The 68,613-nt window shown below is 43.8% G+C and overlaps 3 protein-coding genes across 3 annotated transcripts in view; all 3 read left to right on the forward strand.

The window, feature by feature from the left end:
* LOC136503710 (achilleol B synthase-like) overlaps window positions 1–14,519 on the forward strand; it is a 15,457-nt gene extending 938 nt beyond the window's left edge. Inside the window, exons 3-10 of the mRNA XM_066498703.1 lie at window positions 2,576–2,674; window positions 3,653–3,709; window positions 10,278–10,324; window positions 10,417–10,560; window positions 10,652–10,829; window positions 12,159–12,233; window positions 12,553–12,636; window positions 14,143–14,519. Of these exons, the coding sequence (XP_066354800.1) occupies window positions 2,576–2,674; window positions 3,653–3,709; window positions 10,278–10,324; window positions 10,417–10,560; window positions 10,652–10,829; window positions 12,159–12,233; window positions 12,553–12,636; window positions 14,143–14,250 (792 nt within the window). The 3' untranslated portion in view covers window positions 14,251–14,519. The remainder of the gene's footprint in view (window positions 1–2,575; window positions 2,675–3,652; window positions 3,710–10,277; window positions 10,325–10,416; window positions 10,561–10,651; window positions 10,830–12,158; window positions 12,234–12,552; window positions 12,637–14,142) is intronic.
* Window positions 14,520–34,007: 19,488 nt separating this feature from the next.
* On the forward strand, window positions 34,008–38,677 carry LOC136504743 (uncharacterized). Its single transcript, XM_066499733.1, has 4 exons — window positions 34,008–34,965; window positions 35,279–35,348; window positions 35,486–36,610; window positions 37,180–38,677. The coding sequence occupies exons 1-3, from the start codon at window positions 34,399–34,401 to the stop codon at window positions 35,896–35,898; spliced, it is 1,050 nt and encodes a 349-aa protein (XP_066355830.1). The 5' UTR covers window positions 34,008–34,398; the 3' UTR covers window positions 35,899–36,610; window positions 37,180–38,677.
* Window positions 38,678–58,115: 19,438 nt separating this feature from the next.
* Window positions 58,116–60,073, forward strand: LOC136503711 (lysine-rich arabinogalactan protein 18-like). Its single transcript, XM_066498704.1, has 4 exons — window positions 58,116–58,554; window positions 59,436–59,511; window positions 59,634–59,672; window positions 59,816–60,073. The coding sequence occupies exons 1-4, from the start codon at window positions 58,116–58,118 to the stop codon at window positions 59,841–59,843; spliced, it is 582 nt and encodes a 193-aa protein (XP_066354801.1). The 3' UTR covers window positions 59,844–60,073.
* The last annotated feature ends 8,540 nt before the right edge of the window (window positions 60,074–68,613 follow it).

Consider the following 68,613-nt stretch of genomic DNA (forward strand, 5'->3'; position numbering starts at 1 on the left):
TGGCCCTTACCCTCCTAAACTTTCAAGATATACTAAATTCACTAACACTATAGGTTCTCATGTGCCACATGGGCCATGCATGAGCTAACAACACAACTACTATAGGGTAGTAATGGACCAGGGTGTCGCTGTAGTGCTTCACGCCTTCTGCTTTGGGTACTAAGGACTGAAGCCAGTGTGGCAGTGACAGGGCCATCTTCATCTTGTTGCATTGTGTTGGTGGCCACGACGAGTCGACGAAGGTCAACAGCCTTGTGCGATGCCATGTCGGACCGATGCTTGCCGGATTGGCGTGTTGCATGGCAATCGTATGCGGGTACACGACTAACATGTCGCTGCTCTCCGGCCTACTTGCTCCTAGCAAGGAGTGTACTAGTACATGGCAGGCATCCAGTCATCCACTGCCTCCATGGGCCTTTCTGGATTCCTAGTCTCACGTCCACCTCTTTGTTCGAGCTGGGCCGCAGGTACTCTTGCCGGAAAAAAAAGAATACAATTATAAGTTACGGTACCAGTTAGAGTGGTTCAGATTTGATCAAGTTTCTAATGATAATATCTATATTTATGGCTTTAAATCAATTTATTATAAAAATATATTTTAGAATTAATCTAATAATATTTATTTGATATGATAAATATTAATATTTTTTATCTATAATATAATTGATTAAAATTAAGATACTATGATATGACGTTACATTCATTCTGGGGATGGAGGGAGAACTGCCAAGCTCTTTGCTTTGTCCTCGTCCCATGTTGCTTGGTTGTGCGTGGCTGCTAATTTCTGCAGCCTTCCCTATGCATTGGAAGGCCCGATCGGTTGGAAGGCGTCGAACAAGTGGCAACATGACTGCCAGTTCCTGCAGACTAATGTGGGCGGTCATCATCTACCACGTTCGACTGAATAATAGCTCAGTTTATTGTTTTTTGGTTGTTCTGAAGGGTATAGCCATGAGGGTGGGCCAATATATATATGTTTCTTCTCTTGTCCAAGACGGCTTAGCGAGACCTATATATCTTGTCTTGGATCTCTCTCGTTCTGTTCGTGACAAGAGTAGTGGCGAACGAACGGCCAGGGTGTGCCCAGTTGTCATGCACCCTAGTTTGATGAAGACATACGTTGAGATCACAGACATTCAGCACTAATTGGGCAAGCAGAGATTTAGTGGTGTGGAATTTGGTGGTCAGCAACTTGCGTTTTCAAGACTGCGCATGGCCATATGCCCGTCTCGACTGTTTGCCTGGACGTTTTTGCCGTGTTCGTATGAGCTCGGCCAGGGTAGGTAGAGGCTGGTCTAGTAGGTGCTGTTTGCTGCGTTTGGTTGTTTTTCCCAGCAGAGCCAGACTAGACAGGGATCTTACTTGTTTGCCTGTACAGCGGTATGACCTTGGAGTAGGATGTGGTACCCAATTCTTTCCCTTCTCTTCTTGCAGACATTTCTACGAACAGGTTGAAGGGCAACCACCTGCTCGTCCATGTCGTTGGCCGCGGCGCTCGTCTTCGCGCCTATCTCACTGTCGACCCCTGTGCGGCGCCGCCGCCTGCTATGGCCAACGGCCACCCTCGGTGCAGGCCGAGCCGGCAGCCTCAGTGCAGCCCGCGCGCCACCACCGGCCGGCCGACCCCTGGTCGAGGCTCTCCTCTCCTCCAGTGCGCAGTAGCAGCAGAGGCGGCGTCGAGGAGAAGTGGGCATAGCGAGAAGCGCTTCGAGCAAGGCGCACGATGACGGAAGGGCGGGCACGGCAGGTGCGCTTCGTGAAGAAGAGAGCCAGACCCAGAAAAAACGAAGCCCACTTTGGTTTCCCCGCAGCCTGGCTCTAGTCTGCTTTAAAAAGCGTGCGAGTCTGCCCATGGTCATGGAGCGTCCAGGGAAACAAACAAGTCGACCGGGCAAACAAACATGCCCTAGATCTTTGTGTTGTTTCTACTTTGGAGAGCTTATGTGTTTCTAGTTGTCTCTCTCTCTCTGCAATCTTTGCTTGGGATGCCATGCTGAGTCCAAAACTATAGCAACCATGTAATATCTGTTGTTTAGAATTAATGGATGGAAAAGGTGGCGTCATGTTTCCCTTGAGTTGCTAAAAATAAAATACCTCCACAGTCCCCGCCCTATAAATATGTACGGCAGCCGATTGAGACAACCAGTTAATCAAAGACACAGTTACTACAACATTTTTCCATTTGCAAAACCTAGTCTCAATTCAAATTTCTATCATCTCTCTGTCTCGACAATGACTTGAGAAGTTCTAAGTGGCATTGCCGACTTTAGAGCAACCCTTGGTGTGCGCTAACCTCGACGCGTTCCACCCGGCCAAGCATCGCTAGATTTTTATGGTTCCGTAGGAAATTTGGGTCGACCGGTCTCTAGAACCAAGTGATCTTGTTTTTGCTGGCAGAGCCACGAGTTCATCTTTTTATGATCTACATGTTCTAGTGTTTTGTTTTGTGGTTATCCTTTGAGGGAACACTAAAACAAAAACATAAAGCAAACGAAACATAGAACGAAATTCACAGTTTATATACACCACCATATATATACATGACTTGACAAATTTGTTTCTTGTCTTGAAATAGGCAATGCTGTTGCTCTCCAAGGTATATCCCAATCTCGTTGAAAATTCAAACGGAGATGGATGGATGTTTAATGCTGTTGATTGCCTACTTTCATTTATGGTATGATTCTATAAAGCATTTATTTAGACTGAAATATTTCTTTGTCAAGATCATACAAAAAAAATACTGATCGAGTCTTGCTTCAACCCCATGGTAAGTGAACACATTAGAATATTTTTTTATTGGTAATCGATATTTGTTAAGGATATGAATGTTGACACATAACCAAATCTTCTATCCATATTATTTATGCCGTGCTAACTGTAAGGATACGTTAGCAAAGGAATATGAAAACAGATAAATATTTTTATCTACCAGGGTGAACTGTTAGACATGCATAAGTCATATCCCCATTTGAAACAAAATATCTACCATTCTCATGGGCATCAAAATTTTCTCCTCTATCACAACTTTGTTTAAGTTTATTTAACAAATCACAATCATATTGTTATCATGAAATGCCCTTAGAGTCATGAGAATGTTGTTTCCAACAAATCAGTACTTTCCGTGAATATGTACCTACCTATAATTTGATTCGCAATACTTATTTTGTCCGTGGGATCATGAAAGAAAAAGAATGTCATCCTCGGTTTGAACTAATTCAAACTTTTGTAAGTTTGACTGAATTTATAGCAAATAATATCAAGATCTGTATCTCCAAAGAGGTTTCTCGTGAAAATATGTTTGATTATCCATCTATAATACTCATTATGCATCATAAATATTACTAATTTTTTTATATATAATTGGTCATAGTTGCGATGGATTGACTCCTCGAAAACCAAGAATGACATTCTTTTTGGGAGCATATTATTACTAAAAATTCTTTATAAAATGTAGCTTTCATTTATTGCCTATTTTCATTTATAGTTGGACTTTACGCACATCAATCTATGGTTAGTTTGACTTCTCTATTAACACAATTTATATTCAGCTTATTTTGTGGATGAGACTTTAGGATTTAATACAATTACATTAGTAGTTTTATTTATTCGAATGCAATATTTCACTAATAAAAGGCTCTGTTTTCATCTACAGAACAAAGATGGTTCAGTTTGTACATTTGAATGCCAAAGAACTTATTCTTGGCTAGAGGTGAGTATGTTTTGCGAAGTTGCATGCTGTTGAAAAAACAAAAATAGGACTTTGTAAGAATGTTTACATCTATGTGCAATAATGAAAATCAGTAGCATATCATCTTCTTCTAAAATGTCTCCAAGTGAGAACATGGAGTTTATGAACAACTTGATTTGCTTATTGTTTTGGAAAGAAAAGTAGCACATAACCTCTTCAAAAACAAGATAAAAATATTTGATAGTTATTTTGCAATATTGGACTCGACCGGTTGGGAAAATCAACATAATGTTTTATCTCTAGAGCTCATCAATACACATTTTGATGCAAAAAAAACTTGGTAAGCAAACACCTGTAGGTCGGATCAAGCAGTTTATGAGCATCTGATAAATAATCCAAACTACCCAACAATATTGTTCATAAAAGTTGTCATTGCATTTTGATAGAGGTCTGGTCATGCCACTACTACAAAAAGCATATGTAGCAATGCCTCCTTTTTTCTTTGGGGTGGCTCAGTTTAAAACCGCCCCTACAAACGGTTCCCAAAACGGGGTTGCTAATATTTTTAGCCACCCCTAGAAATGGCCCGCACCGAATAGTAAAAATTATGTATTGAAATTTGAATTTTTCAAATATCCTCGGATGGAGAAATGCCGAAACAAAAGTTATAGATCTCAAAAAGTTATACAACTTTGTAGTTGATAACTTTTTCATTTGAACTCATGTTGTCAAGGAAAACTACGTTTGAATTTCTCATATTTGAATTTGAATTTTTCAAACGACCTTAGATGGAGAAACAACCAAAACAAGAGTTGTAGATCTCGAATAGTTATACAATTTTATAGTTGATGACTTTTTCATTTGAAATCATCTACCTAAGGAAAACTACTTTTGAGTTTTCTAAATTTAAAATTTGAATTTCAAACGACTTCGGATGGACAAACAAGAAAGTTGTAGATCTCGAAAAGTTATACAACTTTGTAGTTGACAAGGTTTTCATTTGAAAGCATCTAGCTAAGGATAATTATGTCTAAATTTCCTACATTTAAAATTTGTATTTTTCGAATGACATCGGATGGAGAAACGACCAAAACTAAAGTTGTAGATCCCAAAAAGGTATACAACTTTGTAGTTGATGATATTTTCATTTAAATTCGTTTAGAGTCTCAAACACTCATTTTGAATTCGGTTGAGTATAATATGAGGAGAAAGAATATCTGGTATAGACATAAGTGAGTGTGAGGTGCAGTGGTTAGAGGAGTAATGTGCGAGGCGGGAGGTCGCGGGTTCGATCCCTGGCGGCCACAAAAAATCATGCAACTTATGACTTGCGATGGCGCGGGAGTGTGGCTGCCCGGTGTGGTCTTGATTTTTTTTAAAAAATGGATTTGTAAGGGTGGCTCGTTTTTCAGCCACCCCTACAAACCGATTTGTAAGGGTGGCTGGCCAACCACTCGTTTTTTAGCCACCCCTACAAACCGATTTGTAAGGGTGGCTGGCCAACCACCACCGATGGTGGGTAGGGGCGGTTGGCCTAACCGCCCCTACAAACCATCTAGAACTGCCCCTGCAGTGCCTCCCTGGCGTAGTGTGCCATTCTAGATTATGTCTTATTAAAACCAAGATTACATAAAAAATACTTCCTCCAATAATTGTAAACATAAGTCCATCTAGGTTTATCTTAAGTTAAACTCTTTTAGAACTGACTATAGATATTTAAAATTTTACATAGATTAACATACATGTGATTGGTAGTAAATTCATTAAGAAAAATACTTTCATTAATATGCATCTCTATTCTATCATATTTTTATATATATTCTTAATCAAAGTTTGAAATTTTGAGTTAGGAGATACCTAGATGGAATTATATTTGTGAATGTAGGAAACAATAGGAAGGTTGATTATGATATTCTTGTTACCTTCCTAAATTTCAAATTTACGAAGATCAATTTTACAATGCTAGCAAAATTGTCATCCCAACTTAAAGGTGCATTCATAAACAAAAAGAAAATGATCATTGATTGAGATAAATATTTTGTAACTAGTGAAATGTCTCTGTATTTCTATTGGCAAACAAAATCATTTGTATTAGTCAAAATTGTTCGGATCACAATTTTACATCTAATTGTGAAATGTCGATAACTTTTGCAATAAGAAATTTAGCAATTATTTGTTCTTCTATCTGAACAATACTAAATTACATTTATTTTGCTTAGTAAGTGATTTCAAATTGAGAATGAACGGGCCATCAATCAAAAGTAGTAGTGAAGGGCCTGAGTCAAGGAAATTTGTGGAACATTTATATGTGTTAGCATTGGACTCAAAGGATACATTATTTTTCAACATTTTGTTGACACATAAATGTGACAAACACTGAGAACTGAACGTGCATCTGCAATGGCGAATTTTGTGTCCTTTCTTTAGAAACTAGATGGTTCTAGTTTTAGGAAACCCGATGGTCTAGTATTCTTGGTTTAGCTGGGGATGGGTGTATCATTATTTTATTGCAAAGAACAACAAGTTATATAGAAAACAAGCAAATGATACCTACCATACTTACATAATATATGAAAGCCTAATTCCCCAAGTAAACTAGCAAAGACCATTCACTACCAAAATGGTGAAGTTCTCCTAGTGTTTTTAAGTAGTAGTAAAACACTACCACTAGTCATAGCACATGGTAATCCTCACTAGGAGGCATTTGGTAGAGAAAGTTTATACTAAATGTTGAATGCTAAAACACTAGGAGAACACCACATCACTAGGAGAAGTTTTAAATTCTGGTTGTGATTAAAGCTCTCGCCCGGGAGGCTAGACACAAAGCAACATATGTGCACCGTCTATGGTAATTTATGATTACGAAAACGGTTTGAACAAATGTTTTCGGTTGCGGGACTACTCAACTTGAGAGATCAAACTAACTTGGGTTTTACAGTTGAGGGATACACCCAAACCAATGATTTAATGGTTGAGGGAGAGAACGAACCTGGGTTTTAGTGTGTTGGGGGTTTAGTGTTTAGGTTATGAGTTTTAGAGTTAGGGTTTGCAGTTTAGGGATTAGGGTTTAGCAAGGTTGTGATTTTTGGGCTGGGAGTTTGCACTAATACAGAGACGGGCTTTACTCCCGGTGGGGAACCCCCTCTAGTCCCGGTTCCCCACCCAGGTGTAAGCATCCGGGACTAAAGGGGGTCCTTTAGTCCTGGGTTAGGAACCGGGACTAAAGGGGGTAACACCAACCGGGACTAAAGGTCCTCCCAGCTTTAAAAAAATAATGCCTCCCACCGCTACGTCCCGTGAGATTCGAACCCAAGACCTCATGCATTGCCTCACGCGTAGCTTACCACCCCACCTACACAACACATCTAACAATTGATGGGATGCTTCTCTTTTGAACTAACCTATTGGGAGACCTTTAGTCCCGGTTGGTGTTACCAACCGGGACTAAATGGTCCTTTAGTTCGGGTTGGTGTTATCAACCGGGACTAAAGGATCGGTTGGTGTTACCAACCGGGACTAAAGGTTGAGGACTTTTAGTCCCGGTTGGTGGCTCCAACCGGGATTAAAGGTCCACCTTTAGTCCCGGTTGGTGTCTCCAACAGGGACTAAAGGTCCCCTGCCACTGTGCCGAGCGCAGTAGCCGTTGGGCAGGGACCTTTAGTCCCGGTTGGAGACACCAACCGGGACTAAAGGTCTCTCTAGTCCCGGGAGCAAAAAATGCCGGGACTAGAGCCCATTTTAGCCTCGGATGAAAGGTCTGTTCTCTACTAGTGTTGGAGTTTTGGTTTGGTGTCTTCATAATAACTAATTTACTATTGCAACTTATTGGTACTAAAACACTTTTTAGTTTATGATAATTTGGGTTATGAAATTCCTTTGATTTATTGTTGCAACTTATGCTACAAAAAAATAATCAATATAGATTATTCCAAATAGCATTTAATGTTACTTGTCAACTTTAAACTACACACGTGGACCTAGCCGTGCACATTGTAATGAATAGATTAATATTTCTTTATAATAACAAATTTACAAATGCATCATGAGTGATTAAACTTGTTTGTATTTATACTATTACTACTAGTAGAAAATGGTATATTACTCCTGAACTCCACCATATGCACATGCACCTACCCTTGCACGTTGCGTTGAAATACCATTACATCTTCACAGAAAAATTTACTAGCAAATTTTTTCAAAAAAAATCCTTTAAATTTATAATATTGTTCCTTATAATATGTGATATTACTTAAGTGCTCCTTAAATCCAGCCCATACACATGCACCTTGCCTTGTACATCATAAATTAATCACAATAATTAATGTACTACTATAACATCTGCTTCTAAAACACCTTTTAATTTATAATATTTTCCATGTAGTATGTGATACTGCACCTTAACTCTAACTTTTCATATGCACCCTGCCTTGCACATTCCACCAAAAATACTATTACTACTCGGTTAAGGGTTTTAATATTTTGGTCTAGGGTTTTGGGTTCAAGTTCATAGTTTTGCATGTTGGGTTTAGGGTTTAAAGTCTTGTATTTAAATTGTGCGGTTCACGGTTTAGAGTTTATGGTTTACGGTGGTGTTTTGGAATTAGTGTTTAGAGTTTATTCAGGGTTCTAAGTATGGTATTGGAGTCTAGTGTGGTAATGTTTTGTGGTTTCAAGTTTGGTATTTGGATTCTACGGTTTATTGTTTAGAGTTTAGGTGGCACATATCGCAGTAGTAAATATTTTCAACATAAAATATTGGTGGCATGTAGCTATGTGAATTATAGATAATATAGTAGAGAAAATTAGTTATTATAATGCCAATAGTAAAATTATAAATGACAAGAGTAATTTTAAAAGTGTAAATGACCAAAACCAATGAAAATTGCATATATAAGTGAGTTGCAACATCACTACCTTAAACACAATTATCTATTAGTTCAAAATATTAAATTTTTATCAACTAACTGTAAGAAAATAAACTATAATGACTAAGCCATCTTATGATTACTACTACCTCTATCACCCAAGATTCTTTGGAACACATACTACACTAATTATTTTCCAACATAGTGATAAATTCCCATTTTTAAGAATCTACAACTACTATTCATATTTCAGTTAAATTTCTCCAACATTTCTCCTCAAACATATTATTTTCATTCAAATAAAACATCATCAAATTATGAGAAAAATATTTCTAGAGAACAGAACTCTATACAACTGAACTCCCTTATTTATTTGCTTTGCATATAATATAATTCATTTCTCTTCTAATCATGGAATATTCCTTTTTCATTACATTAAAAACTCTAGAAAGTATTATTTTCCATCATATTTTTTTTTTGCCAGACACATGGCCATGACAGTATTAGGAATTTTCAACAAATGACAATGAACAAATCACACATCTAATCTTTAAATGGATCATGGAATTTACTACCATAAATCTCTTGCACACCTGATTGTCATTTAGCTTTGCAACAATATTAAATGATTCAACATTACTAGAATCTTCCTTATTAACACCACTCACATTTCCATGCCACCATGTATCTTGAAACAACTAATGAAATAATGGGTGCAAGTTTGACCTAGCTTCCTTTGCCTTGGAATCTCATTTTAAGGTTCCATGCATACATTTCTCCCTGAAGTCTTTCCCATTCTATCCTGCATTCATGCATGCCATAATTGAGCCCTCGAATTCCTCGCTGATTGCTTGCACACATGTCCCACTTTGGAGTGATCCAAACTTAGGTGCTGAACTTGCTCAAACTATAATAAGTTACTCAAACGTAATCAGTTACAAATGCACACCTCTAGCAAACTCAAAGTTACTACTCCAAAATCAAAGATTATGGTTGTCTATAACATAGCTTCATTGTTAAAAACACTAGATAAAAATCATGGTTTGAGATGAAAAAATTGTCAGGATGAATCCAATCCAATGATAAATTGTTTTGAGGCACAATGTGATCAAATTTCACTGCTTGGAGATTCAAATGCCATAAGATTTCTTGTGTTAAGGAAAGAAGAAGGGTTGCCACCAGAATTTACTACTTGGCGATACAAACCAGTGGATTTACTCCATATGTGATGATTTACAGCTGCCCATATAGGTTTATACAGTTGTAGAGGTTAATTTTTACGGTTGTGAGATGAGTGACTTTATGGATGGGGATGCTGAGGTGGTATATAGCTATATATGAACATAGTTATATGAATATAGGCCACTGGTGAATTCAGAAGTTAATTGGGACATCATGAAAAGGTGAAACATATATTCAGACTAGGGGTAATATTAATGGATCACAATTTTACTAGGTCAATGGGTATTGTTGCTTAGCAAAAAAATTATTTTGTTACTCTATCACCTTATTTTATGGAGTCCATATATAGCACAAGTTATCAATAAAACCACAACGTATAGCATTGTTAATAAATATTCAAAATTATCACGATGTTAGCCACTAATAACGATATTGAAAATAACAAAGAAAAAATACTTTTTTTTGAAATAGTAATGAGTACTTTATATATTCTGATAATATAGCTCCATGTAGACTGACATTTGTTTCATTTGGCATCCTAGATTCTGAATCCTTTGGAGAGTTTTCGAAATATTGTCGCCGATTACCCGTAAGAACAATGATGACTCTTCTAAATATGAATCTCATGTTACCATTTCAATTTGTTTTGAAAACTATATCACTCAATTCATCCATTGGCAGAACGGTTGAATGCACATCCTCAGTGTTGCAGGCTTTGAAATTATTTGGGGATTTTAATTCAGAGTACCGCAGCAATGAAATAAAAGAAAATGTTAACAAAGCTGCCATATTTATTGAGAGCAATCAAAACAAGGATGGATCCTGGTTTGTATGAAAGCATCTTCTATTTTGTATGAATTATCTTTTTTTTTTTGCTCTATGTCTAATAATGACTAAATAAACAATTACCTGCAAGGTACGGCACTTGGGGAATATGTTTTGTCGATGGGACCCTCTATGCGATAAAAGGCTTAGTTGCTGCTGGAAGAAATTATGAGAACAATATTTGCATTAGGAAAGCATGTAATTTTTTGCTCTCAATACAACTCAAAACTGGTGGCTGGGCAGAGAGCTATCATTCCTGTGAAAGACAGGTGAAGAACAATATTTCATTTTACATAGATCTTGTCATCAGTTACTTAGCAACAGCCATGAACTCATATGTATAGAGAGCACCCTATCAAAGAAAGAGCCTAAGACATATGCGTGTCTATTCACAAAGTTTTGGTTTCAACATGCATAGACATATATTCATTTCGTTAGTACAAATTACAAAAAGATGAGTACCCAATTGTCATTAGGTCTGTTTGGAGACGTGTCACACACACACACACACCGCATGGGAAAGGTCCAACTAGGAATGGGTGGGCCGAGCCTGCTGAGGAAGAGACTCAAACTGGACGAGGTACATGGACTACTTCGAAGACAAGATATCGACTAGATAGCCTTGGGAGCCAAGAAAATTGTATTGGTCCACTCAATCCGATAGGATTTTCCTTAACAAACTAGGAAACCATATGTTGTTGATGGAGAACAACTTAAATACAAACCATTTTAACTGAATTAACTAAAAACAAACAGTAAAATAGGAAGCAATGAGATGAGAATCTGTGCGAAACCAGCCTTCTGTTGTTTCGCACGCGTATGTAGAAACGGTGAAACCTTTTGGTTACAAATCACTTGCTGGAAAGACCATTTGGAAGTGATTCAGCTGATTCTCACCAGAAACTAAAAAGTTTCTTCTATCCAAAAGCACCCTAAATATGTCTCGTGTTTTACCCCTCTGATTCCTTGCACACAAAAAATTGATCTACTTGTCGGACAGAAAATCCTATAACACACGCGCACGCACACACACAGAGACACACACACGAGCCAGCCACAATAAATTATTCTATAGCCACTTTGAGTTACCATAAAAGACTGTACTAATTAACAAGATTACTATAACTCCTCCTAAATGATTTACTATAGTATATGCTAAATATCACCATGAGTTATAGTAACACATGTATTGTAAATATGTAGTCACATTATCGTAAAACTAGTATTCCCTCCGTTCTAATTTATAAGTCGCTTTGACCTTTTTAATACATCCATTTTGCTATGCATCTAGATATAATAATATGTCTAGATACATAGCTAAATTGACGAACCAAAAAAGTCAAAGCGACTTATAATTTGAAACGAAGGGAGTACAAACATTATCGTAAATTGAGGTGGCCATAGAATAAGTTATTCTATGGCCTGCAACAGATTAGCCTGAAAGAGTTCTAAGTGCTCCATCGAAGGCATTGAACTAAGTTACCTAGCATTTTCAAAGTTTGTTAACTCATTTACATGGTTTTTTCAAAATACTATCAATTTCCTTATAGCTAGTAGTGATCCTAATCCTAGAAAACACTTGTTTTGATGATGCGCAGGTCTATGTAGAGGGTCTGAGCACTCATGCTGTACAGACTGCTTGGGCGATGCTAGCTTTGATTTATGCTGGACAGGTTTTATTTCTTGATCACATATATGTCATTTAGTGCATAGGACTACTCCCTTGTTACAAAAACAATGCAATGTATTTATATGTAATCAATCATCACAACATTTACGAATTTGCAAATACCTCGATGTGTTAGGTTCATCTCCTCAAAAATATTTTCGTAATGATATTGGTTTACTAGATTCATCAAATAAAAATATGTTTGTGTTTTATATCATCTTGGTATCCGAAGCATCACTGTCGACTACTAGTTGGAGTACCATTAATTATTTATAAATACATGTTGATTGCATCCACCTTTCTATTCTAATTTGTACAATTAGATGGAAAGGGACCCAACGCCATTACATCGAGCAGCAAAAGTATTGATTAATATGCAACTGGAGACAGGAGACTATCCTCAACAAGTGAGTTTTCCAAACATTGTTACGATGCAAAAGAAAAAATGTACTCTCTCTCATCATAAATATAAGTCTGTTTTAGTTTTTCCTATGGTCAAAGTTTTCTAACTTTGACCAGCAATGCATAAAAGTTTGTATGATCATGATTGCAGAAATATTGCGCTGCTAAAATCATGTAATTTCACAATGTATAATGCTTTTCATTTAATGTTATTTATTTTTGTAGACATACTAGATGGACTTATATTTATGATCATCGGTAGTATGAGCAATCTATTTGTTATGTCTCAGCCCAACTATGTGCCCCTCTTGATTTTGAGTGAACTCTACATAGGACCTGTTTGGCAGGGCTCCAACTTTGAAAACACAGCTCCAGAGCAGGTGCTCCACCATGGAGCAGCTCTACGGTGGAGCTGAGCTCCCACCAAACCATCCAATAGAGCTCCAACTCTGCGATGGATTCATTTGTAATTTTTGAAACACAAATAGGGACTAAAATAAAAAAGCATCTCCTTCTTCCTCTAGCATGCGGCAGACCGAGGGAGGGGCCGTGCCCGAGGACGCCGGGGCTAGCGCGGCATGGGGAGGGGCACGGCCAGGCCCGAGGCTGCCACGACCGTCGCGAGGGCATGCGGCCGTGCCTGAGGCCGGCGCGACCGGTGTGAGCTCGGCGCTCGAGCGTGAGGTGGGGTGGGGTGGGGACGGGGTCGAGATGTAGGGTGCGAGGCGAGGCGGGGCTGGGTCGCCACAGCCAGCGCTACCGGCGGCATGGCTAGCGCGGCCGACGGCGGCCATGTCTGCCTGGGCGAGCATGCGCTGAGGGCGCAGGGATGGGGCGAGCGAGCGAGGTGTCGGAGGAAAAAAAAGAAAGAAGCACGGACTGTTCATTTTCCACTAATTAGTGGCAGTGGTAGGTAATTTCCAACAACTTCACAAAATTAGAGTTTTCAGAACACCCCTTGAGGTGATCCATGGATTTGGTGGATCTGGGATCTAGATCCATGTTTTTGGCAGATCTGGAGTTCGTGGAGCTGGGGCGATTGGCTGAAAAAATTGGGAGAGAGCTGTTTTTTAGGATCTGGAGCTGCGTGGAGCTCTGCCAAACACCCCCTTACTGATTCCCTATGTCCTAGACAAGGGGGTGTTTACTCTTATTTTGGTGATCCTATGCAGAAGCTAGGTATTTTCATGTTTATTATTCAATTATTCTACTATCACATTCCTATGTAATGGCCTCTTAGATAGCTGTATTGGTTAAGTTTCAATGATGGGTGCCTTTGAGATTTCAATCAATCGCATTGTGTGTTCTGCATATATATAGTAGACAGGTCATATATATAGTATGTTTAGCTAGTTAGTTCCTACATTGCATGTTCATAGTTTCATTTTGTGCCTATAACTTATTGGAGATATCTCGCCCTAGAATTATTACCTTGTAAGAGAAAAAAGTGTCGCCATTACATTTCCCATAACCTACCATCACTGACCATTTCTTTTGCATTTTGATTATAGGAACATGTTGGCAACACCAACTCCTCTGTTTACTTCAACTACCGTATTTTGTTCCCTGTTTGGGCTCTTGGAGAGTATCACCGCAAAGTACTTGCCAAGAGTAATTGAAGGGACCCCATGCAATGCAAAAATATCATATGTAGTATTATGTCACATATTAAAGGAAAATTATATTGGAATCAATAAAACCACTTGTATTTTCTATCATGAAATGTAATTGGGTAGCCACATACAAGATTGCAATGGGCCATGTAATCATGTATAAGTATTGATTATGACGTATGCATACTATTCTGAACACCCCGATCACAAATACGTAACAATTCGATTTGTGTACAATCAAATTATCTAGACTTTGAAATTTCAGAACAACATATATTTTATATACTTCATAAACATGGTGCCACATGCATGTAATACTTTGGCCCATTAGTGTCCTGGATTCGGGTCGTTATTATGGAAAAGTGTAAATATGCAGTAAATCCTAATAATCTATTAATTGCTTCATGGTTTCTGTTCCATGCATGTAGAATAAATTGATAGCCTTAAGACAGAGATTATATTATTAAGCACTGCATCCTTCATAAAAGCAGCAGGAACAATGTAACAACAACAACTGCAGGACTACTAAACAGTTAGGTGCTTCCAGTCTATAACTCTATATTGATTTCAGATTTTGGTCTCGTGCAACTCTTTGTCATGATTTGTATAGAGCAAACTCTGCTTCTAGCTTTCTTTTTCCAAGAACCGGCAATCACACATTAGTAGAGAGTTCATTTTTACGTGGCATCATAACCACACTACCTCTTTCTTTGTCAAACACTCAACCTATAAGTTCAAATTTGCATACAAATTACAAATCAAAGGCGACATCACCAGAATATTATCTCTTTCAATAAAGTATAATCTAGTAGATAAGCCATAAATATTGGCCATAAGATGGATGTCATGGGAAGTTTTAGGTTTAAAATGTTTTATGAACCCCACAACTGCCTACCATAACCATATGCCGTGATATTAGGTTAGGGCATGTTTGTTCTAGCTTTTTGTTGGCTTCTTCCAACCAGAAGCAAGAAACTGAAACAAACATCCTAGCTGTTTGAGCTAGATTTTGAAAACTTGTAAATCTAGCTTCTGAGGAAACATACTAAAAGCTAAAAACCACACTAAGAGGAACTTTTTTGGCTTCTGGGTGTGCTGAGAAGCTTTAAAAAATATTATAAAATTCAATAGCAAAAAGCTAGCAGCCAAAATCCCAAAGTTCGAAAGCCAGCTTCTAAGCCAAAAGCCCAAAAACTGTAGCTCAAACAAAAAGACCCTTAAGGTGCTAGCGGACTTTGCATGAGTAGGATAGCGGGCCAAATCCCATGGTAAAAGGGGTGACGGGTGCTTAGTTAAGTTAGGGTGGACTTGATTTTATAGAGGGTGTTCAATTGGCTAGCTAATGATGTCACTCGTGCTTTGTTTTCTTGTCCTTTCTCTATAATTTCTACTAGTATCTCATATAATTAAGAATTGGGTCTTTTTGCTATATCTTCATCTCTTTTGTTCTTTTTATTATTGCCTACTAAACATTTAGTTCATCCCCAAAGTATGCCATACAAATACCTAGTTAATTGTAAGAGTTTTGCTCCAGTAGACCTCCTAAAAAAGTTTGCACGAATCCCATTTGGATCCATTCATTTTGGAGGAATTGGAATCTACTTAATGGGCTAGGCTATTTGGCTTGGAATTTGACATTCTACAACTTTCCAAAGTTCACGTATAAGTCTGTCTCAAATTCATAGGGTGGGAGATGGAAGTTGATTCTGTAGATCACCAATGCTATGTTTCTACTCTGCAAATTATAGCACGTTCTTTGGCTCGCTCCCCTACAACAGAAATACAACACATAAGTATCTCCCTTGTATGGCCAATACTAGTATACAAATATATTCCACATACAACCATATTAACTTAATTAATTTGTACCTAAATTAATTGTTGGCCGCATGAGAATGATGGAATTAGCAAGAGATTGGAATATCCATATTGTGCTTTATTTTGGCTCAAGCGTCTACTATTAGCATTGAGTATCTTGAAACCATTTACATGATAGTTGAATGTAACTCATTTTACACTATAGTTGAATGTAACTGATTAACAAATAGTATGATCCATAGTTGAATGTAACTGATTAACAAGTATTTTTGGAACCACCTTGTGTTTTAGTACAATTTTTTTTTTTGCGACTTGTGTTTTACTACAATATATATGTGAAGTCTGCATACAGCAGCTTAGACTGGTAGAAATGACCCATTGTTTTGTAAGGTATACACATGCATTTTTTGTCATATGTTGCAACGCACCAGCATTCACCTATCGAATGAATTAATGGTGTTCATATAGGTGATGATTTGGCATCAATGGCTATAAGTGGTTCCCCCGCGCAGCTCAGCAGGCCGGCCCACCTTCGTTTCGCCGCATAGTAAGCAGGCCGCGTAGGCGCGCTCCTCCGTCTCTCTGGCTGACAGCCCAACCTCGCCTCTTCTCTCGCTGCTAGGTGGACCGACCTATCAGTTTCATCCCCCAGCTCGAGCTCGTAACCGGCACGGGTTCTTTGACCGTGTCCATGTCCGCCCCGTCCACGCCCGCTCGATGGCGTGCACCCAAAGCCACCCTACCCATAAATAGCGATCCTTCGTGCCCGTGCCATCCCCCACCGATCCCTAGAGCAAGCCGCGCCATCTCTCTATTCCGATTCAAGCCGCAACGCCGCTGGAGATCCGCCACCGTCGCGTTCGTCGCCTCGTCGCTCCACCGCTTCCGCAAAGGCGTCCCCGAGCTTCGACTGGAGGTAAGACAACTGTAGGAGCCTCGTACGCCAGCCCGATCGGTGTTTATCTCTCTCTCTCTCTCCGACTCGCCAAAGTCTTGCCGGCGAGCTTGAGCCGCCAATTACGGGATGGCGTCGCCACCATGAAGTCAAGACCCTCACTGATCCCTCTAATGAGTTCGCAATCAACTCCTATAGTTCCCCATACTTCTCTAGAGTCTAACCGTGGTCTTAATCACCGAATTCGTGAACTCCGGTGGTTCTCTGTTTTTTTCCGGTCATGGCGCCGCCACCAAGGCTCGTCGCCGGCCACGACTCCCCCTCCCGATCTAATCCCAACCATCCATAGCTGATCCAACGACCTCCAATTGTTGATACCCCTTCGTCTGGTAGTTTTGCAAAAGAGACCCTTGGTTTCTTCCAATTAGAATCCGCAGTACATAGCATTTTTTCAGAATCCGTTTTCTTCTTTGGAAAGCGTAGTTTCGTCGGTTTAGATCCAAAATACGTTTTCACTTATTTACAGATTTGCCACTGATTTTGTTTTAGCCATAACTTCTTCGTTTTAACTCCGATTTGACCCGTTCAACTTGCGTTAGGTTTGTAATTTCATAATCTACATGTTCATACTACTGTTATGTAGGTTTTCAACTTTTAAAATTCGTGATTGGATTTAATCTATTATTTTATTAAAGGAAATCTTGTTTAAATCATATCTTCTGCGTTTTAACTCCGTTTTAGTCCATTCAAGTTGTGTTAGATTCATAGCGACAAGTTCTACGCATTAGTAACAGTTTTTACCATGTTGCTATTTCTAGAATTTCATGGTTTAAATCATATCTTCATTAATAATTATGGAACTGGGTATTATAAATAAAATATTATTTGTTTTACTTTAGTATTATAATTCAAATCTAAATTTGACTTAATTTATATTATCTATAAAATATCTTATATATGTTTTTATATAATTAAAACACATGAAGCTAATAGTTTTATGAGTAGATCTGTCGGTAGTTGTATCTTTTCAACCGTAGCTCCGATTAGAGTGCTTTTCGCGTCTATGTGTTCGTAGCAAGACGTAGATTTGTTTTACAAACTTTTTATCTTGATTTTATGTTTGGTGTACTGTTCTAATTTAGATCTATTATTTGCTTCGTATATGATTGTATGGATGCTTGTGTGGTGCTTTATGATTACGTCCAGTCGGTGAGATATACGTGGTGACCAAGAAGAAGAAGAACGTTGAAGATTAAAGCTTACCGAAGGATCGGTGTTTAAGGCAAGTATAGCATGGGATCTTCCTTGTTGTCCTATACACCTTTAATCATTTAATTCATACTGCATGTGTCTACCTTGACTGCCACTAAGGATATCCTAGTCTTTTGTACTTGTACCTTGATACCTTTGGGTTATTGCATTAGGTAGTATGATGCTAGTGCTCAACTATAATCATGATCTTGTAACTTGACTAATGGATTATGCAATAAATACTAAAAGATGCTTTTTAGCAACATGGAACAAGAGGGCTAGAGCATTGGGCTGTTTTATGGTGCTCTAGATTCCTCTCCCTAAGAACTTATCTGTAAGTGATCATTTGGGACTTATAGTACAACTATGAGGGCTACATGGCTCTGGCTTTAGCTCAGTATGAGGACCTTTTCTAGCTTGTTAGTGGTTTAAGGACCTTTTCTAGCTTGTTAGTGGTTACCTTTATTGGCGTAAGAATGGCTTGCCGAATCGGGTATAGGGCGGCCTCTATCCCCATGTGTATAGGCTGTGCGTTAATGTGCCATCGGGAAGGGGGCTATCGATAGAATATGCTCGGCAGTCCACCGAGGGGTATCCCGCGATGGTAGATTTGTTAGTGGGGGTGCACGTAATCAGGAACCGAGTGGTGACACAAGGCACAGAGACAACGATTTAGACAGGTCCAAGCCATCTAATCGACATAATACCCTACGTCTTGTGTCTTTGGTGTATTGTATTGATCTGGACGACCAAGTAGCTTGATGTAGCCTATCCGCTAGGGGATCCCTACCTCTCCTTATATACTCTGGAGGTGGTAGGGTTACAAGGTAAGTATCCTATTTGGTACTATACAATGTTTTGCGGTGCACGCCGAGCAGCGCCATGCATGCCTTGATCTTGTGGGCTAGGCCACCTCCAATGGTGTGGCCCATGTCTTGGCGGCCATACTCCCACAGCTAGTCCCCGAGCCTGACAGTAGGTGATGTAGTCATGTGGTGCTAGGGTCATAAAGTAGAAGACCAGCCGAGCAGGCAGCCAGTCCACGGGCGTAGCCTCGAGATGAGAACAAGCACATTCACCACAAGGTGAAGTGTGCCCACTTAGTCCCTGAGCCTGCTGAAAGATGAAGAATGAATCTTGTAGTAGGGTCAAAGAAGTCTGAAAGCTTGCCGACATCGTCTGACATGCGCATATCAAGACCCTAGACGTGCTGCCTAAGATCAACACCCTGATCTGAATAGCACGGAGCAGCTTGATAGCACACCGACGAGACATAGCAAGATCCAAGCACCGAGGAGTCCCCGGCATAGCTAGCGATGTCCGACCTTCGAGGAGCGAGGAGTCCCCAGTGTCGCTAGCGATGACCGAGGAATGAGGAGCGAGGAGTCCACAGCGTCGCTAGCGATGACCGAGCACCGAGGAGCGAGGAGTCCCCGACGTTGCTGGCGATGACCGAGCACCGAGGAGCGAGGAGTCCCTGGCGTCGCTGGCGATGACCGAGCAACAAGGAGCGGGGAGTCCCCGGCGTCGCTGGCGATGATCGAGCACCGAGGAGCGAGGAGTCCCTGGTGTCGCTGGCGATGACCGAGCACCGAGGATCGAGGAGTCCCCAACGTCGTTGGCGATGACCGAGCACCGAGGAGCGAGGAGTCCCTAGCATCGCTGGCGATGTCCATGCATCGAGGAGCGAGAAGTCCCCGGTGTCGCTGGTGATGACCGAGCACCGAGGAGTCCTCGGCGTAGGCAGCGATGACCGAGCACCGAGGAGCGAGGAGCAAGGAGTCCCCAGCGTAGGCGGCGATGACCGAGCACCGAGGAGCGAGGAGTCCCCGGCGTCGCTGGCGATGACCGAGCACTAAGGAGCGAGGAGTCCCCAGCATCGCTGGCGATGACCGAGCACCGAGGAGTGTGGAGTCCCTGGCGTCATTGGCGATGACCGAGCACCGAGGAGCGAGGAGTCCCCGATGTAGGCGGCGATGACCGAGCATCGAGGAGCGAGGAGTCCCTAGCGTCGACGGCGATGACCGAGCACCGAGGAGCGAGGAGCGAGGAGTCCTAGCGTAGGCGGCGATGACTGAGCACCGAGGAGCGAGGAGTCCCCGACGTCGCTGGCGATGTCCGAGCACCGAGGAGCGAGGAGTCCCCGGCGTCGCTGGCGATGACCGAGCATCAAGGAGCGAGGAGTCCCCGGCGTCGCTGGTGATGACCGAGCACCGAGGAGCGAGAAGTCCCCGGCATCGCTGGTGATGTCCGAGCACCGAGGAGCGAGAAGTCCCCGGCGTCGCTGGCGATGTCCAAGCACCGAGGAGCGAGGAGTCCCCGGTGTAGGTGGCGAGGTCTGAGCACCGAGGAGTCCCTGGTGTAGGCGGTGATGTCCGAGCACCGAGGAGTCCTTGGCGTAGGCGGTGAGGTCCGAGCACCGAGGGGTGCCCGGCGTAGGCGGTGAGGTCTGAGCACCGATGTAGCTGACGATGTCCGTGCGGTGAAGTGTGCCCACTTAGTCCTCGTGCATGAAGAATCCGAGGGCCGAGGAGTAACTGGCGTCGCTGGCAATGAAGCACGAGTGACGAACAGTCTGGTCGACTGGTTGGCGACGAAGTGAACATTGAGTAGAAACGACCGGTGAACAGTCCGATCAACTGGTTGGCAATGAAGTCCATGAACCAAGCGGTCCGACTAGTTGATCGGTGGAAAAGTCCGAGCACCAGGTGATCCGATCACCTGGACGATGATCCTGCAATATAAACATGTAGAACGAGTAGTACATGATGTAAAAATAGATGAACTCTAGGGAAAAATCAGCAATGGTGATGAAACGGCGTATGCAGCTCGACGATCAGTTGGAGCGAAAATATATTTATGTTTAATATAAACCGCCCGAACAGTTAGTGTGTAGCTGAGTCTCCAGCCCTAGCTAGCCCATAGTCCATAACGTCGAGCGCGGAGCCCGTACACGTGTAGGAGGAACAAGCGTCACCAAGGAGCTGCTGCCGACCACCCATAACACAGAGCACGGAGCCCGTAGCATGTGTAGGGAGGAGCCGGAGATAGGGCCATCTCTAGAGGCGTCCGAGCATCAATGGGACTGTTCGAGGGTTTGGAAAATCGTTTGGAGAGCAAACATGGAGAAAACAGTTCAGAGAAACATTATGGCGATATACGAAGATTGGAGAATATTTAGAAGAATATTAAAGCGTGACTTAGCTTTGGACGGAGCATCTGGTCGGCGATGTATGGCGTTATCTGGTAGGCGTTGACGGTGAACACCTGGTTGGCGGTGAGTTGTTGGTGAAGGCGACCTCGGAGGTGGTTCCAAGATCGGATCTACTGTCATAGGGGCTGGTGTAGCAGCGATGAATCGTCGTCGTGGACCGGCATGGATCTCCACGATATTGACGATGAGAATGCGTTGTTGATTTGAGGTCCATCTGGCTCACCATGGATCAAGCGCACACCCCTACCTGGCGCACCAACTGTCGATAGAATATGCTCGGCAGTCCACCGAGGGGTATCCCGCGATGGTAGATTTGTCGGTGGGGGTGCACGTAATCAGGAACCGGATGGTGACACAAAGCGCAGAGACAACGATTTAGACAGGTTCGGGCCGTCTGATCGATGTAATACCCTACGTCCTGTGTCTTTGGTGTATTGTATTGATCTGGAAGACCAAGTAGCTTGATGTAGCCTATCTGCTAGGGGACCCCTACCTCTCCTTATATACTCTGGAGGAGGTAGGGTTACAAGGTAAGTATCCTATTTGGTACTATACAATGTCTTGCGGTGCACGCCGAGCAGCACTGTGCACGCCTTGATCTTGTGGGCTGGGCCACCTCCGATGGTGCGACCCATGTCTTGGGGGCCATACCCCCACAGGGGCTCTACATCTATTTGCTGAGTGAATCTAATGGCCCTAACTTGTTAGACGAACCTTTGAAAGGCTTCATAGTGAACCCTACCGACCTTCCTTGGAAGTGGGTCAAGAGATTAGCTACCTCGGGCAAAAAGGTAAATCACGACTCACAGTGAAAGTGTACAACCTCTACAGAGTGTAAAACTGGTATATCAGCTGTGCTCACGGTCACGAGCGGCCTTGGAACCCATTAATGGTTAATTGTTTATGCTATTCATTATTCATGTTTACCTGATCATGTGTTTATGGGCTTGTGATAAACTTGTTGCTACTCAATTGCTAAAATCATGACTCATTAAAAGCTAATCGTAGTTGACCAGTGTCAGCTTTTTGAGCCTCATGAACCCTGTGTTATATTTGTTGAGTACAACATGTACTTATGCTTGCTTTACTTTTTAAACCATTGGAAAAATCCTGGATGGGTACCAGATTGCTAGAGTTTGGAGGGATTAGGCTTATGATCAAATAGTCAGTTGTCCCTGTGGATTTGGAGTCTTTGCCTGAAGAACAGAGTTGTCTTTCTGCTGTCTATACTCTGAGGTTAAATTCTTTATACTATTACGTTATGTATTTAAGCATTGTCTTTTGATATTACTCTTATTTGTAGCTGTATGTGAGATTTGACTTCCTGGGCTCACATATGGTGTATATCTAGTTTTGTTCTTAAAACTGGGTGCTACAGCCTTGCTTTCTACAAATTCTCCCCATTACATAGACTAATCCATAATCCACTATCCTCCCTTTTTTAGACCATTACCACTTGTAGACCATTACCACTTGTAAATTATTATGATCTAGCTTTTGGTCCTACAAATTAATGCTTGCTTTTGGTCCTTTAAATTCTCCCCCTTTGGAATCAAACACCGAAAAGGAAGACATTAGTATCACAAGGGAGGGTCAAACTTTGTGATCCTTTGTATGTGGAGTGGAATAGGTCACAAAATTTGACTCTCACATTATATAGACTAAGCTCCCCCTAAATATATGCATACATATGGTAGAAGGCAAAGCATATGCATAATTGGCAAATTTTTGCTCAAGGAAATTTAATCTATATGAAGCATGGAGAAAGCATATAAATATCAAAAATAAATCAACATGATGATATCGGTTTAGAAATACCACATTTGGAAATCAATTTGATTTCTACCACTTGCAATTGGTGGTGGATATTTGAAGTATGATGCTTAACTCCAGGGACTCCATTTTCCTTGCAATGAGACTACTACACACATGATAAGCTTAAAAAGGTGTTAGTCTCAAAGCATCCAACTTATAGACTAACCTCCCCCTAAATTTGTGCACACAAATATGGAATACTTGTAGGAAACATGCACATTGATTTTAGAATAAAAAATACCACTTGAAAGATGACATCACATGAATATGAGAGTCATTTTTGAAGGCGATATTCAGGAGAAATTATCTACAATTTGGATTTTAACACATATTAGATGAACAATCGAAAGACAAGCTATGTGCCGTGCTCCTAAACAATTTTAAACCATGTAGGTTTGCTCCAAGGGTTAAGAATGAAACCGGGCAAGCCAACCATAAGATATACCTAGTGTATGCATGACAAAAGACATAAGCATGCAAATGCAAACATAGGCATGAGAAGTAACTAAATGCTTAAAGATACCAATTTGTAAGAAATACCACTTGTAAGAAACGCAAATTGGTACTACTTGAAGGAAGTATCAATTGAAAGTAATAACATCTAGTTACCTATCATGGGAAGGGGAATTTGGGTTCATAGTATTCACTAACCCACTTGGCAATAATTTTGTCCATCATGATGCACCCCATGTAATGCATCCATACTTTGCCAAGTCTCCAAATTCCCCGAAGTCCATCGGACTTCTCACTTCCCTTTCAGGATCCAAACCTTCTTGGTGCTCTTCATGTTGGAAATGATTTCCTTTGGCACCCAAAAGCATTTGACCCCATTATTGGCTTGCTTGTTCACCTTGATGGCCACCACCTTGTCATTTTTCTTCTTCTTTAACAAGTATGGTGTGGAGGCCTTCTTATCCACCTTGTTGGTGTAGGTGTTGGAGAGCTTGCTTGTTTACTTTTTCCCTTTCTTCTTTGCTCCTCCCCCATTCTTCACCTTGCACTCATAGGACTTGTGACCTTCCTTGTGGCACACGTAGCAAACCACGGTTTGTCCTTCATCAAGCTTCTTCACTCCCTTGACCATGTTATCTTGATGAAGTTGGGCTTGCTTCGCCTTGCCTTTCACTTGAGTCATGTCCTTGGTGAGGCGAGCTACTTCTTGCTTGAGTTGCTCATTCTCCTTTGCAACCTCTTGTGTGCATGTATCTACAACAACTTTCTCAACACAAATTTGGTTGCACAGAGATGAGTCTAAACATAAATCATTACAAGAAGTAGAGGCATCCTTTTTAGACATGTTAAAGATAAAACTTTTCTTTTTAGATGCATTGGTGGGGGTTGTACTAACGGCTTCAAGATTAACAACTTTATTAGTTAGCTCATCATAATGTTTGCACATGGTTTCCATTTTAGCAAGCAAACTTTTATAAGCATCTTATGAGCTAGCTAACTTTTCTTTTAATTTTTCATTTTTCTTTACAAGTTGCTCATCATTGATTGTGCATGCATTTGTTGTTGCACTAGCCTTAAGTTGCTAAATTTTAGTATATAGTTCAATATTGAGATTAGCAAATGTCTCATATTGTTCAAGCAAAGTTTTATATGCTTCTTGTGAACTATCTAGCTTTTCTTTTATTTTTTCGAGCTTCTTTTGTTGACTAGTACAAACTTTAGCATAATTTAGATTTTGTTGCACAATTTCATCATAAGAAGGCATTTTATCATCACTATCACTCTCACTAGAGGATGAACTTTTGTTACCTCGTGCCATAAGGCACATACGAGAAGAGCTTGATGATGAGTGCTTACGGCCTCGCCTCTTGTGATGGTGTTCTTCTTCACTTGAAGAATCATCCCATGACTTTATTGATGTGAGGGCTTGGTTTTTGCTCGCCTTCTTCTTTGTCTTAGGTGTGGGCTTGTTTGGATAAACTTCCACAAAGTGCCCCAACTCACCGCATCCATAGCACCCTCTCTTTCTTTGCTCATTTCTTTGATTGGTGAAGATGATATCTTGAATTTGAATGGGCACACCCTTGACATTGAGCCTTTGGATCATCTTCTCCACCTTGTTGATAAGTTTGATTGATTCTTCATCAAGGTCAGAGGTGGAGGAGGAAGATTGATCATCATCACTTGAATCTTCATCATCATCATCGTCATCCTCATCTTCTTCTTCTTCACTTGAGGAGCTTGAGCTTGAGCTTGTCTCAACTTGCTTGCCCTTCATCTTCTTTTTCTCGCTACATGCGAGAGCTTTGCCTTTGCTTGATGAAGAGGCTTCTTCTTGACCCATCTTGCGTGACATTTCAAATGCCACTATCTTGCCAATGACTATGGCCGGGGTCATGATGCTCAAGTTCTCCATGTTGTGAAGGATGGTGATGATGCTTGCATATTTCTTTTGTGGTAGCATGGAGATGATCTTCCTTACGATGTCCGCATCATCTAGCTTTGTTAGTCCTATTGAATGGAGCTCATTGATAATTAGATTCAAACAAGAATGCATATCACGAACAAGCTCATCATCATTCATTGTAAAGGAATCATAATTTTGTTTAGCTAGACAATATTTCTGCTCACGGACATTAGATGTGTCGTCATGGAGCTCTTGGAGTTTTAACTAAATTTCATGTGCCGTATTTAAAGTGAACGCTTGGTTAAACACATCCATGCTAAAAGATTCAAACAAGCAATTCTTAGCTTTAGCATTGAAATGTATTTCCTTTTCTTCACTATTTGTGGGTTTATCGAGATTCTTAATGGGTTTCATCCCATCACGAGTGACTCTCCAAACTCTCAAATCAACCGCCTCAAGGTAGCAAGCCATTCTAGCTTTATAATAGGGTAAGTTAGTGCCATCAAACTGTGGAGGCCTAGAGGTATCCATCCCAATCACTCTGAGTAGCGTCGGCTCAATGGCGATTAAGCCAAAGGTCCAAATTGAGCCAACTGGCTCTGATACCACTTGTAAGGGACCATGATGCCTAAGAGGGGGGTGAATTAGGCAACTTAAAATTCTACTTCTAACTATGGCCTCTTTTTCTAACCTTAGCAAAACCTATGCAAAAGATAAACTATCTAAATGTGCAACTACGGTTTTGCTAGTATGTTGCTATCTCTACCACAAAGGAGTAATACATTCAATGTAAATGCGGAAGCTAAAGAGCAAGGTAGAGATATGCAAACTCCTATCGATGACTCTGGTACTTTTACCGAGGTATCAAGAAGTGCGCAAGCTTCTCCTAGTCCTCGTTGGAGCCCCTCGCAAGGAATCCCTCGCAAAGGCCAAGCTTCCGGTCAGGTAACTCCATGGAGAGCCTCGGGCCTTCCCCATGCGCAAGTGGGTCTCTGACATGCCTTCCAGCAAGCCTCTCCCAGATGCTCCCCGCCGTCTTCACTATCAAGCTTCCGGTCAAATGCCGTGGGTCTTGTTCCCTCCGGTACACGGTGGTGGCCATACCACAAACGTGGTTGGTTTGATCTCGCAAGACTACAAGCCCCTCTGATGTACAACAATGGTGCGCGCAAGCATCGAGTGGTAAGAGGTATGCAAACCTCACTAAACACTAGGTCTAAACCTAGAGCAAGCGCATAAGCGGTGGTCTAATCAACCTAAGCACTTCGTAAAAACACCTATGCTAATCACCTAATGAATCACTAAGCACTATGCAAGTGAAGATCACTAAAATGGTATATCAACACCCTTGATATGTTTCCTCAGCTCGACACACTTCAAATGGCCAGTTGGGGGTCTATTTATAAGCCCCGCTGAGAAAGTAGCCGTTGGGGACAAAATCCCACTTTTCTGCTACTGACCGGACGCTGATCACGTCCTGACCGGACGCGTCCGGTCGTCCCGACCGCTAGAGCCGTGATCAACTGATCGGACGCTGCCAGCGTCTGGTCACATGCCACTGGACGCGTCCGATCGCAATTTCGCCACTCTGGAACCTCTCTGTACTCGATCGGACGCTGCAGTCCTACGTCCGGTCGATTTGTCGCCAATGTCCGGTCACGCCTGCTGTAGCCGAGTCACTGATCGGAGCGTCCAGTCGATCACCTTCCAGCGTCTGGTCCAGCGTCCAGTCACTTCTGTGAGCTCGTATCTTTGTGATCTTGCGTCTGGCTTGGTTCCTATCTTCATGCTTGGACTTTGCTTAATATCTTGAGTCTTCTCTTGTGCTTCTAGGGTCTTGCTTAAGGTGTTGATCATTGGATCATCATGTCGCCTTCGTCCAAGTCACGTCTTGCACCCTATTAAACTATAAAACAATCACTTGCAAAATTATTAGTCCAATTTAGTTATGTTGGTCATCAAACACCAAAATCCAAAGTAAATGGACCTAGGGTCCATTTTCCTTACACATGCAGCATCAGATGCATGCAGCTAGCGCTAATCCATCACATTCACATGCACCACAGTGTCTTTATTTGGTCTTTTCCTGTTACTTAAGCAAAAAATAAGGACATATTCGTCCCTGATTTGGACAGCTCACAGATTGTGTGTGTATATATATAAGAGCGTCTCGCCAAATACTCTCCCTGTGTTCCATAAGAACCTAATTCTAGGGTAGGTTCAAATCAAACTATCTTAACCTTGTCTAATAATTTTTTTAAAAAAATACCAACATTGTTTATGACTTCAAATAGATATACTATGAAAATACATTCTATGATAGGTACTAATGGTGCATACTAGCTAGAGTATGTTAAATATTGGTATATTTTTTATGCAAATTAATTTGATCAACTTAAGAAGGAGGATTGAGTGAAACTGTTATAAAATTGTGTTTTTTTCTGGGATGGAGGAGGTAGTACTAGTCATGGAATATATATAATGCAGTTTATTACTGAGGCAACGCAAGGTATATATAAAGATTAGTAATTAATAATAGCGAGATCCAATCACCTGTCTTGTCGTTGTTCCAATAAGCTGAGGCAAGGAGGATATATATTCAGATAATCAAAAGGTGCCTGCTTGCCCTTTTCTACATACACGACCGACCAAATTAATGTTAGTAGTATATTGACAGCACATTTATAAAAAGAGTATATTAGAAACAAGATGCTAAGATAAAAATTGCTGCTCCCTCCGTTTCTAAATAAATTAATTTCTAAAATCTGTGCAAGTCAAACTATTTTAAATTTGATTAACTTTTTATAGGAAAGAATAACAACATCTATGACATAAAATGAGTATATTATGAAAATATATTCTATGGTATATCTAATTATACTAATTTGATGTCATAAATCTTCTAGAAATTTGTCAAAGTATAATAAGTAACTAAATACTGATGTTCTTCCTGGCTTGCCTTGCCGATGAAGCTTATGAAAAAGAGATGCGCATTTACATTAATGGTTGTCTTTCCAAGAAAAAGATATGTGTTTACATTAATTGCGAATAAAGCGACCTTCTATGTCAGTATATGTTTCATTGATTATCAAAATTGCTGTCATCTTCAAAGCTAAAAAAGGAAAGATGGAATGGAAATTGTAGAGTACTCCCTCCGTTTTTATTTGGATATGTCTAGGTGACATTAAGTTGTTTTGGTCTCTCCTTTTAACTGAATTTTTCCCATACACTTACACCATCTTCTAGCTATATTTATACAGTCTTATTACTATATTTACAATGATTTCTTCAGTGTTATTTATTGGATAGAGTGATGTAAGTTAGGAAGAACACAAATATATGTCAAATTTTTCAAAAAATAATTATAAATTATTTTTATGGATTCCAGACATCAAAGAAATATATGTCAAATTATTCACAAATTCTTCACAAATTTCAAAAAAAAATACAAAATTTTCACAAAATTTCGAAATGCCGTGCCACGCTGCCGCCCCCGACGCCGACACCGGGGAAGGCGTAGCGTCCGGCCTCGGCTGGTACTACGAGTATGGTACTGCCACATCTGCTGTTGCTGTAGCTGCGGCTGCGTCGGCATGAGTTGTTGTAGGTGCTTTATCATCATCGCCGACGAGGTCGTGGTATGACTTCTCCCTTTCATGCATGACATTCAAGGCAACAAGTAAAGTTAACCAATCTAATAATAATAAAATGGGTGATCGATCACTAGCGTATGTACACATGCATGACTTCACAATGACTTGGGTCACTTCCTAAATAAAACTATTTTTTTTTTAAAAAAATAAAATTTTGCTGAGATCGATGGATGGATAGATGACCCAGTCGCTTCTTCAACAAGTACTGAAAATGATTATTCGGAGGAAGCTGTCCCCTACACGCATGCTGTCACCCTCGTCATTACAGCCGTAGCCTAGCTACGCGCGCATGCAGGGGATTTAAATGCGCGGGATTTGACCTCACATGGCCGCAGGCCAGGCTAGGCTGCCACACCAGCACAGTGCGGTGCCATGTTCGGGTAGCCGGAGAGCACTGCCGCGCCATTCTCTGTGGCGCATGTCACGTTAAGATTGGTGGCGCAACAGATCCTGCCACGTCACCGGTCAGCGTCCCGGTCGTCGTCACGTCATCCCTCTCATCACGCCACTATGTATGGCGCGGCACAGGCGTTTCGCTGCGTCAGAAAAATAGGCGTGGTAAAAAATGTTAGTTTTGAAAAAAAAAATAAAACAATGTTAGATTTAAAATTAGTTTACAAAAAAAATGTTAAAAAAAATCTACTTGACATCATCATGACTGAATTAATAGTCCGTCCAACAACCAACCACTGATAGAACCCTTATTATTGCCAGCTAGCAGCTACTCCTACATGTGTCTACTATAAATTCGGTATAAGGAAGCACACAAGTTTTGGTCCCAACAATCATTTGACCGAATTATTACAGCAGTCAGCTAGGACCCATCACCCATGCGTCACTAATTAATTTGTGAGCTAGGACCGATCAATTATTACTGGTCTCAATCAATACTCGTATAGAAATAAAAGAAGAGAAGTCAAATTGCTGTATACTCCCCCTCTCCGTAAATAAATAGATTTTCAGAGTTGTCTTAAGTCGATTTTTCAAAACGTTTGACCGAATTTCTAGAAAAATATGTCAAGATTATAACATCAAATTGGTATAATTAGATATACCATAGAATATAATTTCATAATGTGATCATTTTATGTCATGGATATTGTTACTATTTTCTATAAAGTTAGTTAAATTTAAGATAGTTTGACTTATACGGGTCCTAGGAATTGAGTTATTTGGGGGCGGAGTGTGGGGGCTTCACATGGCCTCCTACCTTCGCTGGGAATCGACACGGAGGAGGCCGAGGGTTCCCCACATGAAAAGGAATGTAGGGTCGAACTAAGAGAGCAAGGAGGCATTACAATAAATTCTAGAGTAAATGACCATTCATTCGTCCCTCTTTATAGTGCCACCCACCGTGTATTTATAGGTCATACCCAGGGGCGTGGCAAAATTACAAGCTACCCTGGCCACGCAGGGTGTCTTTCTAGAGGAATACATGGGTAACAAAGACATTCCACGCTCACGCTCCAACTACTCTTCCAACGGCGGGGAACTCCGTTCCTAGGGCCCGCCACCGTCCTCTTCCTATACTGACTGTGTCAGAGTTGGCTTCACAAGGGTCGTCTCCAGCTATTGGGGCCGTCAGGCGGCATTTGTCCTGCAAAGACACGAGGTCAAAGTGACCCTCACCGAGGGGGTTATCATCACCCTCGTTGAGGTTGCCGTTGAGTGAGCAGCCGAGAGATTCATCAGAGGTTATGCTCAAGCCTCGACGGACGGAGTCACGCTAGCTGCTCCCTGGGTGCGAGAAAGGAAAGGGTGGTCGAGGGTTGCAACTTCAATCATACGTTTTTCCTATTCCTATGTTTTGGAATATGTATTCCAAAAAACCACTTAGTTATGTTGTCCTTTTTTTTTAAAAGGGAACCTTTATTAATTTCAAGAATGTTACGTCAAGGTGATACCACATCTTGAAATCCTCTCGGCCTCTGCCTAAAAGGCACACAACCCAAAGCAAGAAACGAAAAGAAAAAAACAAAACCGGAGCACCCTAATGACTTTCAATCCGTAGACTGGACCACCACCCATGTGCCTAGGTAAAAAACTCCTTGGCCACCTGAGCCAAGAATTGAGAGGCCGCTACAACCACCTCTTGGGAAGTAGGCTTCTGACGGATGGACCATGTATGGAGCCAATGCGTAGTTGAGTAAATGACCTACAGAAAAGAAGGTTGTATGTTTTCAAATATAACTGCATTTCTGCAGAGCCACAAGGACCAACACATAGCTGCCGCTCCCAAATTAAAGAACTAAAGGTTTTAAATCTTTTCTAAGCCCATCTAGCCATCTAGCGAACATATTGGACACATTGAGATGTCTAGGGATACCCCAGGCTGCGTAAACGCTGGCCCAAACCAAGTGTGCAAACCGGCAATCTAAAAACCGATGCTATATCGTTTCATTCTCGTGATAGAAACAACACTGATTACTACCTTGCCAATTTCGTTTGGCTAGATTATCTTTGGTTAGGATGACACCTCTTCGCAAGTACCACAGGATGATTTTGATCTTCAAAGGTGCTTTAAGTTTCCAAAGTCGCTTGTTTAGGTTAGGGACGTTTGTTAGATGAGATCAAGGTATAGTGTGATTTTACCGAAAATTCACCCTTCTGATCTAAATTCCAAATAAATTTTGTCTTCCTCCTGGCTTAAGGCAACATGAGTAAGATGTGAAAGAAGGTTATTCCACATCACTAACTTCTCGCCTAAAAGGTCTCTGCATCAAGATACATTAGGTGGTTGCGTACTCAAAACCGCGGCCATCGTATCTTGTTTCCTTCTAGCTAGGTTGTATAGATGGGGATACTGCTCTTTCAAAGCAGTATTACCTAACCATCTTCCTTCTCAAAATCTTACTTGTGATTTGTCCTTTGATGAGGAATGTTCTAAAACTAAGAAAATCCCATTTAGCCTTCACCAGACTTGCCCATAAATGAGAGTCCCCGCTCTTTCATTGGACTTGAACTAGAGGTTTAGTCCCTAGATATTTGTTGTGTAACATCTGTTACCACCATCTGTCTTTAACAGACGATATTGCCATTTACTGAGCAAAGCCGTATTCTTGATTTGCAAGTTGTGAATCCCTAGTCCACCTTGGTCTTTTGGTTGACACATGATATCCCATTTGGCTAGACGGTATTTTCTTTTATGGTCATCACATTGCTAGAAGAATCCAAATCGATAATAGTCTAGCTTTTTAAGAACATTTGGGATCTCAAAGAAGGACATCATATACATTGGTAGGCTGCTGAGCACAGAGTTGATTAATGTCAAACGACCTCCAGTTGACAGGTTCTTACCTTCCCAACTACTGAGCCATTTTTCGAATCTTTCTTCTACCTTGATCCAATCGGTATTTGATAACTTCCTAAGGTCTTGTTTGGATGCTTGTGTATCCACCATAATCCACATGTGTTGGAGTGGAATGGAATGGAATTTAGTTCAATTCCACTCCAATCTACTTCAACACATGTGAATTAAGATGAATACATGTGCATCCAAACAAGGCCTAAAGTGAATAGGAATACCTAAGTACCTCATTAGGAAAGCTCCTGGATTGCATCCAAAGAGCTCAATGTATTGGTTCTCGAAATCTTTGGCTTCTCCAAAGCAGAAGATTTCACAATTAGTTATGTTGTCTAAGAACCTCGATGATACAATTGGATTTTTTCCAACTAAACCGTACCTATCATAATACAAGTTGTGGCACCTTAGTTATGTGGTCACTCCTATGCTTTCAGGAAGTTTGTCAGGATGTGGAATGGCGACGAGGAAGAAGAGGAGTGTTACATAGGATGCCCATGAACAGCTTATTCTCAAAATATAAATTCATCATCGGTCCTTAAAATTGCCTGAATGTGTAAAATCACAAAATGCATTTTTGACTTCCTAAAGTTGTAACGGGTCTCGTCTAGATCTAAGTAGGCATTTACTCGACCCACTATGCTACGTGGCATGGATCTGACAGATGGTGTCAACGGCAAGGCTCCACCTTAAAAAAATTCGTATTTTCTCATATGACCTCGGATGAAGATGATTTTTATAGAAAATTATAGCTCTTTACTTTCTTGTTTTGAATTTTTTTCTCATTGAGATCATTAATATACTAAAAAATAATATAAATAAGTTTTAGCAACAGAATAATCGCGTACCAAGGCTTGTGATCTTAGAAAAGTCATATATTTTGTATGGTTTTGGATGAAGATGATTTTATATAAAAATTGTAGCTTTCGATATACAACTTTCTAGTTTTGAATTTTTTTTATTTGAGATCGTTAAGGTGCTAAAAAAATAAAATAAAGTTTTAGTAGTTTATCAATCACATATCAAAGCTTGTCGTCTCAGTGGAAAATCGTATTTTTCTTGTACGGAGATATTTTGTATTCGACAGTTGTAGCCGGAAATCTAGCCGCTGGCTTGTGCCGTCCTTGTGAGCCAGCCGTAGTTGGAGCCACGCGTCAATCATCTGCAGGATGTCGCACAGGACTGCTGGGCGGCGCCTTCGTATAGAAAAATTTTACACGGAGATGTGGATGTAGATGGTTTTTGTCTTTTATAGCTGTTGCGGTTGCGGTCGCGGTCGGTGGAACGAAGCTTCATGACGTGCTCACGGCGTGGACCGAGAGGCTGGCTGGCCGGGCAAGGAGCCCACGGCGGGGTGCCCGAGTCCGAGACTGAGAGGCCCTGGTTCAGGTACTAGGACTAGCATATATAAGCTGCCTGCCCTGTCACCTACAGGCTACACAGCTCCTCAACTCACAGACCTCGTCGGCAGCCTTCCGATCGATCCATAGCCCGCTCGTCTTCCGCGCGCATATATCGCTCCATTCATCCCAAGACCTCAGCTTCCAACCAAATCCCCATCCATGGACCATTCGTTCGGAGATTTGGACCTTTCCCCCACCAGCTACCAGGATCCCCCAATCTTCAGTCCAAATCCCTTCGAGCAGTTGGACAGAGAGGATTTCGCCGACGGCATCATCCAGCCGGACGCTTCCAATTCCCAATTTCCAGCTGCAACCCAGACTGCCAAACCAAACCCATCCATGGACCATTCGTTCATCCTAGAACCCTTCGACGTGGAGGATTTGCTCGGAGACAAAGACGACGACTCCAACGGACACGGACCCGGAACAAGACACCGCCGCCCCCATGGAGATTGCCCTCCTGGAGCAGGTCAACGGCCACCAAGGGCCGCACCCAGCCGGAGACGTCGGCCCCTCCACAGACATCGGTATGGGGAAAGCAGCTCTGGGCGACCTCGACGTCAACGTCAACTCGCTGGAGACAGACGGCACCGGCCTCATCAAGCAGCCGGAGCCATGCGCTGGCGACACCTTCGACCTTTCCACCGCCACCGATAAGCAGAGCGAGATCATGGACCACATCAGCGCATTGATCGAGCAGCGCCGCAAGGACAAGGAGGTGGTGGTACAGTTCGACGACGACCTGCTAATCCACTTGGAGCCATGGAAACTCCCACTCCATAAGCAGAGGTACTGGGCAACAAACATGTTGGATTTGCACGAGAAGACGCTTGAGGGGGGGTTCTGGAAGGAGGCAGATTTCAGGGCTAACCGTTACGGAGAGAGAATGCAGTTCATGGGGCTCAGTAGGTTCTTGGAGTTCTACGAGAAGGACGGCAACAAGACCAGATGGTGCATGCTCGAGTTCATCGACCTCCGTGTTTCCGATGAGGGTCACGTGTTTGTCGTCGAGGTATAGTATAGTATTATTCACTTTTATTATCCAGCAACATGCAACACCGTAGCTAGCTTATCTCGTTGTGATGAGTGTTCAATCCTTGTAAATATGGGAGCTTCAGCTAGTAACAATCTTACACAATCAACTATTATAATTAATTAAAAGGGAACCCACAATAAACATTTCACAAAAAATTTTATAATACCTAAATAAACAACAACAAAATTGCGTATTGTATAAACAAAATAACAATAAACTAGATACCTGATAGACATATATAGTTTTGGCAACAACTTTCATGCTTGTATCTATGCGCGCTTACTCATAGGCCGAGGTGTTACGCCATGTGTACCAACTCCCAAATGAGTTCCTCAACTCCAACACTTCGAGGATCAATGGTACGCGCTGCAGCCGGATTATTGCATAGCTTGCATTGATGACCAAAAATACTCAACTACTTCTTTTTCTTGTGGGGAATTCCCCACCAATTGAACATCGTTTTTAGAACTTTGTGTCCACCAAATTTCATATCAAGGTGTCACCGCCGGCACCTCCAAGGCCACCGGTACCTCCTCTGCAACTCCAGGCGCTAGCTTATCTGAAGACGGAGGGAAACTGAAGATGGCAGCAACAGAAGGAAAGACGTCTTCATCAGCTGAAGCAGGCCAAGGCGCTGCTGCAAGGCCCAGGAAGCCGAGCCCAGAATCACTGGACCTGAGTGGGCTAAATGAGCGAAAAGGCCCTGTGTGGCCCAAATCTTTGGCAGCACTGAGGCTCCCTCTTGTAATTTGTAAACGGCATCGAGGGGGAGAAAGAAACTCGAACCCGGACTGTTCTGAACCGTGCCTGGAGGCGACGGCGGCGGCGGTGAGCTCGGCGATCTTGTTGATTGGCCGGAGTTACCGACCGAGGTTCCTTGTATCGTCACTCTATATTGTTAATCGATAGTAGTCCGGTTACATCTGGCATCGGAGCCACCTCGATCCACCAAATTTTCCCCAGTTTTTGCCGCAAATTTTTCCCCTCTTCTCTGTTGCTTCGATCCGGCACCGTAATCCCCGACAGCAGGCTCTCCTTGCGATTCGCTCTCGTAGCGTCGATCACGAGGATCCATAGGTCCGCGCCGAGCTTGGTGTGATCAGCAGCAGTGGCGGAGTCGGAATCCTGGCAACCCACCCATACCTCACCTGTAGACACATGACCATGGCTTCACCCGAAGAACAGCTGGGCCAGATCCTGGCACTGCTAGGCGAGAATTCGAAGGGCATCAACGAATTAAAGACCTCTATGTCGGAGATGCGTACCCTTCGTTTGGAGATCCTCACCTGGAAGCCTGAAGTCGACAGCCACGTCCACGAGCTGGAACACGCGGTGCTGGACCTCGGCGAGCGTGTCAAGAAGGCGTTGGGGAATCTTCCACAAGCTCAACTCGTAGAAGCCTCCACTGACGAGCAGCTAAACGCTCAGCCTTCCCTCGCCGATGTGATTCATGAGGATCACTTCACCCTGCAGGGCGTCAAGATGCCGAGCTTCATCCATCTGGATCTTCACCCGCCACGGGCGGCATCTGGGTCGTTAGACCACGGCAAGGGAACTACTCACCGGGGCACTGCTTTCGGGGCGGTGTACACCATCGCTCCGAAACCGGCCCCAGTCACAGGTGCGACACCCCCTCCAAAATCTTCCTCAATTCTGTCTAAATTGGGTGGTTGTGTGCACGGTGATCGACGACTCTGTCCATCTTACCCCAATTACCCGACTCCTTTTCCTGATGTTGAATTCCACAAATTTGATGGGTCTAATCCTCGTCTGTGGATCACTCGCTGTGAAACGTATTCTGATGTCTGTCAAACTGATCCAACTCTGTGGGTTCGTTTAGCCACTATGCGCCTTACTGGTTCGGCTGCCCTGTGGTTCCAAACTATGAAATCCACCATCTCCAATATGTCTTGGGAGTCCTTTGTCACAGCTGTTTGTAACCGGTTCGATAGAGATGAACATAATCACCTTCTTCGTCACTTTTTCCATATCCAACAGAGCTCCACCGTTTCTGAATATGTTGAACATTTAAGAGACTTAGTCCACCAAATCCTTGCCCACGACCCATCATTCCCATCTTCAGTCATTGTTAACCGTTTTGTCGATGGTCTTAAGAAAGAAATTCGTTCTGTTGTTATGATGCATCGTCCCTAGGACCTCGATATTACTAGTGCTTTGGCATATTTACAGGAAGACGCCACTAAAGACCAGCCTTCGAGACGGTTGGATACTGGCCAATATTATGCCAAGAAGAATTCATCTGATTCTGTCAAACACTCATTTCCTTTTACTACCAACAATGCAAAAGCAGTTGAAGACAAGAAGCCTCCTGATCCTACAAGAGCAAAATCTGATGATAAGCTTGCAGCTCTAAAGAAATACAGATGAGCACAAGGATTGTGTTTCAAGTGTGGTGAAAAATGGGGGCCACAACATGAGTGCCCTGCCCAAGTCTCTCTTCATGCTATCGAGGAAGTTTGGAAATTTCTGCTGAAGCCGACAATACAACTCAGGTACCATGTGATGATTCAGATTCTGGAGATGATCTCATGGCTCTTTCTGCACAAGCTGCAAACGGTACTGAAGGCTTTCAAACAATGAGATTAAGAGGGCACTTGAATGGTAAAGAAGTGTTCATGCTCATAGACTCTGGCAGTGCCCATAGTTTTGTGGATGATCAAGTAGCTGCACATATCCAACCTTGGAAACCTTTACCACAGTCAGTGAGGGTCACAGTTGCTAATGGGGGTGTTATCACTTGTACCCATGAACTGTCTGATCAACTTTGGGAAGTACAGGATCATTCCTTCAGAACCACATTAAAAATCATCCCATTAAGTGGCTATGACGTTAAACTAGGAATGGATTGGCTGGAATCTAATAGCCCTATGGAAATCCACTAGGTTGAAAGATGGCTGCAGTTCCACTATAAAGGACAAGTGATCAAATTGCAAGGGTTAACATCACAACCTACCTTGGGTCCTCCTGTCTCTTCCCTCCAACTTCAAGCATTTGACAAAAGTGACTCCATTCTGTATGTAGTTGAACTACAATCTATTTCACCAGCTGAAGACTCTATCGAGAACACATTGCCCATAGAGTTGTAGCAACTCTTACAACAGTTTGCACCTATTTTTGCTCCACCCACAAACCTCCCACCTGTCAGAACAGGAGATCACAAGATCCCTCTTTTAGAAGGTGCTCAACCCTTCTGTCATAGGCCATACAGATATAATCCTGCTCAAAAGACAGAAATAGAAACTCAAATCAGAGATATGTTGGAAAAAGGATGGATTCAAGAGAGTACTTGTCGGTGTTTAGAAACCGTCGGCTAGTAAAATTTGTGGATTGCGTGTCTGGGCTCGGATGGTGTGCAAAGAGGACACAAAGATGTATACTGGTTCGGGTGGAATGTCTCTACGTCCAGTGGCGAGCTGTTCGTGTTACTTGCACTAGAGTTTGCAGTAGGGGTTGCAAACGGTCGAGAGAGGGACGGGCTCCCAAGTCTCTGGTGAAGGTGAAGTGGAGTTGAAGTGCCTCCGAGTGTTGTGATGTGCTTCTCTGTTGTTGGAAAAATGGTTCCCCCAAATGGGGCGCCCGGCCTTCCCTTTTATAGACCAAGGGAATGACCAGGGGTACATGAGAGAGAGAGAGAGGGGCTGAGAGGAAGGGGGCCTGGAGGCCGCGCCATATTTCCTCTCCTATAGGTGGGCCCTGTGGGTCTTGTAGATGATGACAGAGATGTCTCCACGTCGTGATGCTGATGGTGATGGAGACGGCTCCACATCGTGGCTCTGTTTGCCGCTAGCGCCACATGCAGGCGCCGCTAGCCTGTCGTGGCGTCCCGCTCTGTCATGCCTGGTGCTGTGGGTGATGTGGGCCCCCCAGGCATGGCCTGTCATGGCTACGGGTCATGTCGAGGTGTGCCCATTCCCATCCGGTGTTAGAAGTTTGACCCCGGGCTTGAGCATTTGCGTGGTGGTTAGAGGCAGTGCGGGCCCTCTGCTGGGCCTGTGCCCCCGTCTGGATGTGGTCGTGCGCCCTCAGGGTTGGGTGGGGTGGAGCTCCCCTTCTTGGGGTCGAGCGAGGTGAGGCCCGTTCCCTTAGGGTCGGGTGAGGCACGACCCGCTCCCAAGGGGTCGGACGAGCGGAACCTGTGCTCTAGGAGTCAGGCGAATCGGAACCTATCCCCTAGGGGTCAGACAAATCCGCGGTCATGCCCTTTAATCGTCCGTTCTATTTTGATCGTTGGGGACCATTAGTTCCCCTTCTTCGGGTACCTTAAAATTAGTACCCGATAGTAGCCCCCGAGCCCCTGAGCGATCCGAAAGGGATCGTTCGGGGGTTTTTTACTGTCCGAGGGTGCGCGCGAGCACACCCGGTGGGTATAGCCCCCGATCCTACGAAGGAGTGGGTTACTCCTTCACAGGCTTTTTTCATATGGGAAAACTTCAGAGCGCCTGTTGCGGCTCGCAGGGTTTCCTTGGTTAGGTTATGATGGTCGATTCATCGTTCTTGTGCGACCTTGCATCGGGTCTCCTTGCGAGTCCAAGCCCCTGAGCCCCCACACGTAGCAGGGGTCCGGTCGAGGGGTCGGCTCGTCTTGCGATCGTTCTCCCTCAAGCGTTTTTTAGAAAAACAGAGGGGTTGAGCCGTGCCATGTTTTTCCTCGTTGGATGAAACATGGTGCTCGACGAGCTGCTAACGGGTCAGTTCGAGTGGTGCCCCAGTTCCTGTTCGCAGGGATCCGCATGGATCAGCCGGTGACCGACTCCAGATTCCTAACAGCCAGTCCATATAGTTCTCAAGTCTGATCGACCGGTCCCGAGGGTTCATCGCCTTTCTTCGAGGAAAAACCATGGACCGTGCGTAGTCAAGACCCGAACGTGGGTCAGGATGCTCATGGCACTCGCGCGCCCGGGTACTGGTCGCTAGCAGGCCTATCTCTTTCCACCCCTCGCTCTAAAAGGCGCCCTGGAGCGGCTGTCGAACCCATCGGTGGGCCAGCCTTCGAACTCCTAGGCCTTCATGGGCTGTAGGAGCGTTTTCAGCCCCGTGCCCCTCTTACCTTTAGCGGTTCGTGGCTCATCGGGGTGGATGAACCATCATCCGGCGCATCCTTCGAGGGAGCGGCCGGGGGGTGTACACGATTCCCGGAGGGGCATGATGACAGGACGCGGCAGGCGTGCGGATCTAGGTGGGCGTTTTGCCTTCTCGTTGCTATCTGGGCACTCATTGCTATCTGCACTTGCTTTCTGATTTCTTCCTGCATTCTTGCTTCCATTGCTTTTTCTCGCTCCTTTGCTTCAAGCACCATTTCCTCCAACATTGTCACCCGCGCTGCTTGCTCCTCCTTGCTTCTCTGGCGGCTTCGGTAGGTTTCCCTGTCATTAGGGAAACCATGAACCCATGGAGTGTTGTGTCCTAAGCCTCTGGTTCGGCCAGTGTGTTCAGTAGTCCCGATGGCATACGTCAGCTCATCCTTCTCTCTATTGGGCTTGAACACACCAATCTCTTTAGCTTCTATAGCAAAAGCTAATCGGCGTGCTGCTGTTTCGAGTTTTTGCCCATACACTGCCAGACCGGTCTGTGGGTCGAGTCTTCCCCCATGACCGAAAAACCAATTCTTCGAGCGTGGGGGCCACTTGGCTGATTCTGGTTCGATCCCCTTGGCAATAATGCCCGCTTCCATTTTTTACCACTTTGGAATGGCAGTATCGTAGCCACCTGATCCCATGTCATGGTGGTATACCTTTTTTCGGGCATTCTCTTGGTTCCTTCTCACCCGTGCCTCACCCTCTACTGATGTCTTGTACTCTACGAAATCATTCCAATAGGGCCTCTGTTTTGAGATCGGGCCCATAGCAGTATTGAAATTCGGCGTTTCGTTCTTCTTGATGTATGTGTTGTATAGGTGTTTCTTCCAAGTCTGGAATTGTGTGGCCATCTTCTTCATAGCCCACGATCGAACTAGCTCCTTCAATTCATCATCGTTGATATCATCATAATCATCCGCTTGCAACGTGAAATGGGCAAGGATATCATTCCAGAGCAAATTCTTGTCAACATCAGAGACAAAACTAACATTAGGCTCATTGATCTTTTTCTTCCATTCACGGATACTGATCGGAATTATATCCCTTACAAGGTACCCACAGTGTTCCACGAATTTCCTTTTATGTGGACCAAGTGGTTCGCCTATCTCGATGTTGAATTCCGATATTATGTACCGGCCCTCCAGTGGTTTCTTCGGTCCTCGAACATTTTTGCTCTTCGCCGTTGTGGTCGCCGATCCAGAGGGCTACATATAAAAAAATAATAAATAAATATCTTTTGTACACAGTTTTATATACAATATTCACATATAATATATATTTAGTATATATACCTCGCCTGTATTTTCTTGCAAAACATTTTCTTGCTCATTTTCAAGAGCTAGGTATTGACTTCCGTCATCAACATCCTGCTCACCAGCATTGGCAATAATATTCATCATTTCTTCCTCCATGTTGTCTCCCAGGGCAGCCATATCTAACAAATTTAACAAAATTTAAGTCACATATATAAACAAGTCATATATATACAAGAAGTCATATACAAATTTATTTGAGTCACATATATATAAACAAGTCATATATGTACAATAAGTCATAAACAAAATAAATCTAAGTCACATATATAAACAAGTCATATAAACAAGTCATATATATAAACAAGTCATATATGTAAACAAGTCATATATGTACAATAAGTTATATACAAAATAAATCTAAGTCACATATATAAACAAGTTATATAAACAAGTCATATATGTAAACAATCATATATGTCAACAAGTCATATATGTAAATAAGTCATATAAACAAGTCATATATATAAACAAGTCATATATGTAAACAAGTCATATAAACGACGAATTCACCCTAGCGAGAACGACAGGGTGAATTCGTCGTTCTCGCTAGGGCGAATCGTCGTTCTCGCTAGGGTATACAACAATGGGGCGGCGTTGCTTCGCATATACAACAACGGGGCGGCGTTGCTCCGCATATACAACAACGGGGCGACGTTGCTCCGCATACAACACAACAAGGCAGCGTTGCTCCGCATACAACACAACGAGGCGACGTTGCTCCGCATACAACACAACGAGGCGACGTTGCTCCGCATACAACACAACGAAGCGGCGTTGCTCCGCATACAACACAACGACGGCGTTGCTCCGCATACAACACAACGAGGCATTCCTCTACATATATCACATACAAACATATATCGACGTACGTAGGGGTCGGCGGTGACGATCGACGTACGTAGGGGTCGGCGGTGATGGGCGTCCGGAGGCGGTGATGGCGGTGTTGGTGGCTAGGCCAGGTGGCGCCGGTGGCGGCGCGAGCGTTGTGGCCGGCCGGGCCGGGGTGGAGTCGTCAGGGCCACGCGCGCGGCATAAGTGGCGGCGTGGCGTCGGGCGTCAGGGGCGGCGTGCGTCAGGGGCGTGGCGCGGCGTTAGGGGCGGCATGGTGTCGGGTCGGGCCATAGTGTGGCGTCGGGGCCGAGCGTCGGGGCGGTGGGGCATCGGGGCGCCGGGACGAGGTGGTCGAGGGGTGGCGTGTTGGTGAGCGCGCTTAGTTGGAGCGTGCGACGTCAGGGCGGTGGGGCGCCGGTGTGCGTGCGGGCGTTCGCGAGGTACGGCGTCGGTGGCAGATCGGACGAGCGGCGGCGGGTCTGTTAGGGCTTTGGCTCGACAATGGGGAGGAGGAAGAAGAGGAGCCGAGGCGAGCGCCGAGGCTATATAAGGGAGAGGACCTTTAGTCCCAGGCGCCACCACCAGCCAGGACTAAAGGCCCTTTAGTCCCGGGCCCTGTTAATGCCCGGGACTAAAGGTCGCACCTTTAGTCCCGGCTGGTGGTGGCGCCCGGGACTAAAGGTAACCTTTATTCCCGGCTGGTGGTGGTGCCCGGGACTAAAGGTTTTTGGCGGGCAGCCAAACTACAGTTTCGCTGCCCGCCAATTCATTAGGATTTTAATATATTTCTTTTTACCCAAATGATAAAAGGATAGTTAATTGCATAGAAAATTAAATAAAAGACATAAAAATATTTAAAAAAAATATATATTCTATTTTGCTTTATTGCACACAGGAAAATTATGTGACCTAAAGTTTTAATTTTTTAACAAGTTTTAAAACATAATATAGTGTTTAAATTACTATTTTGATAATGTAAAAATATAGTGTTTAATTAAATTCAGAAAAACTCTTGTGTTTCGACTGGAAATTTGTTTTCACATCATTTGAACGTGACATAATCCCACCACCAAATATAAATTTGTTTTCACATCATTTCAACGTGACATAATCCCAACATCAAACATAAATTTGTTTTCACGTCATTTCAACGTGACATAATTCAACATCAAACATAAATTCACAATTATTACATAATATCTCTAATACACACTATTGAACATCGATATATATATCAAGTGGGCATAGTAGTGAACTTCTTCTTAACGTATGTCCCTTGGTTATGATCGCGCCGTAACCATGGAGTGTCATCATCGTTTAGCTGGATGCTAGGGTCTTTGTTCACTATGAAGGGTGAAATTCGGTCATCCTTTTCATAATCTTCTGACATGTCTTCGATTCCGATGATGTTTCTTTTTCCTGAAAGAACTATGTGGCGCTTTGGCTCATCATTGATTGGGTGGTTGTCGTTTTTCCCTCTCTTCGGTTTTGTAGACATGTCCTTGACATAGAACACCTGAGTCACATCCTTTGCAAGGACAAACAGTTTGCCTTTGTACCCAATATTATTGAGGTCCACTGTTGTCATTCCATACTGGTTGTCGACTGCTACGCCGCCTCCAGTCGTCTTTACCCACTGGCACTTGAACAAAGGTACCTTAAAATAAGATGCATAGTCTAGTTCCCATATCTCCTCTATGCAGCCATAGTATGTTTGCTTGTTCCCACTAGGGTTGGTGGCATCTATGCGGACACCGCTGTTCTGGTTGGTGCTCCTTTTATCTTGTGCTACTGTGTAAAATGTATTCCCATTTATCTCGTACCCTTTGTATGTGAGGATATGCCACGATGGCTGCCTAGCCAACAAATACAGCTCCTCATCAATACTCTCATCACCCTGACATTCTTTTCACAACAAGTCACTGAAAGTTTCCATGTGCTGACGCGTAATCCATGCTTTAGACTTCCCTAAGAACTCAGATCGGAGGAGGTTCTTGTGTGTCTCGATATACGGATCTACCAAGGAGGAGTTTCTGTAGAACTGTGTAGTGTGCTTTATTGAAATAATCATCACCCTTACCAATATATGTTTTCTTCCCTAGTGTCCCCTTTCCACTTAGTCTCCCCTCATGTCGCGATTCAGGAACACCAATCGGGTTAATATCGGGAATAAAGTCAATACAGAACTCAATGACCTCCTCTGTTCCGTAGCCCTTGGCGATGCTTCCTTCTGGTCGAGCACGGTTGTGAACATATTTCTTCAGGATTCCCATAAACCTCTCAAAGGGGAACATGTTGTGTAGGAACACAGGACCGAGAATAGTAATCTTTTTGACCAGATGAACTAGGAGATGTGTCATGATATCAAAGAAGGAAGGAGGGAACACCAACTCAAAGCTGACAAGACATTGAACCACATCATTCTGTAGTTTCGCTAGATCCGTTAGATCGATTGCCTTCTGAGAAATTGCATTGAGGAATGCACATAGCTTCACGTTGGCTAGACATACATTTGGCGGTAGAATTCCTCTTAATGCAACTGGAAGCAATTGAGTCATGAGCACGTGGCAGTCATGGGACTTTAAGTGTCCAAATTTCTTCTCTGGCACATTTATTATACCCTTTATATTCGAGGAGAATCTAGATGGTACCTTAATGCTATCTAGGCATTCAAACAAGCCGTCCTTCTCTTCTTTGCTAAGAGTGTAGCTGGCAGAACTTAAGTACTGGCGTCCATCATCTGTCTTCTCTGGATGTAGGTTGTCTCATTCTTTCAAACACCACAGGTCCTATCGTGCTTCAATTGTGTCCTTAGGCTTCCCATACACGCCCATGAAGCCTAGCAGGTTCACACAAAGATTCTTAGTCAGGTGCATCACGTCGATCGCGCTGTGGACCTCTAAGACTTGCCAATAGGGTAGCTCCCAAAATATGGACTTCTTCCACATGGGTGCGTGACCGTTGGCGTCCTTCAAAACAGGTTGGCTGCCAGGTCCCTTTCCAAATATTACTTTCACATCATTGACCATATCGAGGACGTCCTCACCAGTTCGGTTGCGAGGCTTGGTCTGGTGGTCTGCCTTACCTTTAAAATGCTTGCCTTTCTTTCTTACGGGGTGATTTGCAGGAAGAAATCGTCGATGCCCAAGGTACACGACCTTGCGACACTTTTTCAAGAATATACCTTTCATGTCACCGAAACAGTGTGTGCATGCATTATATCCCTTGTTTGATTGTCCTAAAAGATTACTTAGAGCTGGCCAATCATTGATTGTTACGAACAACAATGCTCGCAGTTCAAAGTGCTCCTGCTTGTGCTCATCCCACACGCGTACATCTGACTTGTTCCACAAAAGTAAAAGTTCTTCAACTAGTGGCCTCAGGTACACATCGATATCGTTGCCAGGTTGCTTTGGGCCTTGGATGAGCACCGACATCATAATAAACTTACGCTTCATGCATAGCCAGGGAGGAAGGTTGTAGATACATAGAGTAACAGGCCAAGTGCTGTGACTACTGCTCTGCTCTCCGAAAGGATTCATACCATCCGTACTTAAAGCAAATCTTAAGTTTCTTGCGTCACTTGCAAACTTGGGGAATTCTCTATCGATTGCTCTCCACTAGGACCCATCAGCAGGGTGTCTCAACATATTATCTACCTTACGGTCTTCTTTGTGCCATCGCAACAACTTTGCATGGTCTCTGTTTCTAAAAAGGCGTTTTAAGCGTGGTATTATAGGAGCATACCACATAACCTTGGCATGGATTTTCTTCTTGGGACGTTCGCCCTCAACATCACCAGGGTCATCTCGCCTGATCTTATACCGCGACGCGTGACATACAGGGCATGCATCCAACTTCTCGTACTCCGTGCCACGGTAGAGGATGCAGTCATTAGGACATGCAAGTATCTTCTGCATTTCTAATCCTAAAGGGCAGACTACCTGTTTTGCTTCGTACGTAGTGCTAGGCAATTCGTTATCCTTCGGAAGCATCTTCTTTTGGATTTTTAGTAACTCTGTGAATCCCTTGTCAGATACACTATTCTTTGCCTTCCATTGCAGCAATTCCAATGTGGTACCTAACTTTTTCTGCCCTGCATCACAAGTTGGGTATAGCAATTTCTTGTGATCCTCTAGCATGTGGTCGAACTTGATCTTCTCCTTTTCACTTTCACATTCTCTTTGTGCGTCACGAATGGCCTGACCAAGATCGTCAGTGGGCTCCTCCTCTTCCCCTACCTCTTCTTCAGCAGGCTTCTCCTTTGCCCCCACCTCTTCTTAGTGGGCTTCTCCTTTGCCCCCACCTCTTCTTCAGCTTCCCCCATTGCAGTATCATTGAAGGCACCATATTAAGCAAAAATGTCATCATTGCCCCATTGTTCTTCTTCACCTTCTTCCATTACAACTCTGGTTTCTCCGTGCTTCGTCCAACAAATATAGTTTGACATGAAACCCGACTTGAACAAGTGTGAATAAAGAGTCTTTGAGTTAGCATATTCCATCGTATTCTTACATACGGCACATGGGCAGCACGTGAAACCATCGTGTTTGTTTGCCTCGGCCGCACGTAACAAAGAATGCACGCCGTCCATGAACTCTTGGGAGCGACGATCAACATTGTACATCCAATGCCGACTCATCTGCATTACATGACATAAATACCGTATTAAAACCTAGAACATAATTAGTTAATTATACAATATGCATACCACCACAAAAGCTATAAATTTAAGAAAGCCTCGCTACAATGTAGACAATCCCAACTACCACTAAAACACTAAAGCTAAAATGCACTTCAGCAGCACAAGGATTTCGCGACCAATCCCAACTAAAACAGACAAATCCCCCGTTTGTTTAACATCTTTGGGCTTCTTCGGCTGGATCACTGCCTCATTAGCCACCATATCTGCCTGTTGTGCAAGATATTTTTGCACGAGTTCAACATACTCTTCCTCCTAGTAGAAGCCTGAACATCTAGTGCTATCCCACTGAAATTAAAACAAAAAATTAGAACTTTAATCACAACCATCATGAAAATAGGTATAAACTAACCATAGTCATTAAATACGATAAAATAACTCACATTGCGATCCGGACACTTGTAGAAAATGCGACCCTTATTGGGACCCTCCTTCACTCGGTACTCCATCACAATCTTCGTCTCATCACAACACTTGCCGCATGCAATGAGTGGGAGGCCTGGCCTAAGTCACTTTGGAAACCCATGAGAGGCCGAGGACCCAGAAGCAGTTGCCATCTACTCTCTATACTCATTTTTAATACACTATAAATTTCTCATTTTATAAACAAATAAAATTTAAAAAAACTCTAAAATTCTCTATATCTCTAAACAATGAAGTGTGCTATGCATGCTACAAATGAACGGTGAATACTAGTTTTTAATAGCTACTTTAACCTTCCTTCATGTAAATATGCAAGCTTGAAGTGATTTTGAGCTCAAATTGCTTACAAATGAAAAAAACCACAATAAAGAACCATATATATATAGTGAACAAAATGAGATAAGACAATGGTGAAACATGAGAGTATGAAGTTGGTAACCTTTAGAATCGACGGAGGAATCGAAGAAATCGACAGAGGAATCGAAGAATGGATGGAGAAAGAGCAAGAACACTAGTTACATTTGAACTGAAGCTCTCGGGCGGGCTCGGGGAGGAAGAAGACGGCCAGCAGGATTTATAGGGGGGACCTTTAGTCCCGGTTGGTGGATCCAACCGGGACTAAAGGTCACTTTCTAGTCCCGGGCCACGCCACTAGCCGGGACAAGAGCTTTACTCCAGGTTGGAGCCACCAACCGGGAGTAAAGGTCGACCTTTAGTCCCGGTTGGTGCTCCAACCGGGACTAAAGGTCCCCTGCCACAACGACCTGGCGCAGGAGCCGTTGGGTAGGGACCTTTAGTCCCGGTTGGAGCCACCAACCAGGACTAAAGGTCTCTCTAGTCCCGGGCGCAATATTTCTCGGGACTAGAGCCTGGTTTGGCCCTTGGATCAAAGGTCTGTTCTCTACTAGTGCATGACGCTTGAAGTTTTTGTTGGGTGAGAATGTGAGGTGATATCAAAGTGGTAGTAGTGACTGGTGGCTGATGATGTAGGATGATAATTACGCGTCTCTGTTAGTGTCTTATAGTTGGCAGGGAGTTCATCAGCAGCTTCATATGATTGGTGATATGCAGTTGTCCTGGACTCCTGATGTACTGCATAATAGTGCTTTGTCGCCTAAATATTCCTTCGTGGCCTACCTTTGAAAATTGCAGTGAGTTGACTTCATAATGTTCAGTCATGGGCACTCGATTTTCTTCACTTCATTGTAATAGATCTTGACAAATGGATGTAGAAAAGGCACTATCTGGAAGACACTATCTGAATGCCTGAAACGCTAACTGAATGGAAACTGAAAATAAGTAGCCTACTGTACATATTCGGCAACAGGCTAAATTATTCTGTAGCTTTGGTTTGCATCCCAAGAAATTTATGTTCATCTGATTGCTAGGTTCATGTTGAAGATATATTGTCTTTTTTGTCAAATATCAATTTTATTCAAGCATTTCTTGCAAACTGCAAATTAGGACAATCCATTATGGTAATCTAACATATTGTCTGAAACTAAGTTGCTAGAGTTTCAGAATGTCTAAAACTCTATCTGCTAATTAAAAGTACTCATTGAATGTTTGAAACATTAAATGAATGGAAACTGAAAATAGCTAGCCTACTATACATATCCGGCAACAGGCTAAATTGCTAACATTCTATAGCTAAGTTTTGTCGCTATTTGTTTTTATAGCCGAAATGGATTCAGGCAGATCTTTGACCGACATGATTATGGAAGGTTTCCCTCCAGGTGGAGTGTCTAACAATATCTCACCACATAATGAAATACAAGCACGCGATGAGGTCCCTGCTGCGGTCAAAGGAAATAAAAGAAGCATGCCAGGAAAACCTCTACTCACCAATCGCAAGTAATCTGGCAGTATCATCCTCATTGGGCAACCTCAAGTATTCATGTACAAATACATGAACAATAGCTCTGACAAACTTTCTAAGACTTTCTAGAGCAGTACTCTCCCCAATACGGATATAGTCATCCATAGCATCATCTGCTACTCCATAAGCTAACATCCGAAATGCCGCCACCACCTTCTGCAAACAAGATAGTCCTAGGGTTCCGGATGCATTCCTCTTCTGCACGAAATAGTCATCATACTTCTCAACGTCATTCATTATGCGGACAAACACGTGACGCCGCATTCGAAACCTATGACGTCAGATTTAAAAAAATTATTCAGACCTCGATGCATACACTAAACATAAGTCAATAAAAATTGAGAGAATTAATCTGCGCCTGAAATAACTCGGTCCATACGTAGGATTATCTGAGAAATAATCTTCATACAATCTGCAGTGTCCCGACTGCCTATCACGATTCACAACACGATGTCCCTCTACGGATCCACGATGGCATGCTGGATTGACAATGTCTGATAGTACTATATGCTCTGCTGTAGTATATACCTCATCGTCATCATCCGACGATGACGACGACGACGACGAAGAATCCATCAGCTCGTTAACTACATCTTCAAATTCCATTATGAACCTTTGATTAGGAGGGTCCTAGGAATTTGCTTGAACACCTAACCAGGATTAAAGAAAGAAGATGTGTGTCGATCTACTGATTTGATAACGTGGCCTAAAGAAAAATCATATCAAGGATACACGATGACGTACCTAAACATGTACAGGGTAGCAGCAGCCCGTAGCCTCCAGGATCAACGTCTTGTGCTGGTGACGGACGCACGATGTCGCCGCCAGGAGCCCAGAATGCGACGATCTTCTATTGACGCGAAGGAGCACAGCCACCGCCAGGACATTGCTGCGGACGACTCCAAAGGAATAGATCGTAGAAAATTTCAATCGGCGGGTGGAATAGGTCCATGGTAGTTGGTGACGTGGCAATTTTTTAATATATAAGATGAGAAATAGCAAGTCTATTAGAAAACTCTTCTTTTTTGAGGACTTCTATATTTTACAAAAGAACTAAACTATGTAATTTGGCTATTTATTTTACCACATCTGTTGGAGATGCTCTAAATCCATGATTTAGCTATTCTCTAAAATAGAAATCTTCTTCAAAAAGTAGAGTACAGCAACAGTTCATATAAATTTCGCTTGTCTATATTTGAAACTTGCCACGTCACCATTTTTCGATCCACTGCTTGAAGGATTCGCGTCGTTCCGCGCCACCTTGTAGACAGGGCCACAACGTTCTGCAGCAGGCTGAGCGGGCAGCAAGCTACTACAGCCTGCTGCTCCCTGGTCTTCTTCGTTTCCTCTCTTGCTCTCTGTCTCCTTCGTTCAGCAGGCAGCAAGCCACGCCGTGTTCTTCACCCTGTTCTACTTCTACCACTGGTTGAGGTAGCCTGTTGTCTGATCGAGCTCAGTTTCTGACGACGACCACGACATGAAGACAGGAGCTGTGGCGGCGTCCAGGTCTACTAGCAGCAGCAGGTGAGGTGTCCAAACGAAGCCCCACGGAGGCCCTCAGGCCGACGAGCACTAAGAAGCAGGCGCCTGCGGAGCACGGCGCCAACGTCGGGAGAGTTTAAAGCTGTAACAGGTCTCGCCGCAGCTACTGCTTCTATTTCCGCGCCCGCACACCGCTTCTTCCTGCTCTCTGATTCGTCTTCCTCCACAACACAGATCTCTCCGACTGCCATCTCGTCGTCGCCCAAGCCACTCGGATTCTTCCTCCCTCCATGCCATCGATGATGCGCAGGACAGGCCCACACGGGAGAGAAGCAAAAAGCCACGGGAACCAAGGATTACCTCCGGCGGCAAGACGAACGCGCACAAGAAGCTAGCAGACGCGCGGGAAGTCACAGAATCGGCGCGGGAGGTCCGTTTCTGGCGAGCGGCGTTCGCTGGCTAATCTTTGGCAACCGGATTTCACGGGATAGCCACGAAAAACTCGAAGCTCGTGGCTGGCTCGGCTTATAACGAGCCGAACGAAGCCAAGCCAAGATTTTAGCTCGTTAGTGAGCCAACTCGAGACAGTTTATGAGCCGCTCACGAGCGAAACGAGCCACGGTTTTAGGGAAAAAGTAATCATAACTTATATTAGTATTGTATTACTTCATATCTTGCACTTTACAAATGGTTAATATGTTAGCACATATGAATACTTTGTTGGATTTAAGACTGTTGGATGTATTATTTTTGTATTATTAGTATTCTCAAGCTTTAGATAAATACAAATATTATATTTTATATACTTTTTATACCTGGCTCGCGAGCTTAACGAGCCCGCTCGAGCTCGTAAACGAGCCGAGCCGAGCTGGCTTTCTGGCTCGTTAAGATAACGAGCCGAGCCGAGCTAGCTCGTTATCTTCGAGCCTAGCCGAGCCGAGCCGAGCTGGCTTGTTATCTAGCCTTAAGCCTATCTGCTATTTTGGAATGCAGGATACAATATCTGTTGGAATCTATTTTATACCCCCCAAAAGTCTAAAATTGATTTAAAGCTAGGAATAGCATCTCTGTTGGAGTTGCCTACTCTCGTACGCACGAAAAGACAGTTTACACGAGACAAGCAATATCACACATAATAAACCAAATCCTCGTATATATACCCCCACAAAGGCAGAGGAACAAACACCACCTGCAGCTCGTGCGCACACATATATACATAGAAGATGGACCTGTTTACCTGACGAAGATAGATGCCACACTACAGAGGAAGCTAATGCACTATCAGCTCGTGCCCACACAAGCAGATACGAATGAATTTTGGTACGTATAGCAGAAGTACACAGGACCATCATAATGGACGCGACATCTATTTCAGAGACACGGCCCCTCCTAAAGCAACGACAAACACGAGAGGCAAGATGGAAAACCACAGCATCGCCCTGCCGACGACGGCGCGCCACTCGTGGTGGTCGCGTGGCCTCGCCCAGTAACCGAAGGACGCCTCGACGAGCCCAAAGGTGGCTATGGCTACGAGGCTGCCGTACTGCCGTGCAGACGGAGCAAGATGCCCCCGGGGACCTTGAAGATGAGGAGTGACAGAGCCGCCGCGGTTAGGGCGACGCCGCACGAGATCAATGCCACCGGCAGCTTCGCCGCGTTTTGGCTGGCATCAGACATCAGCTCCGTCAATCTGACCGCCGGGATGGCCATTTCTTTGTGTGATTCAGTGCGTGTGGTGTGTAAGATGTTTGGTTCTGTAGCTTGGAGTGCGGTAAAATACCCTACATGCTGTCGGTATATAAAAGCCAGCAATCGGGAGCCGCCACAGCCCCTCCTCCCGCATCCCAGTGGGTGACCGGGTACCCGAGAGCTTACCGTGCCCCCGGCCGGCCGGGGTGATGAACCATGCATCGACTTGCTGCTGACCTGTAGATGCCGGGAACCCGGGGCTGCTAATTTCTGCACCCGAGGGAGTGGAAGTGGAAATGGAAGGAAAGATCGACCAAGCTGCTGACCTGTACATGCCGGGTACCCGGGTAGGCTAGGAGGCCGGGTACCCGGCTTGCGGCTATGGATCTCCGAGAGCTTGCTGAAATGCTGACCATAGAAGTGTTGTTGCCTTGCCCAAATAAAATATAGTACTGGAAACGCAACAACCCTACGGCGTGGCACATGTACCCGGGACTGGTAATTTGTGTACTGGGTCCGTCCCAAATTATAAATTATAAGTCATTTTACTTTTTTTAGAGAGTCAAAATATTTTAAGTTCAACCAAATTTCACTATACCATAGCTAATAATTAGCGTCATACAACAGTGGCTAAAACATAGCATTAACAACCAACTATTGGTCGCTATAAATTTGTAACGGAGCATCAGTCGCTATTGTTCTTTTTACCGTCCGATAATCGGTGGTTATATATATCCAGCTATTTCCTCGGACGATCGGTGGGTAAAAATGCATATTAAGTGTAATAGAACCGCCCAATTTATACAAGATTAAGTACGGCTGTCCCCGCTAACACGTTGACACGCGCATACTTTCACTCATATAAACCCGGTAGTCCGCCGAGTGTCCCGAAAGACCTCGGTAAATTAACATCACAACCAAGATCGCGTGATTAAGCAAATACACATCACATACACAGGGTTGCAGCGGAAAATAATATTACAAATGAATTCACAAATAATAGTACAAGTTTGGGTTTCAAAACCGATTGGTGAAAACAACATAGCTTTCAAAAGATTACATTAATATATGTTCCAATTACATTGCTAGCATAAGTGACATCATCCGACAAAAGCATATAGATGAGAAGTAACTATAGAATCACCGAGCCACCGGCGGTTAGACACTATCTTCACAGGCCACGAACTTCACATGCAACATGGTGGGATAAACCCTGAGTACGAGAAGGTACTCAGCTAGACTTACCCGTCGAAACCAAAAATAAAGGACACCAAGAGTCATGCAAGGCTTATGAGGTGGGCTAGCTTGACACAGATGCATAAAAGAGCTTATGAATATAGTGACCAATTTAAACTTAGCATCAAGTTTATCATCATTTACCTGTCCACTAGATTAGCACCTGTACTAGAGCACTCACTTATTAGGAGCAAACAATATTAACCATAGCAGGTATAATAAGGCTGTCATCATCATATCATCATTTCTAAACCATTATGTTATTTAGTGTATCTACTTTGGAGATAAGCCCGTCAAGTTCTCACTAACCGGAAGAGACGGCGACTCGAATCGAATTACAACTCAGCTAAGGGGGTATTCCTAACTCTCACCCTGGCATACTTAGCAAGGGTAGCCGTGGGTTACCTTTGGTACAACTCAGGAACCAAATTTGCGGGTTCGATCAGCGCCAGCGCTCTCAGGGATTACCCTTCTGCTAGGACGATCAGGACTTTTAAATCACCTGCCCTTGGACTCACGCCTACGGCTCCCTTCCGAGGCGTACTTTATACTTATCGACTCCCGGCCTGAGTTGAGCTACTCGGCTTCGCGGTCGGTCTTCAGACACGGCCAACTAAGAGAGAGGCATGCGTTCAACATGAACAGGAAAGGCTCCAAGAATCAGTCCTTAAGCGACACAGACGGAGTCACTGCAAACCGGTAAGCCTCCGTCCGGTCTTCATTTCAAATTAAGACTGGTTCTTTTCCACGATAGCAAATATAGCCAACCGTGCCACATGTATCTTCCTATATCTCGCAGGTGATAGGAAATCACCTGACTTCTACCGTGTTTAAGCAGGGCTAAGCACTACACGAGCCTGAGCTACATAGGATTCAGGGTAACAATATCTGGACAAGGAATGGGGTAACCAATGCAGCAAGTGTTTGCATCCAACACCTAAACTTAATGCAACAATATATGTAATAATAATACTGTAACTGCATTTCGGAAATTAGGAGGCTTAATATGCTCCGGGGCTTGCCTGGGATCCGACACAAGTCAGTTCAGTTAGCTTGCACCGTCATGGTGACATCTCTGATCCTAGCACTTGCTTAGTCCTTCCATCTTCGAGATATATCCATCAAACGTTGTCTTCGGGTTTGACTCCAACATCGCATCCTTCACGTGGTGCATCTAGCGTACCTAGATGAGATGCAATATACAAGTGCATAAATATGAAGAATAGTACCATGAGACGCATCACAAAATAGCAAGCAAGACAAGCATAGTTTACACTAACACACTTAAGTACTTTGCGATGCTTAACTTAAACATCACACAATCTATCATGCTAAGATGGTAAAGAAGACGACAACACCAAGCATGACACAAGTTTCCCAAGATCTCAGGTGCTCTAACTCAGTCATCATTCAAGGCATAAGTCACACTTAACAATATATAAGCAAACACTATAATTGTAATCTGCCAATTTCTGGACATGCAAACAGCAGCTACAAGATTTAGCTATAACTGGAGTTACACAAATCCAAATGACTTGCAAGAAGACATTTTGGAAAGCTTATAAAATTATCTACATTTCATCTATAACCATCACAGCATGATTCCCAAGTTAAGTAGGTCGAAATTATATATTTACCGAAACTGGTCTAAACAAGACAGAGAGCAATCAATTGTATAACCCAACTTTAAACAACTGTAACTCTTAAACTACTTGGCCAAATGACACCAAATTTTAATAGCACCTATATACATGAATTATATACAACTTTTGTATAAACAAGTTTCCAAACAAAGCACATTATCATAAAGAACTTTGCTAAGTTCCCAGATCTGTCCAGAAACCATATTTGCAAGAAAATAAATATTAACTTATGTTGCAAACACATAATTAGGCAAAACCAACTTTACCAACATGTCACACATGACTAAAGAACACCAGAAAACCTAGTGTCCATGACCAAATAAATTCTTTTAATGCCTTTCTTAATTTATTTTAGATAACAAGGTGACTTAATGAACATATACCAAAAGTATACCATAAATTCTACAAAAATTACAGTGGCTCACATATCCTCTCAATAGTCTACTGTACAAATTTCACTCCATTTGAATATGTATAGCAACCTCTATGAAAAAGACAAGTTGCTAAAGCAAGAAATCATGTGAGAGCAAGATAAACCAATAACTCACCCATACTTCATCCAATACTCCTGAAATTTTTATCACACATAAACTATCACATGATTAGCATGCCACAAAAACTTCACTTCATTTGGAGCCCTAGATCTGCAGTTATGGAAAATAACAAATTCAACTAGCATTACAACCTTACTGCACAAATCTATTTTTACTGCAAAATATTGAAACTAAAACATGCCATATTATAGATCTAATGCATAGAGAATTTCACAAGGATTCCAAAAAGTCCACATTTACTATTTTACGAATTTCCTATGATTTACTATGATTTTCCAAACTTTCAGCCGATTTAAAACAAATAGGTCCGTTGAGGCACTATTTAGTTGAGTCAATGACATTGCAGCTAGGCCCTTGACTTTCGTCGAATTGTCGCGCGAGGTCCTCGACGTAGATTTGCACAGGGAGGTCGCCGGGGTCTCGCTGCTCCGGCCGGAGAAGGCCATGCCGTCGGCGGCTGAGGGGCGGGGGAGCACCAGGGGGCCCTTGCGCACCCGCGGGGCTGCTCGGCTTAGCCCAAGGTGGCCCACGGCGGCTTGGCCACACGCGGGCGCCGGCTGCAGCGGCGGCGGCCGAAGCTTCCACGGCTAGGGTGGCGGATTGCGACGGCGAGCACGAGCACGGCGTGAAGGAGATGGCGGCGAAGCTGAGGGTGGTGCTCGTGGGGAGTGAGAAAGCTAGGAGCGGCGAGAACGGCTGCGGCAGCGAGCTCTGCTCGGCCATCAATGGCGGACGCGAGCGAGGGCGAGGAGAGAGGCAAGGAGAGCGAGCAGTGGGGGCGCGGAGCGTCTGGGAGCGGCTCAGCGTCCACAAAACGCGAGGAGGAGGCAAGGCATGCGGCAGGAGGTGGGGGCGCTCGGCTCGCATGGCTGCCACGCCCTGGCCACGCGTCGGCATTTTGACGAGCAGGTGGCGAGCGCGATCCAGCGCGTCTTGGAAGCCGTTTTTGGGCTGGTTCGGTTGGGAATTTGATGGTGGGCCTTTAACGAAGTTTGATCTCCATCCGATGCTCTACAAATTTCGTTAAAGGTTCATAGCCATTAGAGCAAAGGATTAAGAGATAATTAGGCCCTAGTTTGACACCGTCAATGAATTAATGTCGATCAAAGTAAAGCTCGGTTTTTGTTCATTTTGGGAAGTCAAACTTGGTCCAATTGATCCCATCTTTGGGTATCCTCTTCTCCAAATACTTATCTCCATATTTTATTTTGCAACCCAAACATGTTTCTTACAAAATTTTGGAGAACGCGGAATGTCATCGTCGATGCCCAAGATTTCAGACTTAGGTCTACAAACAGCAGCAGTTTCGATCTTGTAACCTCTGTTTGCATCATCTACAAACTGAACTAGGGCATACTACAAAAACAAACTATGTTGTACTCAAAACAAAGAACAACTTTTATTAAAGGATCAAGGTCTGGATCAGCTCGGTTTGCAAGATATAAAGCTCCAAAGTAGGGTACCCGCAGTTCAACCTCAGTTAGGACTTAGCCAAATTCCTGGGCTCCAAAACAACACTGTATTGAATCTTGTGAGTTCCATTTGACTAGGTTAGAGGCCAAACTAACTCTTGACCATTAAACAAAGTTTGTTCTACACAAGATGAACTACAACTTTTGTTAAAGGTCAAACCTCATAACTGGTACATAAGTCAAACTTTCACTTTATAAAACAATTCAAGCAAGGACATAACTTGTCATTTCATGTGACTTCTTGATTCCAAACTTCACGAAACTTTTCCATGGATCAATATAGATGGATATTGATGCGAGACACATGAAACAAGTACATCCAGCATTTCCCAAGCATACTCTTTAGAAAGGGCAGCATGTAAGCAATGGTGCATGGTCCAAGTTTAAATGGTGACTCATTTTCATATGTTTAACCTAACATCTACATCACTACTTAACATGCCATGGTTGAGCTTAAACCCATTGCTTAACTAGTGACAAACACCTGGGGTGTTACATTAAGGCCCCGTTTGACAGGGCTTCTCCACCGGCTTCAAGAGCCGTTTGGAGCCGTTTTCTACCAAACGGGGTAAAGTAAAATAGCTTCACTTGTGAAGCCCCTAAAAACATGCTCTCACAGTGATTTGGGGTGGGATGGAGCCCCAAAAAAGTGGCTTTTCACGGCTCCTCCTCCAGGCCTCTAAAAATATGCTCTCACAGGGAAGCCATTTTGCCAAACGGTTTACCAAAACCGCTTCAGCTCCGGTGAAACTGTTCGTGGAGCTGAAAAAAATGACTTTACTAATAAAGTGAAGCCCTGTCAAATGAGACCTATTCATTTTGACACCCTCGGCCAGCCCACTTGCGCACACCGAAATTTATGTGGCCCACACGTGATAGTGCCACCCAAAACCCTATCTCCACCACCAACTCACCCCATCGAGTCTCCACCCCAATCAGCCGCCATCTCCTCTCCCTCTCACAGTTCACGGAGAGCACCCAGCGCCACTCTCGTCTCAGGCCCTTCAGCACCGCCGCGAGCTCGCTGGGGCGCCACCCCTGCCGCGGCCCCCGTCCTCGCCGCCGCGGCCACTGTCCTCGCCGCCGCGGCCACCGTTCCTGCCTCCGTGGTCGTCGTCCGGGCCGCCGTCGGGGTTGCCGTACCCGCCCCAGCCGCCACAGCCGTCGTCCCCATCCTCCCCCGTTGTCGTAGCCGCCGTCCCCGCTCCCGCCGCCCACGAGCTCGAACAGGAGCGTCTCCAGGTACTCGTTCTCTTCCCTCCCATGAAAAGGTCGCGATTTGTTCATGTTTAGGTTCCGGGTGAACCATCCCTGTCCGCTGCTCCCTTCCTATGTTCTGAATCCCATTTCTTTAGGTTTTGATTTGATTGTTTTGGGTAATTCCTTTGAAGTGTTCTTTCTAAAGAGCAGTAACAGGCTACCTGCAATTCGAGATCAATTGTTAGATAATTTACTGCAAGCCCACAAAACAGATGCACTGCATCTGCTTCTGCATCGTCTAAGCCTCCGCTTAGGTGCTGCTGTAGACTGTAGTGCAGGCGTGCAGCCTGCAGCATCGTTCTGTGGGAGAAAGAGAACAGATCCATCCATCCAGGTCCCAGGCCCAAAGCTCTGGCTCTTCAGTTTTCCTGCTTAAGCAAATTGAGCCTATAGATTGTACGGGAACTTGATGGATAAAAATGGTAATCGGTTACATACAAATCTTAATCGCTTTGTAAATATTGCTAAATGTTCGTACTTATTCTCAAATCTCTGCATTTGTTGCTTCTAGTCGAATATTTATCCAATTAATAACACTTCACTTGAGTCTTAAAAGTTCAGAAACGTAACTTGTTCTGTTCTATTGCTCAAAATGCATTATTTAGTTTATATTTCCATATGTATATCATTATTTGACACCAGTACTCAACTAGTTGATATTTGTTTTTTCAATTTAGTACCATCAAATAATTACATGCTGTCGAGAACTTGTTTCCTGTTTTTCCATAAATACACATCTGGAGATTTGATTGGGTCACTAGTAAATCAGCCCCCCTTTGCTTCGTTCCTCAATCCGCCACTGAAGAGATATGTCTGAGCAGTAATATATGCACCAGTCTGACCTCACCATATTGTAATTGCAGCTGCTCTACGTGTGGTTGGACACCTTGGGAAGGCATTTGACCGTGCTCTTGGCAGCAGCTCTACTTGTTTGTATCGGTAGGTTTCTGTTTCCCTAGCTGTTGCTCTCTTTTTTCCGTGTTGTGGAAGTATGCGACTATTTCAATGGTTGTGATATTTTTTTATTTCATATTGAAATCTGGTTGATGTTTTGCATGAAGGTTGAACATGGATAAAACATGGATTGATGATAATGCTAGGTAAAAACCAATTACTTTACAAATATTGAAAGTTATATATACATGTCAAATGGTATTTAACCTAAAACTTTCACATAGGCACACAAAGAAATATTTGCAAGGAGTGAATGGTTTCTTAGCTTTTGCTTTTAGTAATTCTGCAGATATTATGCCCTTGTAAAAAGTGTGTAAACTCATTTTGGAAAGAGGCAAGTGAAGTCCGTGAGCACTTGATATGTGATGGGTTTCTAAAAGGGTATAGAACATGGAACTTACATGGAGAAGCTAGCTCTTCTGTGAATCATGGGAATTGTGATGCTGCTGAGGTCATAGAGGATTCTAGTGAGGATGATGAAATATTTGATTTGCTTAGAGACTTAGATGCTGGTCTAGATGATAGAGGAGATTTTGAAGACAATAGTTCAACTTTGGAAACTTGTCCTGAACTAGTTGCCCTTCAAAAGTTGGTAGCAGAAAATAGCAAAGAGCTATACCCAAATTGCAAGAAATATACACAGCTAAGGTTCCTAATTAGATTGCTCCGCATCAAACTCCTTGGAGGATGGTCTGATAGATCTATGAACCTACTACTAGATCTACTTAATGATGCACTCCCTGAGGGTTCAAATCTACCTAGAAACTTCCATGAAGCTAAGAAATTGGTAAAATCCATTGGAGTTGGTTACAACAGTATTCATGCTTGTCCAAACGATTGTGTTCTCTACTGGAAAGAGAATGTGGATTTAAATGAGTGTCCAAAATGTGAGGTTTCTCGATGGAAATCAGATAGGAAGAGTCTAGATGGGAGACATGTGTATAAGGTTCCTAAGAAGGTTCTCCGCTACTTTCCTATAAAGAAAACACTCCAAAGGTTATTTCTGTCCTCTAAAACAGCAAGTCTAACAAGATGGCATGATGAAGACCGAAAAAAGGATGTTCTAATTCACGCCACCATGTGGTATAATACTATGACAATACATCAGCTAGTTATTTTAGCCTCTTAATACCCTGTGCAGATTTATCTCATTATTGCTTGTATTTGTTTGTAGAGCCCAAGGTCTACAGAAAATGTTGATGCACATCATCATGATGCTCATTTCGAAGAAGATGAAGATTATGGAGATAATGAAGACCATGATGCATGTCCCGAGGAGGGTGAATACTTGTTTGCACGGAGGCGTCTTGCAGCCCATACTAAGCAGTTTCATCAACATAGCCCCACTAGTGCAGCCCATACAGTGCAGACCCATGCAACCTCACCCCATCAGTGCGCCCCCAACGATACAACCCATGTTGCGCAGCACCATGCACCCTTGTCTAGTCACCGCTTCCCCAACAATGCAGCCCCTACAGTCCAGCATGGTGCAGCACATGAAGAGCAGCCCCATGCAACCTCGTTTCGTCAGTGTATCCCCAACAACATTCTTCCTGCAGTGCAGCACGATGCAACCCATGAAGTGCAACCCGATGCAGCAAAACGAGCAAAGCCAGTGCAACCCCAAGTTGGAATGAATGTGATATTATATGAGGTGGTGAGATCCAATGCACGTGTGGCTCTGGGAACAATTATTTCAACAAATCCTAAAACAATTATTGGAGGTGTACCTCTTGGAAAGCAATATTGTGAAGTTGTTGTGAATCATGTGCTGAAAAGGGACGCAACTCTGCCTCGCACTTATCCTGGTGTTTAAAAGATGGGTGATGCTCATAGGTTGGTGATTGCATGGCCATACAACAGAGTAATAAACTATCCTTGTTATCGTTTCTTGTTTTCTCATATATGACAGATGGTCAAACTTATAATTTCTGATATTTGTGACAGTTGAAGGCATCAAAATCGCCTCAAGGTGTTTCAGGTATGTCATTCTTAGGTCACTTATCTCCTCTTGTGACAGTTGAAGGTTAGCAAGTTTCATGGTGCTGATTAGAGCCTATACTCTGTTGTTTTTACATTCAGGACTGGCAGCAGGGGGAGAGAAGAGCTAGAACTCAGGTGGGCAGTGTGATTTCTACCTTTTTCTGTTGAGGATGCATAAATGTTTTCTTATTGGTAATATGTGTGTGATTTTGGTTTGCCTTGAATACTTCAAGTCATGTGATTTCCCACCTCTCCTGCGAACACTCAGTAGCAGTAAAGTAATATGTGCATGGTTTTATGGACATCTTGTTATAGGCACCTAGAAAGTTGCCCTTCCTAGTTTTCACAATTTGAACCAAAGTTCCAAACTGATAGGTAAAAAGTGAAGTATTTTGGAGTCATTTTTGCCTGAGATCAAAGTATCAGACATTGCAAATCACTGTTAAAGCTTAGTTGGTCAGTGTTTTGTTTTTATCTTTTTCAAGCTTGCATGCAACTTCTTGGAATGAAACTAAAAACTTCTGATGCCTATAATTTTTGGGAATGCACCATTTAGTCAGTAGCTATATTGTTCAGTTCTAGCTGCTGCAGCTATATTGTTAGTAGTTCTGAACTGGTTTGAGATTAGTACAATTGTGGCTAGAGATCAGTGATGTTTTTGGATCTTTTAATGATACCTGGATACATTCATGGCAAAACTAAGAACATAGCACTGTGCTTACATTCATAACCCTTGTCCTGGAACTCTGTGGCTTCAGCAACTCTGTAGACAATGTAAAAGTTCAGAGGATCTACAAAGGAATTGTAGGAGCATTTACACGTACAAAAATCATCAGTAATTAAATCAAGAACAATAGTAAACACTACAGGATCTGTTAAGCACAAATGATTTTGGACACATCATGATACTGAAGACTTTAGAGGCCAAAAAAGAATACCTGGTAAAAGCTGTCAGACTCCAAAGACACGATATCTGTACCAAATTGCAATAAATTTTGTCAATCTCAAACAAAATTTCAGAAATACTGAAGTCCATGCTAAAGGAAGTTAAACTATGTACCTATGATCTTGCGCTTAATATGATGATATCCATAATTGCTTGCCAAAAGAGAGAAGAGCATAACTATCATACACTATCAGTGTTTTTGAACCTGGGAGATGATATTTATCTATTTCCATTTGAGATTTCCTATTGACTATTTTCTAGTCTCAATTAGATTATGGGTATCACTACTGTTTGGTTCCTCTGTATGTCCCATAATTAACTTCATGTGTGTACTTGTGTTCAGGTGTAGGGAGGCCTTGGAGGTGTACATGATGCTGGAATTTGGATAATGTCACTGGGAAGGCAAATATGACATTTTGCTTTTGTTAAGATGGAGATGAGTCATTTTGTAGTGAATCTAGTTAGATTGTGCAAGCAAACATATGACTTGTGCCTGCCATTTGACCTAGCTAGGTTGTATGTGTGATTTCCCTTTTGTAATGGTGACTTATACATCGGTGGCTATAACGTTATAGCGACCGATGATTAGTCGCTATAACGGCTTATAGCGGCCGTTTTGGAGACGCTACAGATTGGCTGTGGTATAGTGTTTATATAATAAAAATAATAACATTTATGATACCAAATAATTATTATTAGATTCTTTATTTATATTTTCATAGTATATCTATTTGATGTCATAAATCTCTATAATAGTACTCTCTATAATAGTACTCTATAATTTTAATCAAACTTTAGATGCCTTACCTCTCCAAGAAAGTTAGAATGACTTACAATTTGAGACAAATTAAAGTGAGTACTTGACTACCGTATTCATGTCCCATTTTTTAAGCTGAGGTAATTTCGGCCTTGTATGGTGTTGAAGCAGCGGTTAAGAGCAACCCCAGCAATTAATGGCCCTTAAACATGACTTCTACTTTAGATTTGGGGCTCCTCCCATCTTGAGGGCTCTATTTCTTAGACTGTACAACAGCAGTGACCCTCAAAATAAAGCCCCTAAATTCAGTCAAACTGAGAATGACATGTGGGACCCGGTTGTCATCTACTAACTCGTCCAAAACACCTGGACTCGACAGGGGCACTTCGGAGTCGCGCCTTGTGCCGTCGTGGGGAGGGGAGAGAGTCACAGTCGTACCGTCGTGGGGCGATTCGCCTCGTCGTGCCGTTCGGGGGAGGGGAGGGAGTCGCCTCGTCGCACGGGGAGGGGTCGTGTCCTCGAGGGAGCAGCGCCGCCGTTTGAGGGAGGAGAGGGAGTCACCTTGCGTGGGGAGGGAGTCATGCCACCGCGCCGGGGGCGGAACAGCGCCGGCGGCGGAGGCAGTATGCAGTTGCGCCCTTAGGTGGAGGGAGTTGCGCTGCCAAGGTTCGCGCATGTGAGTCATGGTCGCGCGGGCAGGGAAGGGTTGGGAGAATGCGCGCACACCAACACAAGAACCCGGTGTTTGGGGGCTTGGCCTAGAGCCCCCAGAAATGGGTGTCGGAGGGACAATTTGGGTGCCCACCTAAATTTAGGTGCTCTAGTAGGGACCTGGAGCTGTGTTTTTGACCGGGGCACCAATATTGAGCAATGTGGCTCAGGTAGGACCATGGTTGGAGTTGCTCTAACTTATTAGGCACTAGCAATGTTGTTGCGCAAACTACTAGTGAAGCAAGCAATTTAGTTGTCGTCAGAGGCTCTGAGCATGACCGCTCTGAGCATTTGATGCTATTGTGATCGTATGTATGTGAACTAAAAAAATATTGTCAGAGATATGGGCTAGAGGTACCTGCACCGCCTATATATATGACTACCACCAAGCTATCGGCCCAACAGCCGTCAAGGAGGCCCACAAGGGCTGACGCGATCAACCAACGTGGGGATCAAGGCAAACCAAGGCAGGCATATCTGGACGATAGCAAGGATCAATTTATTGTAACAAACAAGAAAACAATCTGTTAGCCCGATCGCCCTCTCTATAACCCTACCTCTCCTGCCTATATAAAGGAGGGTAGGGACCTTGGGCTCGGGATCCAATCTTCCACCAATTCCATCTACCTCGTAGCTAGGAGCAACAACCCCAGTAATTGAGCATACGAATACAAGAGCAGCCGCACCACTGGAGTAGGGATTAGCGTATACCACGCCCCGAATCAGTATAAATCTCTGTGTCTTGTGTGCTACCATCTGATTCCGTCTAAGCGATTACGTTGCTAGATATTACCGGAGCAAAACAATCCGACAGTTGGCGCGCCAGGTAGGGGCCTTTCGCATTCAGATTTGTTTTTGTGTTTCAGATGTGAATCATCTTTGACTTCGGCAATGAACCGGAGAAGATGTAGCCAGACACGAGGATCGTCTTCGGCAAGCTCGACTTCATCGCCAACCGGTTCGGGGACCTGCGCCTACAGGAGCCCGAGCCGACCGAACGGGAGGAGGAGCAGTCGCTCCAGATTCATGCTTTCGCCGTCGGACTGGAGAAGGCTATCGACGGAGGACCGCTCACCATCGCCCGCCGTCTAACCCGCCACGGTCAGCTTTTCGCCGAACCTGGCCAAGAGCCTAGACTCAACGCCACCCTTTTCTTTTGCAAGATCGAGGATCCAGTCCTTACAACGGATGCGGTACCCGATCTGATTCATTCCTAATCCTCGGGAGTGCCAATACATGCGACGACGACTCGCCCGAACCAGCCCCTTCGGGCTGTCATGCTATTTTTCGGATCTCCTATGGAGAAACCGAAAAACCCACGTCATACTGATGGGGACCACCACAATGACAACTTTGACTCGAACCTAGTCGGGGTCACCATTCACAATCTCAGCCAGGGCGGTACCATCCTAGAACAATCGAACTGCTTCGACGAGAGCGATCAACACCATGACATGGGAGCCACCGAACTCATTAATGCAGTGGCTTCACGCCTTTCTCTCCTCGACCGTTACCAGCCACATGGAGCTAGCCACCCGGATGTTGACGATGATTACATCATCTCGCGTACACGCAGTTGCTGCCTTGGTGTGAACGATCATGAGGGGAACGGGTATATCACACCCGAACGTTCCCCCTAGATCATGTCGAGTTGGATTATGCAGCGCCTTACGAGACCAGGGAGCAGGCCTGGGATCGTCTGCTTAATCACAACGACGTGTTGGTAGAGGAAAATCGAAAACTTCGACGCCAGCTCCAACAGTAGAACGCCGCTCGGGGCCGTCAGGCCCACAACAACATTCTACGAGCAGCTCCGGTATATTCTAATGCTGACCAAAACTTGGCCAAGGCCATGAGGGAAGTAGCGGCGATGCCACAGCCATCCACCAAAGAGGGCCGACAGGCTTTCCAAAGAATTCAAGAGCTGATAGCGGCCGCTGCCGACCACATACTAGCACCTAGCGATACGTCTGCTACACGCAGCCATGCACCCCGAAACTCGGGGGCTCAACCGTCGCGCCGATCTAACAGATCCCCACGCCACAACCACGGACATCGCCAAGATCATGCCCTGCAACTAGGCGACGATGGTGGCGGATAGGGAGGCAGCGGAGAGCGCTCTCCCAATGGAGGGAGTCACGAGGATGATGGGGCTAATGACGATTCAGGGAGCAGCTATTGCTCTGATGGCGAGGGCAATACCCGTCACAATGGGAGGAATCCCAGGAACCGACCCGAGCCGGCACCACGTGCCGCTGGGGGTGACCCCTATGACTTAGAAGGACCTCCCGCTTTTGGATACCGAATCCGGTCGGCTCCCACGCCCCATAGGTTTCATGCTCCCAACATTGAAAAATACAACGGTGAGACAGACCCAAAGATTTGGCTAGTAAACTACCAACTCGCCATGAAAGCGGCACCCGCACCGGATGCATTTTTCATGATCCAGTACCTTTAGATCTACCTCACTAACTCCGCAAGAAACTAGCTAAACAACCTTTGGGAAGGCACGATCAAGCTATGGGCTGACCTTGAGAAGGCATTCTATAATCACTTTGAGGGGGCTTATACTAAGCTAGGCACCTCGTGGGACCTCCTGGGATGCAAACGCAAGACCAGCGAGAGTCTCCATGATTACATAAAGCACTTCACACAGCGCAAGAATAAGCTTGAGGACGTCCCCGATGCTAGCATCGTCACCGCCTTCACCACCGGCGTCGACAGCGAACCCCTCATTTGGGGCATTGGGCGAAGGAAGAACATCAGTCTCCGTGACATGTTTGCCTTAGCCCACGAACATGCCGACGACAAAGATTGCTTTAACGCCAGTAACGGCAAATATAAGTCGTGACTCACCAACGATGCGGACCAATCCACGCTAACCAAGAAGGATCATAAGCTTTGAGGCGAGCTCGTGGCCAACGCCGAGAAACAAGAAGGCAACAAATTCAAACAAAGCCACGGAACCTGTGCAAAATTTGACGAGATCATGAACCAGACGTGTCAAAACCATGGATTCCCGATGAATCACTTGGCTAGGGACTGCCATACTTACAAACATGAAATCATTGAAGCAGGCAAGGGCAAGACAAAGGGCGTCCACCTGAAGAAAGGGAAGGGAGACGCCATTGAGGATGATGAAGGCGGCTACCCCAACATCGAGGGCGTCATGATCATCTACGAGGGCCCATAGGCCTACGAGGATCGTCGTCATGAAAGGTAACCGGGCATCTCATCTTTGCCACTGCGCCTGCAGTTCCTGTCTATTTAAGATGGTTGGAGCGCCCAATCACCTTCAATAGGGACGACCACCCTAATCACGTCATCGTGGCTGGTCAGTTCCCTCTGGTGGTCAGCACGGTCGTGGGAGGTGTAAAGATGACCAAAGTCCTTATGGACGGAGGAAGCGGCATAAACCTCCTTTACATGGATGCGTTCAAAAAGCTAAACATCGAGACAAGCAAACTGCTTCCCCTGCATTCTCCGTTCCATGGGATCGTCCGTGGATGACGGGTTATGCCCCTCGGCACGATCACTCTGTCTGTCACGTTAGGTGACTAGGTACACTACCGCAAGGAGACACTCTCCTTTGAAGTCGTAGACTTCGAGGGTCCTTACCACGATCCTTGGGAGACCCTGCTACGCCAAATTCATGCCAATCCCTAGTTACACCTACCTCAAGCTCAAGATGCCAGGCTCCCGCGATGTCATCACCGTCACGAGTAGTTTCCAAGATGCATACGAGTGCAAGAGACTGGCTATTGAATAGGCCCAACGGGACCTGATCCTGGATGAGTCAAAATATGCTTATGAGGATAAACAAGAGATGGGCTCGGGAACGCCATGACGCTCGCCCCGATCCCCAGAGCATCGGCTCATGCTAGAAACCTCGACCAGCGTTTTACCTCCTGATTCTACGGTTTCTGCTTCACCAGCTACACCGGTGCCATTAGAGGCACCTGATTTGCCTAAATAAGCAAAACTAGAGGAAGAGAAAAACGACCCGGTCTCTAGGGGGACCCCATGACCGGGGCCTAGAGCACCAACGGTGCAAACAACAATAAACCTCGGTCCAACCCCGAGCAAAGGAGGTACAAACTCCACCAGTGCTGTTAACACGCACTAATCCTTGTTTTCACACCTTTTTAAAAAAGAGGAAAATATATGGTTGCTATGCACGAAAGGGTCTCACACCCCAGACCACTAAGAAAACACTTTTTCTAAAGAACAGCTTGGGGCTATGTCCTAAATGCTACGCAACATCTCCCCCCTCGAGTAAAGCCATACTGGCTAGTCGACACTCGAGCTCGGGGGCTTTGCACCGACATGGCAACGCCAAAATAGTCACGTTGGTTAGTGTGGTCTCAGCACTCAGACATGTTATACTAACTTGCCCAAGTGCTCGGGGCTATAATAAATACAATCATGCAACTATCGGTCTGCAAAGCGGAATTTTATTTAGATAATATTTTACACAAAAAAGCAAACTAGCAGGACCTGACCTCAACAAGGAGTGTCCTTGATGACTTGCTCTACATTTACAACCACCGCAATGGCATTGGCGGCGATGCCAAAATCGGCTATCAGTCGTACGTCGACATCTTCGGGCACCTTCGTCTACGATGGGAACTTGGGCTCCATCGCACGTAGGTCCACCTCCAGTTAAAGACGAAGGTGAGTGGCAGCAAGG

This window comes from Miscanthus floridulus, chromosome 14 (genome assembly GCF_019320115.1).
Source record: "Miscanthus floridulus cultivar M001 chromosome 14, ASM1932011v1, whole genome shotgun sequence".
NCBI lineage: Eukaryota > Viridiplantae > Streptophyta > Magnoliopsida > Poales > Poaceae > Miscanthus > Miscanthus floridulus.

Coding starts and splice junctions, on each gene's coding strand:
- LOC136504743 (XM_066499733.1), top strand. CDS start 34,399: ATGGAGATTGCCCTCCTGGAGCAGGTCAACGGCCACCAAGGGCCGCAC. Junction 34,966..35,278: donor GTCACGTGTTTGTCGTCGAG/GTATAGTATAGT, acceptor GCTTACTCATAG/GCCGAGGTGTTACGCCATGT. Junction 35,349..35,485: donor CAACACTTCGAGGATCAATG/GTACGCGCTGCA, acceptor TTTCATATCAAG/GTGTCACCGCCGGCACCTCC.
- LOC136503711 (XM_066498704.1), top strand. CDS start 58,116: ATGAGACCTATTCATTTTGACACCCTCGGCCAGCCCACTTGCGCACAC. Junction 58,555..59,435: donor TCGAACAGGAGCGTCTCCAG/GTACTCGTTCTC, acceptor TTGTAATTGCAG/CTGCTCTACGTGTGGTTGGA. Junction 59,673..59,815: donor TGGATTGATGATAATGCTAG/GTAAAAACCAAT, acceptor GTAATTCTGCAG/ATATTATGCCCTTGTAAAAA.